The 72,089-nt window shown below is 35.1% G+C and overlaps 4 protein-coding genes, 1 long non-coding RNA gene and 2 other non-coding genes across 11 annotated transcripts in view; 5 read left to right on the plus strand and 2 right to left on the minus strand.

Annotated features, from left to right (window-relative positions):
- Nucleotides 1-1,835, plus strand: part of zgc:91999 (protein kinase C and casein kinase substrate in neurons protein 3) — a 12,714-nt gene extending 10,879 nt beyond the window's left edge. For both annotated transcript variants that reach the window (XM_026200613.1, XM_026200614.1), the window contains exons 9-10: nucleotides 608-687; nucleotides 767-1,835. In XM_026200613.1, coding sequence (XP_026056398.1) covers nucleotides 608-687; nucleotides 767-879 — 193 coding nt within the window. In that variant the 3' untranslated portion in view covers nucleotides 880-1,835. The remainder of the gene's footprint in view (nucleotides 1-607; nucleotides 688-766) is intronic.
- Nucleotides 1,836-7,690: 5,855 nt separating this feature from the next.
- On the plus strand, nucleotides 7,691-21,068 carry lrrc4bb (leucine rich repeat containing 4Bb). 3 transcript variants are annotated; one of them, XM_026200585.1, is made up of 5 exons: nucleotides 7,691-8,113; nucleotides 8,213-8,289; nucleotides 14,109-14,242; nucleotides 14,364-14,634; nucleotides 15,247-21,068. In XM_026200585.1, the coding sequence occupies exons 4-5, from the start codon at nucleotides 14,392-14,394 to the stop codon at nucleotides 17,176-17,178; spliced, it is 2,175 nt and encodes a 724-aa protein (XP_026056370.1). In that variant the 5' UTR covers nucleotides 7,691-8,113; nucleotides 8,213-8,289; nucleotides 14,109-14,242; nucleotides 14,364-14,391; the 3' UTR covers nucleotides 17,179-21,068. The 3 variants fall into 3 exon arrangements, with proteins under 3 accessions (XP_026056370.1, XP_026056369.1, XP_026056368.1); XM_026200584.1 differs by having other exon boundaries at nucleotides 7,692-8,113; nucleotides 14,109-14,258; XM_026200583.1 differs by having other exon boundaries at nucleotides 7,692-8,113; nucleotides 14,109-14,249.
- A 5,166-nt stretch (nucleotides 21,069-26,234) lies between these two features.
- On the minus strand, nucleotides 26,235-52,731 carry mybpc2b (myosin binding protein Cb). 2 transcript variants are annotated; one of them, XM_026200581.1, is made up of 29 exons: nucleotides 52,552-52,731; nucleotides 44,413-44,427; nucleotides 44,282-44,299; nucleotides 43,707-43,766; nucleotides 43,439-43,587; nucleotides 42,063-42,180; nucleotides 41,925-41,973; nucleotides 40,872-40,931; nucleotides 40,619-40,785; nucleotides 40,410-40,542; nucleotides 40,020-40,144; nucleotides 39,636-39,741; nucleotides 38,727-38,896; nucleotides 38,454-38,619; nucleotides 38,271-38,377; nucleotides 38,159-38,188; nucleotides 37,792-37,934; nucleotides 36,650-36,809; nucleotides 36,265-36,369; nucleotides 35,210-35,398; nucleotides 34,996-35,130; nucleotides 33,832-33,999; nucleotides 33,666-33,754; nucleotides 33,390-33,585; nucleotides 32,445-32,584; nucleotides 32,018-32,177; nucleotides 30,322-30,458; nucleotides 29,077-29,263; nucleotides 26,235-26,840 (listed from the first exon to the last, which is right to left on the minus strand). In XM_026200581.1, the coding sequence occupies exons 1-29, from the start codon at nucleotides 52,568-52,570 to the stop codon at nucleotides 26,815-26,817; spliced, it is 3,327 nt and encodes a 1,108-aa protein (XP_026056366.1). In that variant the 5' UTR covers nucleotides 52,571-52,731; the 3' UTR covers nucleotides 26,235-26,814. The 2 variants fall into 2 exon arrangements, with proteins under 2 accessions (XP_026056366.1, XP_026056367.1); XM_026200582.1 differs by lacking the exon at nucleotides 44,282-44,299.
- A 3,490-nt stretch (nucleotides 52,732-56,221) lies between these two features.
- Nucleotides 56,222-56,293, plus strand: trnaw-cca (transfer RNA tryptophan (anticodon CCA)). Its single transcript has one exon. It is a non-coding gene; the product is annotated as a tRNA-Trp (tRNA).
- A 561-nt stretch (nucleotides 56,294-56,854) lies between these two features.
- On the plus strand, nucleotides 56,855-56,926 carry trnaw-cca (transfer RNA tryptophan (anticodon CCA)). Its single transcript has one exon. It is a non-coding gene; the product is annotated as a tRNA-Trp (tRNA).
- A 10,067-nt stretch (nucleotides 56,927-66,993) lies between these two features.
- Nucleotides 66,994-68,610, minus strand: LOC113042056 (uncharacterized). Its single transcript, XR_003275524.1, has 3 exons — nucleotides 68,552-68,610; nucleotides 68,341-68,435; nucleotides 66,994-67,053 (listed from the first exon to the last, which is right to left on the minus strand). It is a non-coding gene; the product is annotated as an uncharacterized LOC113042056 (long non-coding RNA).
- Nucleotides 68,611-70,608: 1,998 nt separating this feature from the next.
- Nucleotides 70,609-72,089, plus strand: part of LOC113042013 (tripartite motif-containing protein 16-like protein) — a 3,393-nt gene continuing 1,912 nt past the window's right edge. Inside the window, exons 1-3 of the mRNA XM_026200619.1 lie at nucleotides 70,609-70,708; nucleotides 71,950-71,982; nucleotides 72,079-72,089. The exon at nucleotides 72,079-72,089 is cut by the window's right edge and continues 52 nt beyond it. Coding sequence (XP_026056404.1) covers nucleotides 70,609-70,708; nucleotides 71,950-71,982; nucleotides 72,079-72,089 — 144 coding nt within the window. The remainder of the gene's footprint in view (nucleotides 70,709-71,949; nucleotides 71,983-72,078) is intronic.

Here is a 72,089-nt window from a genome sequence, read left to right on the forward strand (position 1 = left end):
ATAGTAGGCAATAGTTGGTGCATGTTGGCACAGTATGCAGTCTGTGAACATTGCATTACTTAATTTTAATTTTAATTTATTTTATTTGATATTAAACAAAACACTTTACAATAAGCTCTCATTAGCTCCAGTAATAAAGCTATTATAGTGTTTATTAAGCTTTGTTAACAACTTATATCAATATTTTATTTTATTTTATTTTACATTTTGTGAAGTAATCCACTCTTATTTTTGGACTGACACAAATTCTGAGCACAAATGTAAGATTTGCCCACCCCTAAAAAAAGTAAAAAGTAAAAAAGTAAAAAAAAAAAAAAGGAAAATCAGTATATGTATATGTATATATATATATATATGTATATATATATATATATATATATATATATATATATATATATATATATATATATATATATATATATATATATATATATATATAATAAAATAACCAATACAAATGACAAAAGCACATAATAAAATTATTAAAACAAATAAAGTTATAATAAAGAGCATTCAAAATATTAATAAACACTAATATTATATGTAAATAAGAGTAAAATACAGCCAGTTTTTGGATGCTAGATTTGTCTCTCATGTTCTGGCGCAGGGTCATGATCGGAGGAGTGCGTGTTCGAGCGCTGTACAACTACACCGGAGAGGAGTCTGATGAACTCTCGTTCAAAGCAGGTGATGATGGAGCTTCTGCTGTTAGACTGTCACTCTGAGTGTGGAGCTGTGGAGCTAACAGGTGCGGTCTGTCTCACAGGGGAGGAGTTCCTCAAGGTGGAGGAAGAGGACGACCAGGGCTGGTGCTGGGGCGTGAAGGAGGGCGGAGTCGAGGGGTTTTATCCGGCCAATTATGTGCTGCCTGTCAAATGATGTCACAACGAATGTCTATTCACAGTTATGGAAAACACACAGTGGCCATCAAGAATGAAACAAATGTGAATGTCAATGCATTAGAAATCACTAAGAGCTAACTTTTTCACCTTTCTTTGACTTTTCAACATCTATTGTTTTATCATTTAAAACAAACTTTTTTTTTGCTTTGAAAGTGTTTTCGTGTTTCATTTTCTGTGAGTTTCATTTAAGTGATACATAGTTTGGCATTTTATCTAATGCAATGACATTCAGCTGTTTTAAGTTTCTAAATACTTTCGGTCCACAATATCTTTAGTAAAAACAGCTACAACTAGTGTTTCTACCGACCAAAATGAAAATAAAACATTTAACGCTCTTTCACAAATCAAACCCTTACCTCTTCATTTAATAGAATGGGATTCATTCATTTTAATTAACACCGTTTTTTTTCCTCCTATGCTTTTAGAAACTTCCAAGAAAGCCAATGACGAGCAAATAATTCAAGGAGAGTTAAAAAATGCATTCTGTGTAATTTATATATTGCTTAATGAGAGGTTGTAGGAAAACCAGTAGGAGCTTGTTGGAAAGATTCCGGGGCACTGGAGAAACATCCTCCATTATCATTAGATCCAAATCTATTTCATATTCCACATGGACTCAATGAAACTATAAATGACCTTTCTGTGCACTGACCCCTTGATTGTTTATCAGCTATGTCACACAACCCTGCAACATCCAGGACCGAAGTGACAGGGAGGAATTTGAACAGGTATCCGGATAAACAACAAGGAAGAGATGCATGGCAATAGCCATTAATCCAGGAATGACAGGGACCTCTGGTGGTGGATCCGACATCACATCTCTCAATCTGTTCTCCAGTCAAGAGAGAAGACTCCAGCTTGTCTGTTTTACTGTATGCATGACATATCTTGTGCATTTGAAATATTATAAATGCAGTTACTCTAACATTTAAAGGCTTGGGGGTCAATACATTTTTTTTATTTCTTAAACAGTAATATTCTGAAATATTATTACACTTCAAACTAACTGTTGTATTTATATATATATATATATATTAAAATTCAATTTTATTCCTGGGATGCAAAGCTGAAATTTTATCATCATTTCTCCAGTCTTCAGTGTCACATGATCCTTCAGAAATCATTCCAGGAATCTCAGTGCTTTAAGTGGTCCAAAAGAGGTGTCTGTACTCTATTATAGCTAATATATATATATATATATATATATATATGTTGTTTTTTTTTTTTTTTGATGACTCCTCTCATCCCCTGAGGTAACAACAACTATATTGAAGGGCTTTTATGTACAGCAGTCAACAGGCAACCTTAATAATAAATCATTTTATTAGTTCGTGGATTTGCTTGAGCTAAAAAGAACTACTGAACATAAATAAAATGTGCAAAAGGATTTTGAAAAAATACCCTTAGAAAGAGCTACTGCATTACTGCATTAAAACATCCAAACTGTCTCAAATGATTCGTGAACCCGCTTTGAACTCACGAACTGATTCAAATGATTCGCGAATCCGCTTTGAACTCCCGAACTGATTCAAATGATTCGCGAATCCGCTTTGAACTCCCGAACTGATTCAAATGATTCGCGAATCCGCTTTGAACTCCCGAACTGATTCAAATGATTCGCGAACCCGCTTTGAACTCCCGAACTGACTCAAATGATTCGCGAACCCGTTACGAACTCCCGAACTGATTCAAATGATTCGTGATCACCAAACTGACTCAAATGATTCGCGAACCCGCTTTGAACTCCCGAACTGACTCAAATGATTCGCAAACCCGCTACGAACTCCCGAACTGATTCAAATGATCCGCGAACCCGCTACGAACTCTGGAATTGATTCAAATGATCCGCGAAGCCGCTCCGAACTCCCGAACTGACTCAAATGATTCGCGAACCCGCTTTGAACTCCCGAACTGACTCAAATGATTGGCGATTCCGCTCCGGACTCCTGAACTGATTCAAATGATTTGCCATCCCGATCCGCGAACCCGTTACGAACTCCCGAACTGATTCAAATGATCCGCGAACCCGTTACGAACTCCCGAACTGACTCAAATGATCCGCGAAGCCGCTCCGAACTTCCGAAATGATTCAAATGATTCGTTATCACCAAACTGACTCAAATGATTCGCGAACCCTCCGAACTCTCGAATTCATTCAAATGATTTGCGAACCCGCTCCGAACTCCACGCTCCATACTCCGAACTAGGAAGAATTAGGAAGCGTTCATTGTGAAGGGTGCTCTGAAAAGTGGCATCACAGGCAAAGGATTAAAACCTCTATTAAAACAGATGTCCAAATGAACGTAAAAGCACGTTATGGGCGCATGGAGAAGTAGTGGTATGCTCAAGAGCTATATTTGGAAGTGGTGGTACTGAGTACAGGTGCGTACCGGCCCACTTAAAGCACTGAGGAATCTTCAGAAACATTTTGTCTTTACTCTCACTTTTACTCAATTTACTGCATCCTTGCTAAATAAAAGTATTAATTTCATCCTAAATTATTTAGATTTTTTTTATATTAGCATTTAAAAAATGTTAATTCTTGAAGATGCTAATTTACTAATACGTTTCACTTGTGTATAAATAAAGTGATAAATCAGTAAGCACTAAATAAAAATAAATAAATAAATAAATAAAAAATAAAAAAAATCAATTCTGTAGCATCATTAGTTTACAGACTGCTTTTTAAGTGCAAATGTGTATAGCACACTGAGTTACTAAGGCCTTCCAATAACAAATTTTAAAAACTTTATTTTGTCTGCACTCAAGTACTTGTTTCGGCCTTATATTACAGTGTAAATGTTAATCTGACTGGTTATGTGAAATTTCTAATATTTGAAACTTTAAACATTTTCTAACAATTTAGGATGCATTCTAATCTTGCATTTTGTACATGAAGCGTGAACTCTGGGACGAAAATGAACTATGGTTTTATTAAAGTAAAATGTTTTCACTGCATTGATTACAATTTGTATAACCACGGGTTTACTACAAATACCATGGTTAAACTATGGTTGCTGTAGCAATGGTTAATTTGTGATTGCCATGGTTTAACCATAGTTTGTGGGGTTTATTTATAGTAAAACAATGGCTAATTTAAAGTAGTTTTGTATTCAGTTCTGATATCATTTTTCACAACAATAATTTGTGCTAAAATGGATCGTGCAGAACAAGTTCGTGGTTGGTAATATCAGTGTCAAGCTAAGCTAACATGTCCATATGTAGCAGTCAGTATTAGTAACAGAAGCACATCGCGTTTCGCTGAGCAGATACAGAGAACTCATTCACCACACACAAACACAGTCCTCCACATAGACGCGCACACGTGCATACATGAGAACCCACATCAACAGCCTCAGAGAGAAGAAAACGCACACAATAGGCCTGAAGACATTGACGCACAAATGCATGGAAGTGAGGATCACATCCGCGCGGCCGTGACATTGAAAACAGACAGCCAGCGCACGACAGCGCTTAAGACGTCAACATAACTGATGATACAGCTCGAGTTCGGCCTTAAACGAGAGGGAGTGCTATAGACGGCGCGGAACGGGGGAGTCGTTTATTGTTTGTTTGTTTATATTCGTGTGTGCGCGCGTCTGTGCGCGCTGTACGGAACGAGTGAGGTGAGGGAAGGCAGAACATCCACTGCACCACTGTGTGACTGGATTCTTAATGGGAGGGGGATGGAGAGAGAGAGAGAGGTAGATGGCTTATCATTAAGTCATAATGCATACTGGAGGACACAAGTGTGTGGGACGCAGACAGAGTTCAACACAGAACCAGAGGAGAGATCAAACAGGGCTGATAATATGAACTAACTACCACATGCATGTTCAACATGGAGGCCAAGCACCATTACGACAGCTAGATCTGTTCAAGAAGGCCTGTTTATTAATGTATTCCTATACCGAGAGAGTCAGCATTACTAGCGGTCATCAACCTTTACTAGAGACTGCAAATTACCACCACCACCAGAAAAAAATAAAAAATAATTCTAACTCTTGTGCATTTTTCTAATAAATTGGTGTTAGAAACCATGCTAAGCATCAGCGTAAATTTGTGCATGTTTTTAGGCCTGTCTTTGTGAATTCAGATGATGCATTTTGCAATCCTGGCTAGCATGCACTGAAAAAAACAAGAAGTAGATTTACTTATTTTTTTATTTTGCAAGTTTTTGCACACATACATTTTAAGTAAAATTAAAAGCAAGTAGACAGCTTGTTATCCTTTGAAGATAATATGTCCACTCAATAAAACTTTTAATGAATGAACACAGAGACTTTACTTGGTACACCAAACACAACGACTGTAACAATCAGTGGATAGTGTTTGAGTTTTAATGGGCCATTTTGAGTAGAAAATTAACTCCAGATATCACAAAACAGTAAGTTACTAAACCTAATGACAAAATCAACCATAAAACTGTGTGAATACAACTCGAAAACAGTGAACATTTGAACCTTTTTAATTATTCATGCCCTAGTGCATGATGGGAAAAACAGGATCACAAATTTGATGTTTACTTAAACAATCCTTGTAAACATAACAAACCATTCCAAGTAAAATATGCTTATAATTTGAAACTTAAATCTCTACAATCTTAAATTGATTATTGATATTGATAATTGATTGATGCCTGAACTTAATTATTTAATGTAGAAATTACATTTGTTTTTATGTAGTATTTACTTCACCACAAAACAATTTTTGATCAGTGCCTGGTAATGTTTTAATAATAACTTAAATTCATAATGTGAACAAATATCATGCCCTCGCTCTAAAGATATTGTTCAACCAATAAAAAAAAAATAATAATAATTTGCTGAAAATATACTCACCCTCAGACCATCCAAGATGTAAGTGTGTTTGTTTCTTCATCAGATTTGGAGAAATGTAGCATTCCATCACTTGCTCACCAATGGATGCTCTGCAGTGAATGGCTGCCGTCAGAATGAGAGTCCAAACAGCAGATAAAAACATCACAATAATCCACACCACTCCAGTCCACAGTTAACATCTGGAGAAGACAAAAGCTGCGTGTTTGCAAGAGATAAATCCTGTTATAACTTTAAACCATCTCTTCTGGCTAAAATATGGATCTGTAATCCATAATACAACTTCAACTATTAAATCCACCCTCTGTTGTACTCTCACGTTAAAAAAAAATCCACAATTTTTTTGTTTAGAAATGTTTTGGTTTGTAAACTGTGCTTGATATGTGCAGATTTCTCTCCTGATTCAGATGAGATGCCTATTTTAGCCAGAAGCAATGGTTAAACTGTAAAACTGTAATGATGGGATTGTTTCTTACAAAAAATTGATGGACTGTAGTGCTGTGGATTACTTGTGGGTTATTGTGATGGTTTTATCATCTGTTTGGACTCTGATGATGGACTACCATCATTCTGACGGTACCCATTCACTGCAGAGGATCCACTGGTGAGGAAGTATTGCAATGCATTTCTCCAAATCTGATGAAGAAACAAACTCACCTACATGGTCTGACTAACATGTTTAGAAATATATATATATATATATATATATATATATATATATATATATATATATATATATATATATATATATATATATATATATATATATATATATATATATATATATATATACATGCAGGACCTTCACAGACCACTGATTGAAAACCCTGGAGCTGAACTTTGAACAAACAGCTTAAATGACTTACTCCATCATGCTGTCATCTCTGGCAAACATTTAGTGTGAGTTGTCTATTACAAACACAAAGATATCAACATCTAATGAAAACAACAAAAATAAATGTTGTTTATATGTAGCTCAAGTTACAAAACTAGCAATTTAAACATCGTTTAGATAAGTGCTTTTCAAAGGGTGTCTCATTATGGGGCCTAATTTTGTGGATGAAATGAATTTGTATTTCATGTCAAAATGCTGTTACTTACTTAAGACATTTTGTGAACTAAATATTCATCCCATGAAAGCGATATTTATTTTGCCCTGTCTGAATCACAGAGTGAACTTGGTCCACAAAATTAAAATGGCTGGGTCACACTTGACATGCTATTAATAGTTTGTGCGTCTATTTTATTAAAAACTACAACATGGTGCTAGCAGCATCAAGGCTATGGGTTCGATTCCCAGGGAATGCATGAAAAACAATGTACACCTTGATATGCAAGTCACTTTAGATGGAAGCATCATCCAATTGCATAAAAGTCATGTAAAATATGGATAATAAGGTTGTGGATAGTGATGTAAAAACAATGCTAAATGAATCATAAAATGGTAATATTTAATCGTTTATACATTCAAACACTGTTTTTGGTGCAGATATTAGCTGTTATTATGTAGGACCAATCCAGTTTCACTGGAAAATTAAACTGTTTTTTTTTTGGATATGGCAATTTCATATGAATTTGTACGATTTTTAAGAAAAAAGTCAGCACGAAGGTCCACTCCTAAACATAAACTTTTAAGATTCATGAAATTGTAAGCCAGACTGCATTAAATACAGGTTCACCTGCATAAACAGGTGTCATTTAAATGTTTATTTCTGCTTATGCACTTCAAGATAATACTAATTTTAATGTATGATTATTTACTTAAGATAAGGTAATGATGTAATGTCCAGGGTGAACTCTGAAGCACTGCTTTAGACAAACAGCATTGCCATCTTAAATATATATGTTAAGCTTCAGTTGGGTATAAATGGGATCTCAAATCCATCATAAATGATCTGACAGTCGTCCTGCAGATGAAAGATGCATGGACCACTGGACGGATAGATGTGTAAATGCATGTCTGTATGGAAACAGGCTTCAGCAGGTGTGTTTTGTGCATGTCTCAGTGGTCTGCTCTTCAGCTGGCCGCTGTATTCAGGACCGTCGCTACGGACTTTACGTAAGATGTTGCGCTGGGTGCAGCATCCGTCTCTCTGTACGGCCACGACGCGCACGATCTGCCTGCATACACTTAGAAAAATGCGCCAGTAGGTTTGTACGCTTCTTACCCCGGATAATCAAATTACATTCGATTTTCACACTCTACGGCGAGCGATTGCATCCTATTTATTCCAGCGGTGGTATGATCTGTTAACTATATTCACCGTTATTCACCGTCTCGGCGCGCACTGACGCGCTCCTGATCTGCGAGAGACACCGAATCAACGGGGGGAAAACCATTAGAAGAAGATCCGTCGAGGGATAAAGGAAAAGGTACGACATGCATTCGATCTGATGCAAGAAATCAAATGCTGTGAATTGCATTTGATCATAGTTCATGCTGAATGATTGACGCGCATTGATTTGATTTAGGTTTCCACATGGTTATGATGTGTATGATTCATTAGAAGAGGATCCGGATGATGTGATGGATGCATGAGAGGAGAACGGTAAGAACTGTCATTCAGCGTTCGTTTTATTTCTTTATTTAGCTATGTTTATTTATTTCGATATTTATGTATAGAAATGAATCTGGCCGTTTGGAAACACGGTGATTTGGTGGTATGGGATGTAAATGATGGTTCGGCTTGATTTGCATTTTTCTTTCTCATTATCCGTGAATTACACAGACACCGTGTGCCATTTTGTTGCGCGTCTTCGAGGGAGCGAGCGCGCCTGTGTGTGTGTGTGTGTGTGTGTGTGTGTGTGTCAGGGCCTTACTTGTGTATTTCACACGCGTACGACGGTCTCCGTTAAGACGCCGCAGTCTCTAACGCATTCAGATGCACCGTTTTTCTCTCATAAAAGAGGAACAGACCCAATGCAGACGCGGTCTGTCATGATGGAGATCGCCGTGTATGACGTCCTATGAAGGTTAATTAACAATCAATATAAAGGCTTATGCAATAGATGTTTCATTTGTGCATTCGAACGTTTTTTTGGCCTGTGGCTGGTTTTAACGAAGCCTCAGTGCAAACAGAGCGCCGCCACCCAACCGGATTCCGACACCCAGCATCTGCAAATCAATTTAACGTTGTCATGGTTACAGTGAAGCTGCACCACCGCACCTGTGACACACACACACACAAACACACACACACACACACACACACACACACAAGCGAGTTGCGCCTGCGTGTGATGGACAAAGATGTTAAAGCCATATTATCAGACCACTTTCTTTAGAATTCTGAATGATTTTCATTGTGTTTCTTCAAAAGATATTTTCTACTGATGTAAGACAACGAGCGAGTTTACACGCACAATCCTACTCTGTACTTTTATTACCTAAAGGTCATACACTTGTTTTTTTTTTTTTTTTTCTTTACTCAGTTTTTTTATTCTCATTACCTCGATCTGCATGTAAATACCCTCACCGGTGTTCTTTTCAGCTTTTCAGTCTGCGCATGTGTTCTGCGCATGCCTGAATATGCTTTGATGTCAGAAGTTATATATATATATATATATATATATAAACAAATTACAAATTTGAAATGATCAATGGTTTTATTTTTTTATTTATATATATATATATATATATATATATATATATATATATATATATATATATATATATATATATATATATATATAAAATAAAACCATTGATCATTTCAAATTTGTAATTTTTTTTTTTTTTTTTTTTTTTGCACGATTTTGGTCATATTAGGTGTTTTTTGTTATTTGATCAATGTCAAAAGTATCTGTATACCTACATTTTTGCCTTTTACCCCAATTTTGCATTGCATGTAAAAACCTTTACTTGTGTTCCCAAATGTTTACTCTGTTTGCATTATAACATCAAAGCTGTCAAATTTGTCAAACATCAAATTTGTTGGATGAGTTTTTTTTTTTTTTTGTAATCCATGTTTTGTGGTTGTAAGGGAAACAGGTCAGTTTAGCTCAAAGGGAATCATTTAAGATTTTAAAGGGAATTTGGACAGAATCACTGTTTCACGGCTGATCACTGAGATGGCCAGCGATTCATTGAACGAGCCGTATAACATCAACTCTGCAATGGATATTAATATCCAAAGTATAGTGAAAACACTATAAATTAGCACAGTAACAATATCGACAGTTTAAGACTTTAACTTGTAAGCACAAGACACTTCCCTTTTCAATAAGAATAATGCTTTATTACATAAATCTAAGACATATAAAGTTCACATAAGCACATGCACTCACACATTCACACAAGTTGCAGGAAGAGTGAAAGTTAGGAAAGAATGAGTTTAAGACAGGGACGGACTGGGAGTGAAAAACAGCCCTGGATTTTCTCCCAAATAGGCCCACCACAACTACAAACAGTCACTAATATTTCACAATATTACAGCATTCCTGAAACATTTATGGCAAATAACATCATAAAACCCATGGTGACCCTGCTGACAAAAACAATACAAACCATCACAGAAATTCTAATGATTTCCACTACAAATACCACTACAAACCATCAACCTTTAACCATTACAACCATTAAATAATGGTATCATGTAGTGGGTTTTGGGACATATTCCATTAGATTTAGTGGTTTTAACAAAAGCCACCAACAGAAGGCGACCAATTAACAGTAAAGACCGACAGACACCATTACCATTTCCATTAAAACCAATACAATTTCATTATAACCAGTAAAACCATTTCAAATAATGTGGTTTTCATTTTTTTTTTCAGTAGGTGATTTAAATAAATGCATTATTGTATGAACTAAAATACTTGAAATCTATAGAAAGAGCAGAACGCAAAATGTATAATATGAAAATAATAAGCATAAATCTAGAATCTAGTGTGTGATGTTAATCAGACTTATCACCTTATAGGCGATTTCATTAATTCAACTCAATAGGCCTAGATCTTACAAGTAAACCAAATCGCTGCTGTCTCTTTATGAAAGAATGGAATATTTATGTCAGACAGTGCGGAGTAATAAATAGCAGTGAACGTTTGGACTAGGAGTATTTGGGATTTTAATATAGTACTCATTGGCTACAGGCTCTATAGCAGTGATGGGCAAACTTTGATAGAGACGAGGGCCAGCATTTCTTCTCCTTTATACCAAGATACCAGATTACGAATCCATGTTCAGACACCTTTTACATCTTCTTACTCAATTTCCTTTTTATTGTAGGAAATTAAAGTAGACTATATTTAATAAAATTTGTTTTAAAAGATTGTATTAACTATAAAACGTGTGCAGTTAAGCTAATTGAGAAGGGAAACTTTGTTGTCAGTTGACAGCAATCATCCCAACAAATAAACATCTCAATTGCATTGTCTGTATATTTGCAACAATCAAATGTACAGAGGTCCTATTTTTTATTAGTGGCCTACAAAACATTCTCAAAATAACATAAGAGGACAGTTAAAAAGGGCTCATTAAAAATAAATAGATAAATAGTTATTCCAAATGGTACCATAAAATAACCGGTTAACTGCAGGATTTTTAAAAAATAAAATTTAAGAGCTTTAAAGACCTTTTAAGACCTTTTCAGCCTTTAAACTATTTTTAAGAAAAGGGAAGAGTCAAAGTATAAATTAATATATCCATTTAAACAATTATTATTAAATATTATATTATATTACATCAATATATCTTAATGTCTTAAAGTTTATTCAATGAAATCATAGACTGTTTCTCAATATGCATTACTGTATATAGAGATCTTGGAATAGAGAAACAGCTATAGCCTTTTGAAGTTTAATTTACATACTAATATTGCAATTCTAGTCTTTCTGTCCCCAAATGTAATGCCTCTAATAATTAAGACTTTCTGTATCATTTAAGAGTTTACATGGCTTTTAATTGAAATGATTTAACTTGTGTTTTTAAGATCCCATGGACTCCCTAAGAACATGGTTCAGTGCAAACAGTTCTGTCATGCATTTAGCGAAAAGCTTTTGTTGACTATTGAAATTTGAGGCAAGTGAAACTCTGGCATCCCCATTGTTTGTGTGAAGTGATGTGATGGCTTTTAAATAAAATATTTCCAAACAATCTAAACATAGAAGTATCCCCTTGAACTTGTAGAAACAGATATGTTTACCATCTTGACTGGAAAATGCTGTTTTTGTGGTCAGTTTTTCATTTACGGCCTTTGGACGGCCACTTCTCCGGAATGTCCAGATGGCCTTTCCGCTCCTGGTTTAAGAGAATGAAAATGTGAAATCCCAAGCAATACGTGAAATTGCATAGATATGAAAAACTATCAGTCACTTAATTAACCCTAACATTGAGTTCCTCAATGAAGTTAAAAATATATGAGATACATCAGTGCAGCTCAGAGTCTGGAAGTAAGTTACTTGCATTGCTTGTGTAGAGGGGGTTCCCTTTGTTGTATCGAAAAGGGGGTTTCTTGAGGTTGCTGATTGGCAACAAGTAGTTGTAGTCAGTAGTCGTTGAAGTGACGTCTTGGGAAGTCTGTGGTTGGGAGTTGTCTGGAGATGCAGAATTGTGGGCTGGTTGTAGTTTTAAGCTGCCACTCGTGGTCAGACTCGGAGACACAGCGTTATAAAACTTAACTCAGAACACGAAACTCTCAATGAAAAAGTAAAGTAAAGTTTGACGAGACTAGGTGATTTTTCTTCTCATCATGGCTACGTAGCACCGGGCGTGCAAGCCGAAGCACGCTGGAGTGGCGCTCAAAAGAAAACATAAGTAATGGCAAAAAACATGGCTAAAAGTTATGAATAAAGAGCTAAAAGGCTAAAAGCAGGCATGACTAAAAGCAAAATCTGAAAGCAAACGTTAAAAGCTAAAACTAAAAGCATAAATTTGATGGTGTCCTGAATTTTTAAATTGGCCTTTCGGTCACACCTCAAATGTTGTCTTGACCAATTAGATATTGTCTTTGTTCGGGGTGTTGCAATGTTTGTCCTGCCAATTCATAAATCATATGTTATCTTATCAATCATGTGGTCCGAATTTTCCCGCTCTTACAGGGTATAATGATATTCATTTATAAGTCTTTTCGAGTTCATTTTGGTGCATCTACATCTGTAAAAGACAGTTTCTGTGCCATTCTTTGACATAAGGATGTTCTGTGGAGACCAGAGGTTAAAAGGTCCCCTTAAAGGAATTACAGTCTGGTTCTTATCATGGATTTACATGTAATGTTCATGCTTTGAACATCAATCTTGATTAATTGCCCCAAATTTGAATTAGAATTTATTAAAAAAGTATTGAGCCCCGCACATGACATGAAATAAAAAATAAAGAAATTGTGCGCACGATTTACTAATTCGTTCCCTCACTGTACTAAAACGTGCACACGATTTACTATAGCGTTCCCTTGATTTGCTAAATCGTGCACGCGATTTAGCAATTAGAGGGAACGAATTAATAAATCGTGCACACGATTTAGCAATTAGAGGGAACGAATTAATAAATCGTGCACACGATTTTATATATCGAGTAAGCACAGGATTTAGCCTACAATTTTTTTTCCTGCATGTCATGTATGGGGCTCCGTAAAAAATTTGTAGAATTCAGGAAAAAATATGCATCATTTGTTTAAATATAAGAAGTATTTACTGACATTCTTGCATATTTATCGTCTGTTAGAATATACCAAAACAAAATTCTGCCTAAATGTTTATTTGTAAGGCTGTTTATACAAACAAATTCTGCTGCTATTGCATTACTGTCATCCAGCATTCGTCATGGGTCATTTGATATCAGCATTATTCTGTATTTATTCACAGTAAACATCAGTGTTCAGACATGAGAGTTGTTTTCCCCTTCAGTTCATATGCACAGTGGTTGCATGCACACATTTCTTTGTAATGAATGTCTGTTTACAAGTAACAATATGAATAATGTATTACATTAGCGTTTTTTAAACTAATAATCTGTTTTTATGTTTACAATACCACAAATCTATGCACATTTAATAAAGATAACTTATTTGCAAATATGACAACCTGTAGCCTTCAATCCTGAACCACTAGTTAAATAAACATTAAAACACAAGGCCAGACCAATCCAAATTTGGACGTTTTTTTTGCACGGACGAGAAGAAATGAAAGAGTTTGGTGTTATAATTATGACTACCTATACTATAATAAGCAGTAACAAATAGTGGAAATGAACTGAAATTAAATTCTACTCCGGTTGGGCTAGAGGTCACAACATTTGATTAAACAGGTCAGAGTTTTAATTTGCTAATGTACTGACCCTCACACCCTTAGCTATATATAATATGATAAGATGTACATATATGCAGTTTTTGACCTCTCTTGTCCTCTTTCTCTCTCGTTCCTCCTCCAGTGTTTTTCATTTTAAACAAGCAAGGCCAGTGCTGACTGTGATGATTCTGAGCAGAAGACTCCCGTAGCAGCATCCAGTGCTGTTGAAGACTGTGTGGATTACACTTTGATGCCACAAGATACCTGATTCCACAAGTTAATCGTAAAAAAAGTTAATTCTCTCTCTTGTTTTGTGGATGTCATTATTTAAAATACACTTCCATTTGAGAAGTTCTGAGGGTTTTCGGCACTCACTGTTTGCCTTTTTTTGTTTTAGGAAAGGGGCAGGACATGACTCAGTTGCCATGCAGGCTGCTATTGTAACAGGCATTTTCAGCCCCTCCCCCCTCGTCTGGTTGGTCCAACTCTTGTTGTGGCCACACCTCCTTGGACCTAGATTTGCCGAAACTAGCCCTGCCTGCCCTGCTCCCTGTAGCTGTTCCAATCAAGCCAGTCGAGTGATATGTACCAGAAAAGGCTTAAATGATGTTCCACAGAGTATCTCGTCCAATACTCGATACCTTAACCTCCAGGAGAACTCCATACAGGTAACCTCTCTGTTACTTTCTCCAAGAACTGGACATAAACGCATCCTTCTATCCAAAAACTACAACTGAAACTATAAAGCAACAACCATGCAACCAGCATTTAATTTTTAGAAAAAGGAAACATGGTCAGAGAAAATTGAAAGAGAATCAGTTATGGACCTGTTTACTCCATATGTTTCCCTAAAAAGTTGCTTCAAAAGTTAACAATTGAATTGGTGTGCTGATCCTTAAACGCTAAACTAGACAAGCAAGTACCCAAGATATTCATTGAACTGCCACATTTCTTTTCAAAATGGAACACAGATTTAGCCCTTGTGCTAAAGATACTTGGTCAATGAGCTCTGTTAGTTAGCACTGTAAACCAGTCATCTTCTGTCGAACACAGAGTGACAGATGGTCACGCATACGCATATACTGAAATAGCAAAAAAAAAAACAAAGATGCACCTTTCCTCAGTATGCATGCTACCACAAAGGCATTCAGCGATCTTAATCTTTCATACTGCTGCAGAACAAACAAACCTGTAAGAGTACAGTAGTGATGCAGTAAGCCAGTTTCTTAATGTGTAGGATGTTATAACTTACTATAGTCTCTTCCTTTTTTTTTTTTCAGGTGATCAGGTCAGACACCTTCAAGCACCTAAATCATCTGGAAATCTTACAGTTGTCTAAGAACCAGATTCGTCAGATTGAAGTGGGAGCTTTCAATGGCCTTCCCAATCTTATCACCCTGGAGCTTTTTGACAACAGACTTCCACTCGTACCATCACAGGCATTTGAGTACCTGAGCAAGCTGCGTGAACTCTGGCTAAGGAACAACCCCATAGAGACACTCCCGGCATATGCCTTCCACCGTGTTCCATCCCTGCGACGGTTAGACCTGGGTGAGCTGCGCAAACTCAGTTTCATCTCGGAGGCTGCGTTCGAAGGGCTGCTGAATCTACGTTTCCTGAATCTGGGCATGTGCGGGCTTAAAGATGTACCCAACTTGACGCCTCTCGTGAGGCTAGAGGAACTGGAGCTGTCTGGAAACCAGCTGGGAGTGGTGCGTCCTGGATCTTTCCAAGGCCTAGTGTCTCTACGCAAACTGTGGCTCATGCACTCTCGGATCTCCGTCCTTGAAAGGAATGCCTTTGATGACCTCAAGAACCTGGAGGAGCTCAATCTGTCCCATAACTCTCTGCATTCGCTGCCCCATGATCTATTCACTCCACTGCAGCAGTTAGAGCGTGTCCATCTGAACCACAACCCTTGGGTTTGCAACTGCGATGTTCTGTGGTTGAGCTGGTGGCTTAAAGAAACCGTGCCTGATAACTCCACTTGTTGTGCACGTTGCCATGCCCCACCAGGTACTAAGGGCAGGTACATTGGTGACCTTGACCAGCGAGACTTCACCTGCTATGCACCTGTGATCGTGGAGCCACCCACTGACCTGAACGTAACAGAGGGAATGGCAGCAGAGCTGAAATGCCGCACTGGGACATCCATGACTTCTGTTAACTGGTTGACCCCCAATGGAACCTTGATGACCCATGGGGCGTACAAGGTCCGGATCTCGGTCCTGCATGATGGAACCCTGAATTTCACCAATGTGACCATGCAAGACACTGGACCCTACACCTGTATGGTCACCAACTCTGCTGGCAACACAACAGCAACTGCTGTGTTGAACGTCTCTGCACCTGACCCAGGCAATGACTACAGCTACTTCACAACTGTTACTGTTGAGACTGTAGAGACTGGACAAGATGGCCACGGTTCAGCACGCCAGTTCGTCAACGAGACGTTTATTAGTTTTCCAGGCCCGACAGCTGCATCTGCATCGGCGGGTCCCACTGGCTCAATGCTGTCCTCCTTGTCGCCACGAGCCACACGTGCACCCGATCACCCGTTCACGGTCTCCATCACAGACGTTGCCAACTTGTCGGGTCTTGAGGACGTAATGAAGACGACCAAGATTATCATCGGCTGCTTTGTGGCGATCACCTTTATGGCGGCCGTGATGCTGGTCGTCTTCTACAAGCTTCGCAAGCAGCACCAACTGCACAAACACCACGGCCCGGCTCGTGCCATCGAGATAATCAATGTTGAGGATGAGATCGGATCTGCAGGTGGAACTAGTGGAATCACAGGAGGGAGCACCCTCCAAAAGGGAACAGGATCTGGTGGAGGAAGCGGGCAGAATCCGAGGAATCACGAACCTGAGATCATGACCCTGCCGAGCGTTGGGCAAGCGGATCACCTGAACCACTACTACAAAGCGCACCACTTCAACAACAACGTACTGGGCTTGAACATGGCCTCTGGAATGCTCAACAACAAACCTAACCCTTCCTCCCAAAACAAGGCTTCAACCATGAAAATGGGGACTTCCGGTGATCCCTCCAACCTTGGCTCAACCTCACCTCCCCTGCCAATTCCCATTCCAATGGCGATGACCTTCCATGGAACTCTGAAAGGCCTTAGTCACGTTCCCAACATGCAGACTGAGCCACTGTTGCTATCGAATGGCTCCAAGGAGAGTGTTCAGGAGACCCAGATCTGATTACCCTTGCATACACATGCACACGCAGGAAGGGAAGTAGACTGGTTTATAAGGCAGCATGACTGTCGAGTCTCTGCAGTCTTTGACTTTTGAAACTCTGTCTCTTTCCGACAGATTCTATGGAATATTAATTTTGATAAACAGAGAGACAGGCTTTTACTGATGAAGTGGACAAGGCGCTGTTGAGTACATACGTGCCAAAGCAAGCGTACTTTTGAGTTGTGTCCGCGTATAAAAAAATATAGTCTATATTAAAGTAGTGTAATTACTTAAGTGTTGGTTTGCCACAGTCCAGCGCACAGAGTACACACACAGATGTACAGCAGCTAACAGACCTGTATAAAAGCATACACACATTTACACTTCCCAGAGGTTGACATCATTCTTCATCATACTCACCTCGGTAGGTAGTGTACCTGTGTGTGTGTATGTGAGTGTGTGTGTAAGGGACAGTATTACCTGAGACTAATTCAAAAATAAAGACTTAAACTGCTTTGATCCAGAACACATGCTCATGTTCACTCTGCATCATGATGACATTCTGAATCTAGCACAAGTGAGGATCAGTTCATAAGCTCAGAACTCTAAAGACACCAGTTTCAGGGTGACATACACTTTCATCATACCTAGAGGAGAGGGCAGAGAGAAGAAGGCTTTCCATGTGAACAATAAGAGTACATGACTGCTGTCCTCAGCAAAGGTACCACAGTACCTGCCGCCGTAGTGCAAACTCTTTGTGCATATCTGCGTTCGAAGAGATCTTGAGTGTCATAGTTTGTCTTTTCGCCTGAATTGAAGAGTAACAGGAGTGTGTAAGGGCTATTTCACTGGCATTTGATGTGTGCAGAACGTGTCTTGACTTAAAGTCAACATAAAATGCAACATTTAACTTCTGTAGTATGGAACAGGATATTCAATGGATGCAGGGTGGTGGGACTTGACTCTATTCTTCAGGAATTGATTGGATCATGAAAAGCAGGCGTACCAGAACGGAGTCAAGAGGGATTTGAGACACTAGCCGAACCGGAAAGTCAATTCAGAGGCGGAGCAGGTTACATTTTGATAAAAGATTCCGAAGATATTTTTTTTTTACTTTGCATAACGTGCACAGATGACTGGTGCACAATAAGAAATGAGTGTTAACGGCATCCATTTTGAGTTCATGTTGACTTTAAAATAAGCTGTATTAAAGCTTTGAAATATACTGGGATACGCAGCACAGGGGATTTCGCCAACATGAACAATTTTAGATTTTTAACAGAGAGAGAATGAAAGACATTGTGAAAATGTCCAGATTTTTCTGATGAAAGATTTTGCAATATGACATGTAATCTAATGTAAAAATTTTCAGCTATACTGTTTATAGACCAAATCGCTGGGTTTGGGAATCAGGGTTTAGGGAATGGGATTAATACTGTTCTTGAGCCGCTTCAAATTTAACATTAGTCATCTATTTGGGGGGAAACTTGTATGCCTCACTTTCAGAGAGTATTTTCTTTGAAGAGATTCGCGGATTGATAGGTCCTTCGTGGGAGCCATGCGACAACTGCTGACTACATAAAGCATTCTATTCATCCGTGAATGGCTTTGAAGTTGTATAATAACTATGTGCAATGTGCCATTAATTGGAGTAGAGTACACATGCGTGTATTATTGTAATTGCTGCATTAAACTTTACTCGTTTTTTAATTTACAATTCATCATCTTTTATCAGATTGTTGGTGTTAAAATTGATTCATCCTTTTTCAAATGCTGGGAATTTCTTAAATCAAACTGGGCAATTGTTTTCTGCAATCATTTTACACGTTTGATTAAGGACACAAGTGCTATACATAGTTGTATCCATTATACCCCACCAGTCCTTCAAATGTCTCCCTGCTAGTCTTCATAATGGAATTGTAGGGCGAACTATGTTTTTTTTCTGCTGCTTTCATTGCTTTCCGTATTTCTCCCTACAGTATGAAAGCTGATTGTGTTTGAATATCCAGTGGAGTTGCTTAGCAACAACATCATTGCCAGGAAATGCTCTTAAAAGCTTATTGTAGCACCTGACCCTCATCTGCTGATGCGGAATATAGGTAGATCAGAATTACGTCAGTATCACATAAGTAAAAGGTTAGTTAATGTGAGGAAAGCATCCTACATGCCTCGCTTTGTGTCCTCGACACCAGAGAAGACTGAAACGTGCATATCATTGATCTTGGATCCAATATTTGAACATTTTAGGCTATTAAACGTAAGCAAATTTAATGATTTTGTCAAAACACAACTGTATATTTTTAAATGCAGTGCTAAAGCTTCATGAACAACCGGTTTCTACAAAAAGCCTCGATTTGCTACACGTGTAAGATTCTCATTCTAGAGTATTTTATTGGACATGAAATTGAGTGCATCGGTTAATTTTCCTGAAAGAGAGTGTCTGAAGTTTTTAAATGCATATGTACCTGATCATTTTGGAGATTTTTTTATAAATACACCAGCATATAGCAAACATACATCAACTAAAAGCTACAAATGGGAGTCTTTGTTTGAGCCAGACTTTTGCATTTGAGCCTTTCCATACCTCTTTTTTTTTATTATACAAGCAAACTTGTGAAACGTTAAATGTCCAAATGCTTATCTGCCCAAGATCATGAGGCAGTGTATCAGTACGTCAGCGTTCAGATGTGTGTCATCCCGTAGCAGGTTGTTCTCATCTATGCATCCTCTCTGCGGCCAGCAAAATCACATTACCCTTATGGCTACTGAGAGACAATTCATCTAAACCTTTCCCCGTTTTCGAAAGCTGCTTTAAGCTGATTTCACAGGCTGTGAGATGAAGACACTGGGGCTGAGACCCGTGTTGGAGCTGTTTCTGAATCAGCACAGAAAGATTGTATTATGAGTATTAAATGAAACAGTGCCATCACTGTAGACTCTTAATGTGGTGGCTCTCTCTTTCACCTTCTCACACTGACCATGTGTTCATGTATTGCCATGTATATAATCTAAAGATGTAAATATTCTCTATTTTTTGACTTGCCATTAGCAGAACACGTGTTCTTCAGGATTTAAAACAGAACAAAGCTTTTTGGAAACTGTTTGCATTTCTCTTTCCCTCTATTTATGTGTGAATCTCATGAAAACAGGCCATATTTCACCACAGCATCTAATGAACAGAATTGTATTGTGCATACAGAAAAATAATCTTGGTTTTTGGACCATTAAGGTTTTTTTTTTGGTGACATTTCATTTGATGATAATCAAGCAAATTTTTACCACTAGTGCGGTATGGATATTTTATTTGTGGTTTTGTTTGTAATTTTCAAATTGTATTGTAGATTCTCATTACTGTGCGTAATACAAAAAAGTAAAATCATTTTTAATATATAAATTTGCATAAAACAGTTAGTACATGAGTACATCAAACAGTAACATTATATAAAAAAAAAATTGTGCAATTTTGAGAATGATTTTATTTTGTTGATTTTTTTTCTAATGAAATGTCACATTGCTAAAAAAACGCGCAAAATAGATGAATAATAACATTTTGTGGTGCAGTTTCACCAGTTTTTGGACATTTTTTTTTTTTAGATTCACTCGTATGTTTCTCTGTATCTCTATCTTTAGGACAATACACAAAAAAAAAAAAAAAAAAATCAGTACTGCTGATATCAGCTCTGTTCCATTTAGATCTGTTCTTCATCGGTTTGCCTATTTATTTGTACTGAGTATTTTTAGTTCATTTGCTTTCTTTCCTTTGTTGATGCTGTGTGGTTCGGCTGTGGAGAGCTAGTTGATTGGTCAGCAGTTCCGGGTCAAAGGTTGTGGCAAATGCTTAACTGTGCGTGTGAGCCTCTGCACTATGCTATTCGCTACACAGATGCTCTTTATCAATAAAACATGGACATTTTTGGCTTTAGAACTCTTGACTGTGTGTCTTTATGTTCATCTTTTTAAAAAGGTGTTGTAAATAATATATTTTTTTTAATTGATAAAGGTTCTGTGGCATGTGCATTTTTTCATAGCCAATCAGCAACACTGTCTGCATGCGACATATGTCAGTTGAGGGCGGGGTTTCGGAGAGGGGGTGTGGTCTAGTTTAGCAGCTTCTGGTGGATGTTTGGAAAATGGGAAAATTGCTTACAGCACTGTTGATATTCAATCTATCTTTCTGCAGAATGATTAAATCATTGGTTCTCAAATGTTTTATTTAATTGCCAGATTATATGTTGGACACTGAGCTCAATCATTTATCATACAAGTAAAAATAAGTCCTTTAAAATCAACATAGATTTTTATTTTTTTTCATATAAAAAACCTGGCTGAATAAGAAAATACTTTGCTATCCTAACTGTGCATTAGCTAATGTTCTTGTGACCTTGCATCCCAGCAGTTTGGAACCACATCAAGCTGTTTTGATTTTCAGTCACTAACATAATGCACAGTCAGTCGGTCATTACAGCATAACCCACCTGACAGGTTGATTTGGACTTGTTTGTAATAATGATCCTACTTATTGCATAGTGACTAAAATAAGTAAATAAATGTATATACAAAACCAGAAAACAAGAATGACCTGCAATGTATGGAATATGACAGGTCAAAAGTTTGGAATAGTTACGATTTCTTTAATGTTTCTTCAGGAATCATTTTAATATATTGATTTGCTGCTCAAGAAGAATTTCTGATTATTATAAATATTGAAAAAAGTTTGTGCTGCACAATATTTTATTGTTCCGGTTTATTTGATCAATATAACATTTATTTGAAATGGAATCTTTATTAACATTGTACATTTCATTACTGTCATGTTTGATCAATTTAATGTGTCCTTGTTTACTATTTTATTGTTATTTATTTTATTAAATCTTACCTACCGCACATTTTTAAGTGTTAGATTGTTTCCATAAAAATATTGTGCAGCACCACTGTTTTCAACACTGATAATAATCAGAAATGTTTCTTGAGCAGTAAATCAGTATATTAGAGCGATATCTGAAGATCATGTGACACTGAAGACTGGAGAAATGATGCTGAAAATTCAGCTTTGATCACAGGAAAAAGTTTAACAGATATTCACGTAGAAAATAGTTATTTTAAATTGCAATAATGTTACAGCTTTTACTGTATGTCTAAACAAACAAATGCAGCTGAGGTGAGCAGAAGAGGCTTTTCAGAATCACTAAAAATCAACGTGTAGCCACTGAATATTCCTGAGAACTGAATGTGGGAAGTCTTGGTTTGGTTGTGGCCTCGCCTAAACGCCACACACACTTCCTGCATACACTCCCTGTACTGGTTGCAGCGTTTCCATAGCAACTGTGAAATGTGGGAAACCCTCTGTCCTTCAGAGAGGAGTGAGTGAGGGGGAGCTGCTAATCAAGCGATGGGGCTTCAGCATATAGTGCTTTGGCTCTTGGAAATCATCTGCATTGATGCCACTCGCTGACTGACTGTATGCCTTACTGTATTTTTCCACTGTCTCGTGTCCCACTGACAGACAGACAGACGCAGAGTCTATTTACCATCTGTAGCGACTGCGTAGTGTTTCCAGAGCTCTGAAGGTGCAGGTCACAGGTCTTTATGTTGGCTTGTTATATTTGATAAATATGGGATAGCTATCGGCAGTTGTTGTTAATCAGATTCGAGCATCTGTGAGCATTGAATGTCTGCATCAGTAGTGAGGCCTCTGTTTCCATGACAACCAGGGTCTGAAAATAGCCCTCTCTCTCTCTCTCTCTCTAACATGCATGTATTTATTGTCTCTGAAGACATGCCAGTGTTTTTTCCCCCTCCTTTTCCCTGCTGTCTGACTCTACCCTCCGCTCCCCTCATTTGCGTTACCCTCCCCTATGCTTTCTGCTCCTCTCCTCTCCTCTCCTCTCCTCTCAGCTCTGCTCCTCTCCTCTCCACCTCTTCTCTCCCCTCCTCTCCTCTCCTCTCTTATCCTCTGCTCTCCGCTCCTTTCCTTTCCTCTCCACTCCTCTACTCTCCGCTTTTCACCTATCCACTCCTCTCCGCTTGTCTCCTCTGCTCCTCACCTCTCCTCTCCTCTCCTCTCCTCTCCTCTCCTCTCCTCTCCTCTCCTCTCCTCTCCTCTCCTCTCCTCTCCTCTTCTCTTCTCTCCTCTCCTCTCCTCTCCTCTCCTCACCTCTCCTCTCCACTCCTCTCCTCTCCTCTCCTACTCTCCACTTCTCCTCTTCTCTCCACTCCTCTCCTCCTCACCTCTCCGCTCCTCTCCTCCTCACGTCTCCTCTTTCCGCTCCTTACCTCTCCTCTCTGCTCCTCTCCTCTCCTCCTCTCCTCTCCGCTCCGCTCCTCTGCTCTCTTCTCCTCTCCTCCTCTCCACCTCACCTCTCCTCTCCTCCTCTCTGCTTCTCTCCTCTCCTCTCCTTTCCTCCTCACCTCTCCTCTCCTCTCCCCTCCTCCGCTCCTCACCTCTCCTCTCCTCTCTGCTCCTTTCGTCTTCTCTTCTCTTCTCTTCTCTTCTCTTCTCTTCTCTTCTCTCCACTCCTCTCCTCTCCTCTCCTCTCCTCTCCTCTCCTCTCCTCTCCTCTCCTGTCCTCACCTCTCCTCTCCTCTCCTCTCCACTTCTTACCTTTCCTCTCTGCTCCTTTCCTCCTCTCCTCTATAGTTTTATACTGCAATACATTTTCTTTAAGTGAACTTTACATCGTACTTTAAGTATACTGATATGTCCCTATTTAGGTTTGAATTTGTATATATTTTGTTATATGAATATCTAAACATATCAAAGCAAAACATCCAAAGAAAGAACAGGGTATCTGCTTGTAAACAAACAACAACAAAAAATATTATTCTAGCTTCACTCCACTCCTCTCCTCTCCTCTCCTCTCCTCTCCTCTCCTCTCCTCTCCTCTCCTCTCCTCTCCGCTCCTCTCCTCTCCTCTCCTCCTCACCTCTCCTCTTTCCACTCCTTACCTCTCCTCTCTGCTCCTTTCCTCCTCTCCTCTCCTCTCCTCCTCTCCTCTCTTCTCCTCTCTGCTTCTCTCCTCTCCTTTCCTCCTCACCTCTCCTCTCCTCTCCCCTCCTCTGCTCCTCACCTCTCCTCTCCTCTCTGCTCCTCTCCTCTCCTCCTGTCCTTTCCTCTCCTCTCCTCTCCTCCTCTCCTCTCTTCTCCTCTCTGCTTCTCTCCTCTCCTTTCCTCCTCACCTCTCCTCTCCCCTCCTCCGCTCCTCAACCCCCCCTCTCCTCTCCACTCCTCTTCTCTTCTCTACTCTTCTCTTCTCTTCTCTTCTCTTCTCTTCTCTCATCTCCTCTCTGTTTCGCTCCTCTCCTCTCTGTTTCGCTCCTCTCCTCTCCTCTCCACTCCTCCCCTCCTCACCTCTCCTCTTTCTGCTCCTTACCTCTCCTCTCTGCTTCTCTCCTCCTCTCCACTCCTCTGCTCTCCTCTCCTCCTCTCCACCTCACCTCTCCTCTCTTCTACTCTCCGCTTCCCTCCTCTCCTCTCATTTCCTCCTCACCTCTCCTCTCCTCTCCTCTCCTCTCCTCTCCTCCTCTCCTCTCTTCTCCTCTCTGCTTCTCTCCCCTCCTCCGCACCTCACCTCTCCTCTCCTCTCTGCTCGTCTCCTCTCCTCTCCTCTCCTCTCCTCCTCTCCTCTCTTCTCCTCTCTGCTTCTCTCCTCTCCTCTCCTTTCCTCCTCACCTCTCCCCTCCTCCGCTCCTCAACCCCCCCTCTCCTCTCCTCTCCACTCCACTCCTCTTCTCTTCTCTCCTCTCCACTCCTCTCCTCTTCTCTTCTCTTCTCTTCTCTTCTCTTCTCTTCTCTTCTCTTCTCTTCTCTTCTCTTCTCTTCTCTCCTCTTTGTTTCACTCCTCTCCTTTCCACTCCTCCCCTCCTCACCTCTCCTCTTTCTGCTCCTTACCTCTCCTCTCTGCTCCTCTCCTCCTCTCCACTTCTCTGCTCTCCTCTCCTCCTCTCCACCTCACCTCTCCTCTCTTCTACTCTCCGCTTCCCTCCTCTCCTCTCCTTACCTCCTCACCTCTCCTCTCCTCTCCCCTCCTCCACTCCTCACCTCTCCTCTCCTCTCCTTTCCTCCTCTCCTCTCCTCTCTTCTCTACTCCTCTTCTCCTCACCTCTCCCCTCCTCTCCTCATCTCCTTCCCTCTCCTCTCCTCTCCCCTGCATCTTGGCTGATATATAGTGGCTCAGTTGCCATGGAAACCTACAGAAACTATGGTGATGGTCTTACAGCATTGCCTCAGCAGCACCGAGTGGCTGAGCACAACTGCATGCAATGATTTATGCAAATTAATACAGTAAATCGGCCAAGTCAAACTGAAAGGTTTGTTTTTATTATGATTATTATTTTTACTGTCAATGTTTGGATTTATATTAATATTCTAATTATTTATACCTAGAACTTGGACATTTAAAAACAGTGTACAAAACACATATGTACATATACGTCTAACACATATACTGTACATATACTATCTATCTATCTATGATTTGTATGATAGATAGATAGATAGATAGATAGATAGATAGATAGATAGATAGATAGATAGATAGATAGATAGATAGATAGATAGATGGACAGACAAACAGATAGACAGACAGATAGATAGATAGTATATGTATATGTGTGATGTATAAATACCTTAAAACACACTATTTTTTATTTAATTATTTGTACATTTTTAGGGTTTAAATGTCATTAAATGTCTTGAAAGTAATGTAAAAATGCTCCCAAATAGGCAAAACGTTATAAGCAAAAAAAAAAAAAAAAAAAAATATATATATATATATATATATATATATATAGTTTTTTTTTTTTTTTTTACTTTGAGGAACAAAGCTTGAGAAAAAAGCATTTAAAATTAATGGCCAATTAATATCTTCCAATCAGCATCATTTGGAAAAACTGTTTATATTATAAAACGATAATGCATCTATGATATTGTGGAGAATATGAAGTTAGTGGGCTTTAGACATCGTTTGTGAAGACTAGTGGATCGAGTGAGCAGAAAATGGTGAAATATCCTTTTTATGTGCTTCAGTGTGTGCTTTATCTTCACCTGCAGATGTGTTGTGAAATCAGTGATGGTGCAGTTGTCATAAAAGTAGTTTATTTTCTGCTCCGCAACACAACAAATGGAGATACAAGTTACACATACAATGCAGTTTGGGCTGCAAATATTCGAGCAAAATGAAAGCATTAGGTAATTTGATCATTTCAGACAGCATTAAGCTTTGTAACTAGCTAACCAACCAAGCAAGCTTTGTTAATATTCATTTCAATCACCTGTTTGATCCTTAACTCATTTATGAAGAGGAAATATGTCGACTACATGAAGGGAAGAGTCTGTGTTTTCAGTCCCTACTAAAGCCATTGTTTTTGAACATGCATTATTGTCCATAGCACAACGTCACCGGTTGCTATAGTTTTTATAAAAATACTTCTCACTGGGGCATAATGCAGTCAACTGAGCATTTATTCAAAGCCTTCAAAAGCTACAGTACTAAACCAGAGCGAGAGTTTAAGACCGTGTGAGCCGGCGTCACTTATTTCATTCACACAGAGAGACTGCAAACACAAATGACTTTAAAACAGAAGTTTATGGTGGATCATATTCAGTCGATGTCATTTCTCATCCGTTTCATCTCTGCTGTTAACTCTGCGTCATCTGTTCTACTCCTTCTTCTCTATCGGTGCGGCTGTGTTCAGGAGAGAGAGAATGTGTTTGTGAGAAGAGATGACAGATGATATGCTCTGTATTTGTATTACTCATAAAACAATAATGATATACAGTAATGATATACATCATGGTAGTGTCTGCTGTACTAAATTTATGCTGTTGTTAAGACTATAATAAGAATGGATATTGTATTTTTGCATTACCGTAATGAGCATTTGAGGGATAAATTTGCAAATGCAATGAAAATTATGTAAGAAGTAGGCTAAATATTATACATATTTAAACATTTTAGGGATAAATGTCATGCAAGCAAGATGAAATTTGAATGCATGTTGTCTTGACCATCTAAACCAGTTTAATGTCTTTTATATCATCAAAGCATTTATGGCCTTCTGGGTAAACTACTATTATAAAAAGATTAACTAATCTATAGTGTAGAAAATATGACCAAGTTAGCTGGATTTGGATATCTCACTAAAAAAAGTGAAGATTAGTGGATCGAATGAGTATAAAGTGCACAATATCTACTTGATGTGTTCAAGAATTCAAATGTAGGCTAGCAACATGATAATGTGCTATTCTCCAATGGCATTACTAAAAAGACAAATCCCTTACCAAAAAGGAGTACACTTCAAGTTTATTTTACTAAGTATACTTAAGTAAAGTTCAAGTATATTTTTAAGTATACTTTATTTAGCAAGTATACAAATATCAGTGTTCTAGTAGTATACTTAAGTGTACTGTTTCAATACTCCTTGGGACTACATTGGCCCACTTTCTAGTATATAAAATATACTTTTAAGTACACTTTAAGTATAACAGTTACAAACTTTGAGGACACAACTAGTTTACCTTGATGTTTGTTGTTTGTACTGCAACCATACTAAAAGTTAATTTATATGTATACTGAGAGTTTACTAATTAAATACTTTGTACACTTTGAAGTTTAGTATCAGAACCTACTAGTTTATAGTTTTATACTGCAATACGTTTTCTTTAAGTGAACTTTACATCGTACTTTAAGTATACTAATATGTCCCTATTTAGGTTTGAATATGTATATATTTTGTTATATGAATATCTAAACATATCCAAAACATCCAAAGAAAGAACAGAGTATTTGCTTGTAAACAAACAACAACAACAAAATATATTAATCTAGCTTCATGTATTCTTTTTTTTAACACTTAAATGTGGGTAAGTTTAATAAAACTCACAAAAAGCAGAAAAAAAGACTATGAATTGGATTGAGAATGATAATCTAAATGTAGATGGAGTTGATCAACACTTCAAAGCTTGACTGTAATTATTACCTCTAAATCGGTCATTTTATTCTATAACATTACAGTTTTGATGTTGTTTCATGTCAGATGATCGAGTTACAGTACATGTTTTAGTATCTGTTGTTTCTTTTTTCTTCTTCACTTGTGTTTTTTGGGAAATTCTGTGCAGAAGATGTGTACTAGCGCCCTCTACTGTATAACAATGAAAACACAGATTCTAGGAATAGCTCAAATATATTCAGACTTTTTGTAAGTATAAGTCAAGTACACTTAAATGTCCCTTTAAGTATATTTCTGAGGAGTACATAAACCCCATTTCTGAGAAGTACATAAAAAAATAAACTGAAAGCACACATTCCTATTTTTAGTTTAAAAGTGTACTAATAGCACACTTGAATAAACTTCTTTTTCGTAAGGGAAGTGAAAGTAAGCATGACTTTCCTGCTTTAATTATCTTTTTGTAACATGTTGCACAGTTGGAAACAAGCCATAAAGCATCTGGTTTTTGCCTGTGTGTTGTCAGTATGACACATATCCATTAAATCTCCTTAAATGTATTCATCCTCCTCCGGCGAAGACATGTTCGGTTGCATAACTTTGTTTGTTCACATTCTTTGTATCTTTCCAGCTGGATGTTGTCTGATGGCATATTCTAATGTTATTCAGAGGTTTTCCTGGTAACAGTGTTTAACTGGTGACACAAGCACATGACACAGCAGCAGTTTAATGAAGTACTACATGCGCCCTCTAGTGAACCACTGAAGTACTGCGTTTAAAACAATCAACTCTTGTTCTCACACTGGACTTTTTATTCGAATTATCCAGGTTTTATACTGAGCTAATCATATTTTCTAGCACCTATTATTAAGAATCACTCTTGCCTTATGATGTTCCAAATACAAGGTGAGTAAATGCATTTCTCGTTGAAAATGGTTTCTACATCCGATCCCTTTCAGTGTTCTTGTAAATTACCTCTGATTTCCAATCTGCACTCCACCTCATCTTCTCCGAGCTCATTCACAGCCTTGCAAGTGTACTTCCCGCTGTCGAAGGTGCTGGGTTTGCGGATGTTTAGAGTCAGGACTCCCTGGTTATTCTGCATCAGGAACTTTGGATCGTCACCTATTATCATCTTGTTCTTCATCCAGATGATCTTCGGCTGCACAGAAACACAGAGGTCAAACTGTTCTGCTCAGAAGTACATCTCGTGACATTACAGCATTAAACTGGATGTGACATGATTTTTCCACAGTGGACTGTGAAAGATGTTGGATGATGGGGAGTATATGTGTTCCTGGAGCACAAAGCCAGTCTTAAGTCTCTGGGGTGTATTTGTAGCAATAGGCAAAAATACATTGTATGGGTCAAAATGATCGATTTTTCTTTTCTGGCAAAAATCATTAGGATATGAAGTAAAGATCATGTTCCATGAAGATGCTTTGTAAATCTCCTACCATAAATATATCAAAACTGAATTTTTGTTTAGTAATATGCATTGCTAAGAACTTCATTTGGACAACTTTAAAGGTGATTTTCACAATTTTTATTTATTTTTTATTTTTTTGCACCCTCAAAAAATGTATTGGCTTAAATAAATTTATTGGCAAAAAAAAAAAAAAAAATGACACTTTAGACTGGTTTTGTGACATATGTTAAGGCAAGACATTTCTGGCAAAATATTGATCAGTCACAAGTCATTTTTAAGATTTTAGGGTATAACACACTAAGATTTCAGTTAAAAAAACGTATGTTTTAATATGCTTTTTTCCCCCTCCGTCCACTTCAGTAGCTCTTGCATCTACTTAACTTTTTTATTCCAATCTATATTCTGATGTTTTTACATATTTATACATATATCTGATTTTATATAACATTTTATTCCTGAAAACATAGCGTAAATGTTTGCCGTCTGTTGACAGAATTTTCTGATAATTAAAAAATCCCTTCTTTAAAAACATAACATTTTTGAACCTGGCTTTATGTTCAGATTTACGTTTCCCAGATTAATGCAAATTATTGCATATTTAACTACTGTAGCTAATGCCACATATATCTGTAAATTCTGTACTGCGATTAATAATCTGGGGAAATATGGTGACATATGTTAGGTAAATGTTTTACACTGTTCATCTGTAGTGTTTGGCTTAAAAAGAATAAAAGCGAGTCGTTGTCCTCATGTTCGGTAGAGTATGTTGACAGTGTGATCAGTGTGTGTACCTTTGGCAAGCCTCTGACCGCGCAGCTGATGGCCGTGCTGTAGCCGATGGTCACAGATCGATCCACGAGGGGTGCGGTGAACTTCGGAGCACAGTTCATGTCCTTCTCCTTATAGGAAGCTTGCTTTTGTTCCAAACCTAAGAGTGTGACATTGAGAAACTGACATCAAAATCTGCAAACATCTGTGCTAACATTATATCTAGCAAACATAATCCTGACAGTGTACCATGTTTGTGTGAATATACTACTGTGTTAGCTGCGATTAATGAGATTATTAAATCACAACGGCTGGGATTTGAGTACATAAATACATCTGCTGCATGTTCAGAATGAAGTGTTGGAGTTTGTGCTGCTTATAATGTGCATTTGCGAACACAGTGTGTGAAATGTAAAGCATTTAATGTTTGTACATTAAGAAATTAAGACATTACATGATCCACAAAATCCATAAGAGGTTTATTATAATTTTTTTTAAAAGATGTATACATCACCTGACAACTGAATTAATGATCTATTCATTGATGTGTGGTTTGTTCGGAGGACAATATTTGTCTGAGATACAACTATTAGAAAATCTGGAATCTGAGGGAGCAAAAAATATAAATACTGAGAAAATCATCTTTAAAGTTGTTTGAATGAAGTTCTTAGCAATGCAAATTACTAATCAAAAATTACGTTTTGATATATTTACGGTAGGAGATTTACAAAATATCTTCATGGAACATGATCTTTACTTAATATCCTAATGATTTTTGGCATAAAAAAAAAATCGATCATTTTGACCCAAACAATGTTTTATTTGCTGGTTTTGTGGTTCAGGACCACATTTATGAAATGTAATCATACATATTAATATTGTAATTTTACAGTTGTTATTTAATAACAAATTATTATATATTTTTACTTAAATACTATTTTTTTATTTTACATTTAAATATTGCAAGTAATATTTCTAATTTTAGTTTTTATTTAGCAGTTTTGCTTTGTAATTTTGTGATTTTAGTAATGTTTTTTTTTAGCAATTTATTAGTAATTTATATAGCTCTAGCTATAATTATATTACAGCCATATTCATATATAATCACAAAATTGCAAAGCCATACAAACACAACAATAATAATAACAATAATAACAATAATAATAATAATACATTCTTGATTTGTACTAAATTTTTTGTATTTTACAGTAAAATTATTTTGCGTTTATTTAGACATTTTATATTTTTACTTAGTAATGAAATAATATTTTATATAAAAACTATATATATATATATATATATATATATATATATATATATATATATATATATGAAGAGTTTATTAGCAAAAACAGAAAAATAAATAAATAATATTTTTTTTTTTTTTTTTTTTTATTGTGTTAGTTAGCTGTATTTTTTTACCTAATCACAATAACCCAACTGCAGTTTGATTGAGATTTAATTGGAATGCATAATGAAAAACAAAAAAAGATTTTTTTTTTGAAAAATGTTAAAAGCAGAGTTATCTGTTTTTGCAAATAAACTCCTCATATATTTATATACATTAAAGTTTTATTATGCATTTTTACAAGTTGTCTATTGGACTTTTCCATTGATTCTAAATAGTTAACTTGTCAGCAACAGTAACCACAGTTTATCTGCTCTCAAGCCTTTTTCTTTATGCAGTGCAGTCGAACAGCTAAGTTTGATTTGACTGACCGCTCTTGGCTACGATGGCGGTGTTCTTGCTAATGCAGGGATCTTCACTGAGACCGCAGAGGTTCTCGCTGTAGACGCGGAACATGTACTCGTTTCCGATGACCAGGTCAGAGACGGTGCAGTTAGTGCGGCGATTGTGCTCATACACCGTGAACCACTCCTGTGAGGAAGTGATGGAGAAAGGGAGTCATTCACACAAAAATAAAAGTTCTGTCATCATTTGTTCTCTCTCATGTTGTTTCAAACACCCTACGGTAAACAGATGGATGCTGCTGAGGCCAAAAATGATGATAAATCACCGAAACAGTCAGCTATGTATGACTCTATTACCAGTTTGAAGTCACGCTGAAGTCAGAGAAAGATATGATGGTGAGTAAATGATGACAGACTGATTTCTTGGTGGATAAATGGAGATCAGATCTCTCACCATGGTTTTCTTGTCTGCTTTCTGGATCGTGTAGCCGGTGATCTCACAGTTGCCGTCATCTTTGGGAGGTTTCCACTCCAACGCTGCGTTGAAACCCCAGACGTCAGTCACATGCACTTGAGTCGGAGGGCCAGGTTTATCTGGGAAGAGAGTCAGAAGAACTTGATGAACGTCTCTGGGGTCAATCAGGGGTCAGCATTAGAGCAATAAGACAGAGGGAGATTTCAGGGCTCTCGAAGTTTCCCAAAACTGGGATTCGTGCAGTTTGGGAGGTGATGAAAGCTAATTAGGAATCATGAATAATTTTTAAAATATTTTAAAGATTTAATTAACTCTTAAACATGCTAAATGTTTCTACAAATAAAAAATATAAAGATTTTAAAATTGTAAAAATGTAAAATTTAAATAAATAATTTGACTATTATTTTTATATTTACATAATGAAATAATCTTCATAAATGACTAATAATAAATTCCAAAATGTAACATTTATTTAATTAATTTAATAAAATGATTTATATTTACATAATTAAATAAACCTAATAAATTAATAAAAACTAAAAATGTCAAATAAATAATTAATTTTAAATAATTGTAAAATAATTGTCAAATAAAACCCTTAACATAAAGAAAAAGGTAAAAAATGTAATTTATCTGCATGTCATTTGATCATATCTGACATCAGCCAGCCATAAACTTGCAAATGTGTTATAGAATTATTGAAATTAACTTAAAATTTTGTTGGTTAATGTTATATTTTTACATGAATATAGCATATACATTTTTTACATTATAATTGTTTTTAATTATTTATATATACCAAAATCAGCATCAGCCAATTAAAAATCCGTTTTGGTCGACCACTATTTTTTTATGATATTTATTAATAAAAATGCAAGATGAGTGAAGAAGTATCTACACATCTTCAAAACTATTTTATCTTACCTACAATCCGGATGTCTATGTTAGCTGAGTCCTCCATGTTTTCAATTTTTAAGGAAAGCGTGTATTTTCCAGAGTGCTCTCTCTCAGCAGAACGAATGAAGAGGATGGAGTCGACGTTTGAGTTCCTGACGCCCACTTTCTTTTCATCCACCGGCTGGCCGTCCTTCAGCCATGTGGCAACAGGCCGAGGCTTGCCCTGAATACACACACACACACACACACTTGTTCATTTGTGAAGCGATGGGATTATGATAGATGCATTTAACATGCACACACCTGGAAAGGGATGACGAGGTTGATTTTCTCTCCGACTCTCTTGATGTACTTGGTTCTGAGTTCACGAGGCAGACGGATCTTGGGATGCTCTGAAACGAGAGCAGAACATCACTCTGAAGAAACAGGGTTTATTATTTATCTCTCCTGGATCTGGTTGTCTCCTCACCCATGATCTCTCTGACGGTGACGGCTTGCTCGAGCAGTGCAGGAGGACTGCGGCCCGCTATATTCACCGCAACCACACGGAAATTGATCTTCTCTCCAGTGGGAAGGTTCCTCACTGTGTAACTCTGCCGATCAACCAGATCCGTGTTAGCAGGATGCCACTCCGTTTCTGAAAGATTATTGATAATAATTCAAACATTAAAACATAGATTTATATTGACACATTATAATGAATTATTATATATTTTTTTAATTGCAAAGATTAAATATCTTTTTTTTTCTCCAAATAAATAATTGTAGTATTAATTTATAAAAAAATAAAAATAATGATTTGGGCATGTGATGGAGAGGTATGATTTATTGAATATTCATCATATGTTTGCAATGATTTAGCTTGCAATTTTTCTGAGATTAACTCGAGTGTTAAAGACTTCCATTTGAAATTCAGTGGGAAAAGTTGATACAGTAAGTTGCAATTATTATTATTTTTTATTTAAATGAGCTAATTCAAAAATCAGATTTTAGTGTTTTAGCTGCATGTCTGTTTATATATATGTACACACACACACACACACACACAGAGATATACATAATTATTGTTATTTGTAATTAGATATTGTTGCATATAAATAAAAAATGAAATTATTACTAAATTAAGTGCTAATTTAAATATTTCTTATTATTTTACTAATAGCATTAAACATTTTAGATTTATTTGCAAACAACTTCTAGAAAGTTCAAAGAATTACTCCAATTTAAATCTAAATCATTTTAAATTTAAACCATTTTAGAGCAAAAACATAAATATCAGTATCATGTGATGCATAAGCAGAACAGTTAAATTTTTGTCACTTTTATTATTTTTTTTTTTTTAAATGTCTGTAGTTTTTATAAATTTTTGTTTTAGAATCAATTATTCTAGTTCTTTAAATTAAAAGTGAAAAATGTTGGCTTGGACACTAAATAAAAAAAATAAGTTCTTTTTCTTAAGCTATATCACCCAGCCCTTTTATTTATCTTGCATTATTTATTCACATATACTTTATCCACAATACTCCTGGAGGAACTTTGCCCAAGTGCACACTGCTGAAGTAGCTTTGCATCCGCTGTGCTGTCACTATGTAGTGTTCGGTTTAGGCAAAGATGATTCCAGCAGATGACTCACCTCCTTCCTTGCAGAATTCAATGATGTATCCATCCAGCCCTCCAGCTCCGATCTTCTCCGGAGCCAGCCACTTCAGTGAGCACGTAGTGTCCGTTACATCATCAACGGTCAGCTTTGTGGGCTCGCTGGTGGGAGCTGCGAAAGAGAAAAATCTAAGGAGTTGAAGCGAGAGTCGTCATAAGTTCATAACAAAGCAATAGCACAAGCTTCTCACCGATCGGCATGAATGGTTTGGAGTTGAGACTGGGAGCCGAGATTCCGATTCCATTGACTGCATAAACTCTCATCTCATACAGAATGCCTTCAATCATGCGCTTGGCCTCATATGTTGTGTTCTCATAGACGTCAAAGTTAAGTTTCGTCCATCTAGATGATCCTTTCTTCTTCCTCTCCATCAGATAGCCTTGGAAACAGAAGCAGAACAGATTCCTGTTATGATGCAGCGACTTCTTCTAATTGTGTCAAATACTGTGATTGTCATTTTTTTGCTAATACGAATGCTGATTATTCAGAATGATACAGTATCTGCTGATGCCGATAGTTTGTTTTTCTTAAGAAAAAAAAATTCTTCAAACTAATGCTGCAAACTATACAGGGAACCTTCTCTTTTGGTACATAAGAGGTTAAAATGAACTAAACGCTATTATATTCAGTGATATTTATTATAGATATAAAATTCACACTCAATAATGTTTGTATACTACTCAATTGCACATAATGTAGTTTTCATAAAAAAATTTGTATTAAAGTGGAAGAGACTCGTGCTCTGCGTTCTCGCTTGAGCTGAAGCGCTACAGCGATCTAAGAGCGTCACATTAAGTGCATCAAAATTGCATTTATTTCTTATTTGTAGAAACAAAGCTCTTTGTGATTATTGGATTGGAGGCACATTACAAATAATATTCTATGAAGGGAAAACTGTGGACCTGGCAACCCTGGTTTGAACGACGCGTGCTTTAAAGGGTTTAACAGAACCTGTGTTAATGTGCTATTATTCATTTAAATTAGACAGCCCTAAATTCAACACACACACACACACACACACTAAAACATTCTTCATGCAAGTTTCATTTGATTGACAGGAGATAATTAGCCCGTGATTATCCACCGTTTTTAAAAATCTGTCGATAATCTGCCAATATTATCTGCCGATAATGAATGCAGATAATAGCTTTTATCGGCCGATACCGATTATCGGAAGATATATCGGTGCATCCCTAGTATTTACAGCTGTGTGTGTGTGTTATACCTCTAACAAGTGTGTGTTACCTTTTAAAGGTGCTCCTCCGTCAAACTTCGGAGGCTCCCAGATAATAGTGGCACAGTCTTCTCCTACTCCGGTACACTTCACATTCTCGGGAGGATCAGGAACATCTGCAACGACATGGGTTCGATTCCAGGGATTGCATGAGTGGATAAGATCTTTGCCATGAATGCATTTGGCCAATGCATAAATGTAAATCTAAATGTGCATTTAGACCCTAAAGGTGCATTCAAACTCCAACAATGATTCAATCATTAGAGATCACTGTAGTGTTTGTAATTAGCATAATTACTTTTGTCCACATTCCTTTAGAAATTGAACTTTGGATCAGTTTCTGGTCAGAATCACAGTGCCATCTGCAGGAATAAAGAGGCAGTGCTGGAAACACACCTACGATTTTGATGAATAGGTGGGCTTTGTCTTCTCCTGCGGGGTTGGTGACAGTGATGGTGTAGTTGCCCTCATCTTCTCGCTCTGCTCCTTCAATGACGAAACAGCTGAGGTCTTTCCTGTTTTCCACACGCACTCGTCCCTCTGCGTCTGTCACTTGCTGTGACACACAGGTACAGCCGCTTTATTTATTCCTTTAGCAAACACTAACAACTCGTTTTTTTTTAGATTTTTTAAAATACAAGCAAATGATATTTAACACATACTGCAAAATTTTGTTAGATGGTTTTCAGCCAATACAATACGTCAGACCAATACCAATAACATAAAAAAGTCAAAGTAAAATGTATTTATAAATTTCACAAAAATACACCACAAATACACATGAATACCATTCGTAAGCTAGTGATTATAAGTCTCTTCTGCTCACAAAATGGCATTTATTTAAACAAAAATACACAAAATATTGCAAAAAAAAATAAACACAAGTCAGCCAGTCATTTCTTTATCAATGGCATGCATGCATTATGTTTCTTTATTTGTGTATATTACAGTTTCTATTAAAATCACAGTTAATAAGCATGTATTTAATTTTTAACTTCAGTAGGACTTCTGTAAAAATATATAAAAATAAATAAATTAAAGTTTTACACTCTATATTAATGTCATTTCAAGCATGTAGAGAGGAGTGTTATTTTAATACTTATATACTATTGCAGTTTTATTCATATTTAGAATGACTAGTTATATGATTTTATTTTTTATACTTTTTTATTTTTATTTTGCTGTTTGGTTTTGTCCTTTCTATTAGGTTTTTCTTGTTTGTTTATTTGTTTTTGTTATTTGTCTGTTTTTTATGTCAGTGTTAGTTTAAATTTAGTTCCGTTTTAGTTTTTATTTATAATATTTTTAGTGCTTAAATATACACTTAAGTTAGTTGCCAAGGCAATATTTTTTCCAGTCATATTTCTTATTAATTTTAATTTTGTAATGAAAAAAAAAAGTTTTAGTAAACTGGTGGAGATTCTATATTAGTGCATCCCAATTTGAAGCATGTGTATAACCCACTATACCAAATATGTCAAATTAAATGTCAAAATTATAATCACTACTGATTAATAGTCTTTATTTTGTATGTGTACCTTGTCTCCCTTCATCCAGCAGACGGTGGGAGCAGGTTCTCCTGTGATCTCCACATCCAGACGCAGCTTGTTACCAGCAACAACAATGATGGTGTTCTGAGAAACCATGTTACCGGCCACATCCAGATGGATTTTAGGAGGATCTTAAAGGAGCAAGACAAAGTAAGTGGATACAAGCAAGTGTGGTTAGAGAGAGCATATGTTACAACTATGTCTTCACAACCAGTCTGGGCCGATGTACTTTAGCTTACAATGCTTTTGGGAAACGCAACCCAGAGCAATTAGCAGTTAACCAAAGGCTAAGCTTTCATATTTTTAAATTAGCATGTCTGAATAAGAAATTAAAACGTCTTGGTTTTTGTCCTACCTTGTCTGGGAACATAGTCGATCTTGATTTCTGAAAGAAAAAAGACCATCTGTTTATGCACAGTCATAACAAATCTGAGATAGTTTTGTTGACTATAGAGTTTCCTTCTCACCCAGGAAGTTGAGTTTAGCAGACAGTGAGAGCGCATAACCGTCTGGGACAAACGTGTAATCTCCAGCATCCCCTGGCTTGACGTTATCGATGGTTAAACGATGAATCCTGGAGTCACACGCACACATGTTTCAAACCTGCACAAATACATCTCATCAAAGTCAACACGTGTCTGAATGCTGACCTGCCGATATGGGAAATCTTGATACGGTCGCTGGCTTGGACTTCCACGCCATCCTTAAACCATTTCCCTGTGACTTTCTCGTCAGACACCTCACACTTGAACATAGCCTGCTCTGCAGATTTGACCGTGAGATCTGCGATGCTCTGCAGCACCTCCAGTTCCTTCTCTGGGGTGGAGTTTGACAAAGAGAAGAAAAAACGATTGAAGAGTTTCAACTTTAGTCTTCACAACCAACCCCACTGGTGAGGGCTGTAAGTAGAGATCAGATGTTACCTTCAACGATGAGCTCTCCCTTCGACTGGCCTCCGTTGGTGTAAACGAAGTACATCCCACTGTCCTCTACGGTCGCCTCTTGAATAATAAGACAGTGGCGTTTCCCGTCCTTTTTGAAACGATACTTTGAATTTTTGTCATCTCGAGACAACTCCTGATCCTCGAACATCCTGCAGTTACACATACAGTCATGGCCGGTCAAAAATCTGGGATAAATATAAATTCATTTTTTTATTTTTTTGAAAGAATCTCATATGCTCACCAATGCTCCATTTATTTAATCAAAAAAAAAAAAAATCTTACCATTTATAATAACTCTTTACCATGTGAATATTTTCAGCACCATTACTCCAGTCCAGTAAGAAACATTTCTGATTATTACCAACTTTGTAAACAATTGTGCAGATTACTATATTATGTTCATATATTACATATGTGTTCCTGGAGCACAACACCAGTCTTAAGTCTCTGGGGTATATTTGTAGCAATAGCCAAAAATACATTGTATGGGTCAAAATTATAAATTTTTATTTTATGCCAAAAATCATTAGAACATTAAGTAAAGATATTTAGAAACATTTCCTACCATAAATATATCAAACTTAATTTTTGATCAGTAATATGCATTGCTAAGAACTTCATTTGGACAACTTTAAAGATGATTTTCTCAATATTTAGAATTTTGTTTAAACCCTCAGATTCCAGATTTTCAAATAGTTGTATCTCGGGCAAATATTGTCTGATCCTAATAAACCATACATCAATGGAAAGCTTTTTTATTCAGCTTTCAGGTTTATAAATCTCTCTCTCTCTCTCTCTCTCTCTCTCTCTCTCTTTCTCTCTCTATATAGCAAAAGCATTTTCAGTTCCTTCATGATGTAAATTATTGCCTGTTTGTAGTTTGTTTACCAAATGACGTGTGCTCCCTCCTCCGACACTTCGATCTCAAACTCCACTCTTTCTCCCACCACGACCTGGTAATCATCCAGCAGTTTAGTGATGGTGACCGGAGGTTCTGTAATGCAATTTGATAAGGTGACTTCTAACACCATTGTAGTCCTGTGTATACAATGCAGCAATATCTAGTACAGTGTCTTCAGAATGCTAAAGGAGCTTACTGTTTGACACTTTACTTTGACATTAGCTTGCAAAGCGATTCTTGGAGAACAAATGTAATGCTAGTTAACATATCTTGGGTTTTTGTTGATGATTTTGCAGATATTTACTGTATGTTAAGAAATGAAATGCGAGCACTGCAGCTCTCCAGATGAATTTGATTAAAAAAACACACACCTTTGACAAAGACTTCCGTGAAGCATTTATCAGTCCCGACCACACACTCATACGCAGCATCGTCTGCCAGACTGCATTTGTTAATCGTGAGGGTTCGAATGTTTCCATTAGACTCCATGATGTATCTGCCATACAAAGAGACGGATATATATGTGATGCTTGCTTACAATATTAAACCTAAAATAAGTGTGGATGTCCAGGCTTCCTTGCTTTTTGTATAAATGTTGTTGCTATTGCCATTTTGAGACAATTTTAACACATAAAAGGTTTAAAACACAAAAAAATGGATCATCTTAGTAATGCTTTCTCCACATGATCAAGTGAAAGTGCTTTTCTCAGAAATGTGTCTTTGAAATGCAATGCATCTGTGTGTGTTTTCTAGATTCTCACTTGGCCGAGGGTTTGATCTCTTGGCCGTTCTTCAGCCATTTGACCTCAGCGTTAGGGTCAGCCACCTCCACAGACAGGACGATCTTCTTTCCCTTGTTAACGGAGTACGCTGACTCCAGTCGTCTCAGGAACGCTGTAGAAACATCCCACACACAGTCTCAAACAGAAGATCACAGACTTGAGTTCTGACTGATCTCTCGTTCTCGTACCCTCGCTGACTTTGGGCTCCACGACCTTCATCTTCTTGAGTCGTTTCAGCATGCCACGCAGGTCAGTGATGCCGTACTGGAAGGCGATCTTCTCGTACTCGCTGGGATGAGCGCTCTTCAGAAGCTCCCAGACGTCGATGTCCAGCTCAGGCTCTGGCTTCTTTTTCCTGTGAAAGTGAGTGATGTTATAAACAAGAGTGAGCGGTTTTAGGAGACGGAGTGTGGTTTTAATGGAAAGAGAGAGAACACTTACTTTTTAGCGGCTTTGAGAAGACCACTGAAGTCCAGTTCACCCTCGTCCTCCCCAGCACCACTGTACAAGAGCACATGTTGAATTCACAAAACACAATGTGTGTGTGTGTGTGTGTGTGTGTGTGTGTATATATATATATTCACTTAACTCAAAAAAGTATATATTTTTTCAATTAATTTACACGTCACATCATAACATTAATACATATAAAAAAACATCTATATGTAATACATATGTGTGTATGAAATGTTTTTGCAAGTCAAATTAAGTTAAAATAATTGTTTTTAGTTTTTTTTTTTTGATTTTTGTTTTGTATATCATTTTTTAATCACAAATGTGCATTCATTTGTGCACCCATTTTTCAGAAGTCATCATGACTAAATTTATTTTTTATTTTTTACTTATTTACTTAATTCCAGAACACAAAAAAAACACCCCAATATAGGGATGCACGATTGGATTTTTGCCGATATCTGATATGCTGATCAATTTTAACTCATTTTGGCTGACAGCCGATGCCGATATATAATTATTTTATTATTTAGGTTAGTTTTTAATAAGAACTCATTCGTTAGGATGAAATATAAAATAACAAATTTATTATATAATGACAGTAAATGTAAGATTTTAAAATAACGAAAAAAAATAAACTATATATTAATCACTTCATTTTTTTCAGAAAGATGCAGTGATAACCTTATTTTATTTTGTGATTTAGCATTTGTAAATTGTCTAAAGCAAAAATGTTGAAAAAATTCTGAAAATGTATTAGAGCTTATAATTTGATGCAGTTTTTTGTTGTTGTTGTTGTTGATGTAAGCTATAGCTTTTGACCTTTAAATCAAAACATACTCATGGTTTTATGGCCTCAATTACACAGTCTAAATATTGCTTTCATTTCCGGTATTCATATTAACAGACAGTTAACCAAAGTGTTTTTTGATGGTTGGTTCACTTGCTCAATTATTGTACTTAGTTCTGTTAAATCCTAAACATCTGGCTGCATACTTGTGAGAAAAGTCTATTCGCTCACGTCTGTCTACTCAGACTCACGCTCTTTTGAAGGCAGACAAAATATCTGCTTGCTCCTCTTGTTCAGCAGCTACAGAAAAGGAAGAAAGATAAATATAGAGCAGTCATTCTTCTAAGATGGTGCTTTAGTGTTATTTTGGTTGTGAAAGACACACTAACCCTCCACAGTGATCTCAAAGGTGCAGCTGTCACACTTGTCTTTAGCAGACACTTCACACCTGTATCCACCTGCGTCTCCGGGGACCACCTTGACGATCTTCATCTCGTACGTGTAGATCTGAGAGAGAACGAGCCAAAGACATGTGATGTGTAAGGATGATGTGTAATAAAACATGCCACAAATTAATTTAAATTGATCAACTTAAAGCTGCAGTAGGTAACTTTTGTAAAAATGTATTTTTTACATATTTGTGAAACCTGTCATTATGTCCTAACAGTAGAATATGAGACAGATAATCTGTGAATAAATCAAGCTCCTCTGGCTCCTCCCAGTGGTCTTATTGCCATTTGCAGAAACTCCATCACTCCGGTAAAAAATAATCAATCAGAGCTGCGGTCCGTAACTTTGTTTGTGTTCAAAATGCAGAAAAATTTATATAATAAGCGAGTACACCATGAATCCATTTTCCAAACTGTGTTTTTAGCTTGTCCTGAATCACTAGGGTGCACCTATAATAAGTGTTTATATTCGGACTATTTTAGATTGCTTCGGGGGTACCGCGGCGGAGTAACCCAGTACCTTTGTGATTCTTCATAGACATAAACAGAGAGAAGTAGATCCGGCTACGATGTTCTTCTGCAAGACGCAAGCAGTTCTGTTTATTAACCGCTAGAGCGTCAAAAGTTCCCTACCGCAGCTTTAACAGTGTAAAGAAAATCGATATTATATATTGTAGAAAAAAAGTCAGATCAATATAGTACTTAAATAAAATAATTTAAAATAATTTTGTTGATATAATGAATTCCATTAACATTTCAGTTTTGAATTATACAAATGCTCTCCCAAGAACCATTTTAAGGAAACCTGTTTCAACCACAAAAATTAAAAATAAAGGTTTATAACTCGCAATTTTATTTTCTTACAATTCTGAGGGAGAAAGTCAGAAACTAGGAGTTCTGACCTTTTCCTTATCTTACATTATCTTTCCCGGGATGTAAACTTACAATTCAGTATTTTTCTTTCCACCACAGAATAATATATATATATTTTTTTTACTGTGACTTTCATCTAACAATTCTGATTTATTCTTGTAATTGCAAGTTTATATCTCACAGATCTGACTCTTATTCTCAGAACTGTGTTAATGTATTGCACTTCTGAATGTAGGCTATATCTCAAGATTCAGTTTTAAAAGCAATTCTGAGAAAAAAGTCTGAATTGTGACATAAGTCAGTTACGTTTATTTAATTCTTTCGTTACATGATGGAACCAAGCTTTCATTCAGTACACCACACTTTGAACAGTTCATAAATCCTGTTATAATGAATATTATTTGCATTAAATTGAGTCTCAATGCAACACAGTGCCCTCTAACCTTCGTGTTCCTGTCATAGGACTCTTTTAACTGGATGTGTTTTCCCGCTTTGCTCCCGAGGTCCATCCACTTCCCCTTTAACCACTTCATGGTGGGTTTGCGTGTGAGGTTGGTGGAGTCCACCTTAACCACAAATGTTACATCTTTACCTGTGTCAAAAAACAAAACGAAAAGATCAATCATAATAATGCAGCATTCATCTTTTAATATGGGTAGTTTTATGATGGCAACTATTTGAAGCTTTAATGATGCATTTGAGTTTTAATACCTGTGATGGCTACCACACTTTCTGGCTTCTGCACAAAAAGTCCTGTCAGCTCGGTTCGTCCTGCAAGCATGTGACAGGTTTGTTATATAAATACAAAAATACACGCGCACATATATTCACAGTCAGGGATCCTGTAAATAACATTTCATGGTGTCAACAAGAAGCACGCTCCGTTTCCATTTTAAATATTCCTTGCAAATATTTAAAACTTATTAAGTCAAGCATTAAACAATAATACGTATTTTGAAGGACATTAATTATAGGATCTCTGAAATAACTGATGTGAGCTCCATGCACAAGGAAAGAGACAACCATTCTTTCCTCTTCTCACTTTTTGCAGTCATTCATTTTAATATTACATTCATTTTCATAATAGGGCAGGGCAACTGTATTAGCCTACACACACCTCACTGTAAATATAATAGGTATTATTCCACATTATATCATACAGTCCTTTTCATACACACCGACTTAGAACTCTTAAAGAAATTCTAAGTGATTTATATAGTTAGTATGTGGTTTAAATAATGCAAGGAAGTTGCTAAAGGAGTTTCATAACCATTCAGATTAATTACCATCCTCTTCTGGAGCTTCTGCAGATGAAAGAACAACGTTAAACTAAAGAAATCTTCTGTGCTTTTTGCTTTTTATATTTAAAGGTCTTCTGATTTGGAAACAGTCAGTGCACATTAATGGTGTCACTTACCCTCTGGCTTCACCTCTGTGGGAAGAAAAGAGACAAAAAAGTGGCATTAGACAACAGATTAAGTAAGCATATAATTAATGCATAATATAGTGCATATATTTAACTTGTAAAATGTACATGTTATACATATTTCAATCAATGATCCAGTGAGCTGTCAGAAGGCATTTTTATCATAAAAAGTATTTTAAATAAAATATGTACAGTACAGACCAAAAGTTTGGAAACATTACTATTTTTAATGTTTTTGAAAGAAGTTTCTTCTGCTCATCAAGCCTGCATTTATTTGATAAAAAATACAGAAAAAACTGTAATATTGTGATATATTATTACAATTTAAAATAATTGTTTCTAAATGTATTATACTTTAAATTATAATTTATTTCTGTGATGCAAAGCTGAATTTTTAGGATCATTATCACATGATCCTTTAGAAATCATTCTAATATGATGATTCATTATCAAAGTTGGAAACTGTTCTGCTGCTTAATATTTTTTCAGAACATCTGATACTTTTTTAGGATACTTTGATGAATAACATTTTTTATTTTATTTATTTTTAAAATAAATATACTTTGTAATAATAATATACACTACTGGTCAGTAATTTGGGGTCAGTAATTTTTTTTTTTATTATTTTTTTAAATAAAATCAATACTTTTATTCAGCAAGGATGTGTTAAATTGATAAAAAGTGATAGTAAATTTTAAATATTATAGTAAATATTATTAGAATATATATTATTAGAATTATTATTTTTATTTGGAATAAATGCAGATCTTTTTAACCCTTTATTGATCAAATATATTAGACAGCAGAACTGTTTCCAACACTCATAATAAATCAGAATATTAGAATGATTTCTAAATGATCATGTGATCGACTGATGTTACATGTGACACTGAAGCCTGGAGTAATGATGCTGAAAATTCAGCTTTGCATCACAGGAATAAATTATTTTTTTAAAGTATATTCAAATAGAAAACTATTATTTTAAATTATAATAATATTTCACAATATTACAGTTTTTTCTGTATTTTTGATCAAATAAATGCAGGCTTGATGAGCAGTAGAAACTTCCTTCAAAAACATTAAAAATAGTAATGTTTCTAAACTTTTGGTCTGTACTGTATATTTCTACAATACATTAATTTAATAATGTTGAAACCGCGGCACTGACTGACCATAAATGTTTCTGTGAATCCTGATTGATGACCATCGGCTAAGTTACTATGTAACCACTCTGACATCATCTGTCCTGATGATAAATATACTCCAGAGCTCTGTGTAAACTGATACAGACTCTCAGCCACACAGATGCTCTACAGCCCTATAAATATGATACCAGAAAAATGTAGGTGGCATAACCTCACAGTTTTAGACTTTCTTCTGTATATTTATAATCGCACATACCGTGTGCACATATGACCTTTGACTGAGTTGTCTTTTTCAGAATTGGAAAATACAGCTGTAAATTTGATTAAATGTGATGCCATAGTTTGCTATATAAACGTGGGTAAGAGTTAAGGGCAGTTTTAATGCACAAGGAGTGAATTTTCAAATAAAACTAGAGTAACATATGTTTAATTTCACTGTTTACATCTCGTTTGGTATTAAACTGAATAACTCTCTCTCTCTCTATACGGTATGTATGTCTCTCTCTCTCTCTCTCTCTCTCTGTGTGTGTGTGTGTGTGTGTGGGCATGTTTTTGTGACATATCAGGACACAACTCTGTATAATGACATGGGTATGACACAGGTATTAGACAGAGAGGGTGACTTATGAGGACATAACCCATGTCCCCATTTTTCAAAACACTCATAATTCATACAGAATGAGTTTTTTTGAGAAAGTAAAAATGCACAAAGTTTCCTGTGAGGGTTAGGGTTAGGGTTGGTGTAGGGAGATATAATATACAGTTTTTACAGTATAAAAACCATTACACCTATGGGATGAACACACTTTACACAAAAACAAATGTGTGTGTGTGTGTGTCTGTAAAGTCGTTGCATTAAATGTTGCATGCAACACAAAAAAAAAACAACAACAAAAAAAAACTTCTGTAATCAAATATCTAAACATCCTTAAATCAAGATACATTTGCTTGAGATGCTAAATGAAGATAAAAAGTTATTTTTGTATTTATTTTGAGAAACTTAACTAAATTCAGTAAGCTTGTGTTTTAAACAAGAACAGATATCTCTCAGAAACCCACTGGCAGATTTGGTTTTCTTTCTTGTTTTAATCAGAAACTCACTTCACTTTAATACATTTCTCTGAAAACAAGACTATTTATGTCATGTTGCGTCTCAGGTAAATATATCTTGATTTAAGAATCTTTCACTGGAAAACAAGACATTTACTGAGGGAGATTTACGATTGCTTTACTTGGTCTTAACCTGCAGATACTCTGATATATATATGAGCTAATTTCAGCATCTGCAGTTGAAAAACATCACCAGCTGAGCACTAATTTCTTGCTTTGGAGTCGGAGGTGTCAATGCAACTTCATCAAGATGTTTCCACTCTGGTGATGAGAAACTCTCTCTGATCGTGTGCTCTGAAATAGCAGCATGCCTAACATCCGCCTCGTTCTCAGGAGGGCACTTTGTTGCCATGGCGCTTGTTAAAAGGCAACGGTAACATCGTAACCTCTCTGATGTCAGGCCAGGAATCTACCCTTCCACCACACCGGTATCAGATAGCAAGCATCTCACAGTCAGGCTCTTATGGTCGGGCAAATAACTGTCTAAAATGACTGAGCTTAAAGAATATTGAGCCATAACCACAGATATGCTGCGATTTGTTTTTAGGTTAACTGAGAAGATGTGCCACATGGAAGGTTATTGTGTTTGCACTTCAGATTGATTTTAGGTAAAGTAGACGACTCATTCCTGTTTAATTGTGTTTTTCAGTGGACACAATCTTTTAAACAGTAAGTAGGATGGATCAGGATTTTTTTAGGTTTGTATAAAATATGATCTGTCTACCCATGATGTTATTTGTCTGTCTTCACTGGACTTTTTTTTTTTTTTTTTAAGCACTGTATCAGATTTCAAGACACACATAGAAATTAACTTTGTGTCTAAAAATGGCTTGAATATTTCAACCCTTAAAGCAACTGAAAGAAAGACTGCCTTAAAACTCTTTAAATTACTTGCAATTTAAGTATTAATTAACCTCTTTAAATTTGTTATATTTGCTGTTTAAAGTGATTATTTTATTTTATTAATTAATAAATAAGTTGATCAATGTTTTGTTGCATAAAAAAATAGTAGAACATTTTTATTAAAATCCGTATTTATTTATGCTTTTATTTTTGCATTTATTTTTTATCTTTCATTGAATGCTGCTTGGAATTATTGTGTTTGCAATTCATTCATTCAGGAATCTGGAATTAGGAATTTGATCACTTATTATAAAATAGATAATTTTTATAATCCAGAATATGATCCGAGATCACATGTGGACTTGTTCAGGAAATCTGGCTATTGAAAATTTAATGAACTGACTTTGATGAGTTGATTTTGAACAGGATTCAGTAAAATGATCCTATCTTCTGATCCGGCTCCAAATGTTATTAATGTATGTGTCAGTTTATACCTCATAAATGTCACACTTCACCTACAATAAATTGTAATATTATAAAATCAGTTTGTCATAAGTAAATGTAATTGTAGGTAAGTAACTCCTGGCTAACAGCAGTAACACAGAAATGCTTTAGTGTTTATGGTTTATATTTGGTGAATAAACACCTCAAACTTTGTCTTCATGATTCACTTTAGGTGTGTGTGTGTGTGTGTGTTCCTTGTATTTATCATGCTATGGGGCCAAATGTCCCCACAAGGTAGTAATATCACTAAATCTTGACCTTGTGGGGACATTTTTGAGGTCCCCATGAGTGAACAAGCTTATGAATCATACAGAATTAAAAACATTTTTAAATTTAAAATTGCACAAAGTTTCCTGTGAGAGATAAGTTTAGGAGTAAGTTTGTTGTAGGGCGATGGAAAATACAGTGTACAGTATAAAAACCATTACACCTATGGAGAGTCCCAATAAAACATGGAAACACAATGTGTGTGTGTGTGTGTGTGTGTGTGTGTGTGTGTGTGTGTGTGTGTGTGTGTGTGTGTGTGTTTGTGTGTTTGTGTGTGTGTGTGTGTTTCAGAGGGATTGAGGCAATACTTAACACAGTGTACTCCATTCTGGATTTAGCACATTAGGTAGGTAAGCTCCCAGTCTTAGCACAATTCCACACACACACACACACACACACACACACACCTGGTGTCTCCCGACAGAGCTGCTGAACCTCCATCTATCACTCAGATATAATGCAGATTGTTATAAAAGCACTCATTTAAACTTTACCGAATCAGTGAATCTGGGTGGCCGATAATGCAGCACGTAATGAGACCCGTGCCGAGGCGACTGTCTAAATCTGTTCATGTAAATGACTGAGTAGTGACTAAAGGTCTGAGACCCAGTCTGTCAGCATTGTGACCCTGAGCTAAGCACTTGATCCCGGGTCACTCCAATTGAAATACTCATTTAATTTATTTATATTGAGACTAGCTTCTAACTAACCAATTTATGGCAAAATTATAGACATGCTCCGTCCTTTTAAAAGTTTGTAATCCTATTGATTTTGCTATCATAGCAATCATTTTATTACACTATATGTTGCATTGTTTTATTTGCCCTCATTCAGTGCTGTTTGATAAACTGATCATGTCAACATGATTATAAAACAAATGCTGTTCTTCAGAACTTTCTATTCATCAAATAATTCTGAAAAATAAAATGTATCACTGTTTCCACAAAAATATTGTGCAGCACCACTGTTTTCAACATTGATAATAATCAGAGATGTTTCTTGAGCATGAAATCAGTATATTTTCGTGATTTCTGAAGATCATGTGACACTGAAGACTGGAGGAATGATGCTGAAAATACAGCGCTGCATCACAGGAATAAATTACAATTTAAAATATATTCACATATAAAACAGATTTTTGAAATTATAATAATATTTCACAATATTACTGTGTTAAATGTATCTTTTATCAAAATAAATGCAGCCTTGGTGAGCAGAAGAGACTTTTTTTTTTTTTTTTTTTTTGGAAAAAAAATCTTTCTTACACCAGATTTGGTTGTGTAAAATATAAATGTTGAAATATTACCATTTATTTCATGAACAAAAGTGTCCAATAACAGGAAATAGGATCTCAATATGTTTGGTCCATTTCAAATAAATTAGCTTTAAATAAGACCTCATGTGAAAAACATTTTAAAAACGTTATTCATTATGTGCACAGCTTTATTTAATTAGAAAACCATAAGTGCAGCTTTAAATAGAAGCTTGAGTTTCTGCTAACTTTGCATTTGGATGGTGACAAACACAGTTAAATCAGCTGTCCAGAGTGTTCTTCTTCACTAGTAAAGTCTGTGAAGCTGAAGTGGTGATTATCAGCGTATGAAGGTATTTTTAGAGCTCGTCTCTCCCCTGGGCTTCTGTGGCATTACCATATCGGACAACAGCATCTGGAAGAACCCTTCTAAGAGCGACAGCGTGTAAATCAACGCTGCTGACAGGCTGCTGATCGGATTTACTGCCGTTCATTCAAAAGGTTGGGTGAAGTAGCAAAGGTTAAACAGAGAAAGGAATCGGTCTAAGAGATTGATTTGCCACAGGAAAACATGACGTGATTTTCCATTGCTATTTTTCCTGCAGCGCAGTAATATCTCTCCGAACAGCTGACTTTTTTGTTTTGTTTTTGCCTTGCTTTTTACTCAATCCATGATGAATAAAGTTGTCTAATAAACTGTGATTTACAGACCGAGCTGAAAATAGAAATGGCAAAGGTCATCAGGAAATATTTATATCTTACTGTGGAGTGTGAAAGGGACGAAGAGGTCAACGATCCTAGATCTTCTTAAAAATGTGTTTAGGTTTTGTGGCATATGATATACAGTCTAGTCATGTGGCCCTAGGTATGGATTCAGTGAAGGTCTCGAGGGTCACGCTTTTATTAGCATCTGAACCCTTAATTGGATCCTAGAAGGGAGTTACACACTCGCTCTGAATGAAAGAGCACAGATAAAATGTGTCTCCACCAAACTGGCTCCAGGTTTCAGATTCTGCTCGGCTTAAATTAGGCTTTGTGTTTTCCAGTATCTTAAAATCATTTGACTAATGTGTAGGGTTTATCATCAATGATTTCTTTATATATCGCAATTCTGAGTTAGTATCTCAAAATTCTGAATTTATATCTTGCAATTCTGATTTGATATCATAACATTTTAAGTTTATACCCCACAATTCTTAATTTGTATCTTGCATTTCTGACATACTGCAATTCTGAGATAACATATTAAAATGCTTAGTTTATACCTTGCATTTCTGACTTAATGTCTTGCTATTCTGAATTTATATCTAGCAATTCTAAGTTTATATCTTGCAATTATGAATTTAATTCTTGCAATTATGAATTTATATCTCACAATTCTGACTAATATCGCAATTCTGAGTTAATATCTCAGTTAATATCTTGCAATTCTAAATTTATCTCTTGCAATTCTGAATTGTTTCTCACAATTCTTAATTCATACCTTAAAATTCCGAGTTTATATGTCACAGTTTTGACTTTCTCACAATTCTGAATATATCTCGCAATTCTGACTTTATGACATGACTTCATATCTTGCAATTCGGAATTTTCTTACATTTCTGAGAATATCTTGCAATTCTGGGTTTATCTCTCGCAAATCTGACTTTACATCTCACAGTTTACAGAACTGTGAGAAAACTAAAAATGAATTATGAGATTTTTCATCCCTTGACGGAATAAACTTCCCTAAAATATCACTTGTTCCACATTTGAACCATATTCATACTGGATAAAGTATATTAGCTTTACAATGAACTGAATCTAAACATGCATTTTGATTGTTTCAATCAAATCAAATATCATTAGTTATGTCAAAACTGTGCAATCCAAATAGATGGAAATTGTATATGCAATTCAAACACATTTTCAATTGAAGCCGAACTGTTTTATTGAGTGCACATAAAGCTTTTAAAGTTTCATGACACACACTTCATGAAGGTGTTTTCAGGTTGTGGTGTGAATGATCTGTAAGCCGGTGGTCAGAGAGGAACTGTGCTAAGACTAATAGATGTGCACCCTGTGTGCTTCATCTCGTCCCGTTCTCACACTGTCACACAGTTTCTCGTCTTACACACTCACTAGAACGGGATGGATAAAAAAGATCAACTGCTATGACAGGAGGAAGAAATATATTTCATGACCGTATACCGTATATCTGTCTGACAGAGCATAAGGTTTTATGAGCACCAGTTTAGCTTTCAAGTAAACTGTTAATGAATAGTTCAGATCGCAGACAGACTAGACTAGATTATCTATCTGTCCCATGCAGATGAGAGTAATGCTGTGCATACTAATAAAACATGTCAGATCATTCATATAGTGCTATAGTGGTGAGAAACAGCACAGCTTTAGTCTCAAACAGAGCATGGTGTGTGATACTGTTTCAGCTTTGCTCGGGAAGCTTTTCATTTGGCCATCTGTGCGACTTTATCTTTCTGCCTTGACACATCTGCTCCGCTCTTTCTCTTCACACTGACCCTTCCTCATTCATGACACCTCTCCTCCTCCTCAGCTTACACCCTTCTATTCATTCTAATGTTATTTTGAGATGTTTGGGGAGTTTGCACGTGTTTAGAGACTAAAGAAAGTTTGCAAATTAAAGAAAGCGCATGAAAATACTGTAAAACATCATCTTAGTAGCAATGACAATGACAAATTGCAATATATCTGTTATATATCAAATCAAAAAGTCACAGTTACGAATCGAGGAATCTTAGTACAATTCACTTATCAGTGATTCTGACGATGCAATTAAACAATAATAGCTGATAAATAAACAAAAGCTCAATATTCAGATCTAATAACACTTAACAATCTAACTTTTAGATTCAGTTCTAATCTTGTCATGCTTTGTAGACTTTCTGTTACTGTCACTAACAATGCTGGCACTATTAAACATACTAGTTACTACTACTGCTAGTAAATAAATAGTAGAAGTAGCATAAAGTCAAAAACGGAGAGATGTACCTTCTGTGGGCTCAGGCATAGCTGTAACTGCGTCTTGCTCGTCTTCCTTCGACTGACAGCTTGTGTCACTTTTTTTGCTTTTTATTTCACAGTCCCTCAGTTATTCAAAGCGTTCAGGGAACTCAAATTACCCACCAAGCAAGGAGAGAGCTGGAAGGAGGGAGACAAACCAGGGGAAGAGAAGAGAGAAGCAATGACATTTGAAACCCTCCTGGATCCTCCGAGTCCGAGAAGAAAGTTTGGAGAGATGGGAGAGTGTTTGCTGACAGACGTGTTAAAGTGTTGTTATTTTACAGGGAGTTTTACACCAGCTAAACAGAATGCAGCTCTTTCAGCACCCTTTCTTACGAGCGCATCACAATGTGTCTTTATTTGTGTCCATGTCTTTAACACAGTATGCTGAGTTTGTGTTATTTTTGTGCATTCATGCGCTGATTTTGTGGAGGTTGCTCATTCATTGGTACACAATTGTACACACACACAAAACCATTCATATTTTAATATTTACAAAACAATAGTAACATAATATACTGCATAGTATATAACACTATATATAGTGTTTGCACAACAATTTTTTATTTAAGTTTTTTTAAATGTATTCTTTATTTATTGAACTGTTTAGATTTTTCACTATTTACTACAGAGCTCAATATCTGCCTATATACATAAAATACAAAAAAGTAAACATAAATAAATAAATAAAATAAAAATACAAATGATAATAATAGACTTAATAACAAAAAAGTTTGTATGCCAGAAAATTTTACATACAGTATATATTTTGAAAATTGTTATACGTTTATACTTTTATATCTTCATATTATTATTTCCTATATTATATACAGTATAAATATATTTAATATGTAAACATATAATCTTTCTTAACTTAAATATATTCATGCATGGGTTTGTAATTATATACACATAATAAATATACACAGTACAAACTCATAACACACAGAAATATATATATATATATATATATATATATATATATATATATATATATATATATATATATATATATATATATATATATATATATATATAATTTTTTTTTTTTTTTTTTTCAAACGATAGATTGTATAGAACATATATATTTATATATAAACACTGTTTATTTAAAATAATGTTTTAAATAAAAAAGAAATACATGTTAAAATATCTTATTTTTTATTTATTTTAAATATATACATATAAATACTGTGTATGATAATATTTGCGTGTATTTTTAAATATTTACGTTTATATATAAACATATCCTCCTGAGACCCAGCTATGGTGTTTTTGTCTCTGTAGTGGACATTACACTTTAGATCTCACATGTCACAGTTTTAAGTCTGGATGTCCTGTAAAGAGTCAAGAGTCTTGACATTGGCTGACATTAATTTAATATGATAATAAAATATGATAATAAAATGTGGAAATATAATTTCTAATTATCATTTAAATATGATTAGTTTTGTAATTGTTTGTCATAATTCATCATCTCAGAAAAATGTTATGGGGTTTCAAATTAAAATATGACTTCCTGTTATGAAACATCATTTCATACATGTCCACTGTAGATACACCACTAAAAGCATGTTTATTACGCATTTCGACAGACAAAACGATTAAGTGAAGAGATATACAGCCAAGTATGGTGACCCATACTCAGAATTCGTGCTCTGCATTAAACCCATCCATTGTGCAGACACACACACACACACACAGACACACACACACACACACACACACACACAGACACACACACACTGTGAGGAGCAGTTGTGGGTTCAGTGCTTTGCTCAAAGGCACCTCAGTCATGGTATTGCTGGTCTGAGACTCAAACCCACAACCCTAAGGTTAGGTGTCAAACTCTCAAACCACTAGCCCACAAAGAAAGAAAAAATAAATAAATAAATTTAAAAAAAAATATATATATATATGTATATATATATATATATATATATATATATATATATATATATATATATATATATATATATATATATATATATATATATATATATATATATACACAAATGCAGTCCCCACTACAATAACTTAACCATTAAGTCATCAGCATGTCCGGAGTGCAATGGACAAGCCTAAATTTCTAAATGAATAAAGCAAAATGGTATATGAAATTTTTTTGTTAGATTTTTTATAACATAGTTGAGAATCATCTTTAAACAAAGTTTGGTGTAAGAATTTTTTTTCCAGAAATCTAAAAATTGATAGGTGATTTAAAGCAAGCAAACAAACAACAACAACATAAAATTTGAATAAAATAGAATTTTCCAAAAATGTTATGTATCCATTTTTTTTCTCTAAACAATGTAATCACATGAAAAAAAAGCATGTATATATTATTTAGAAATATTAACATAATATACTGTATAATGTATAGACACACTGTGTATTTAAAATATAATAAAAAATGTTTGCCAAACATTATTTTTTAAACATGTTAAATAATTTCAATATTTATTTAAAATATATAATTGTAAATATATTAAATCTAAGAAAATATAATATTAGTATTTATTAATATTTGTGTATTTTTATAAATGTTTAAATATTTATATTAAAAATGTTAATTATTTATCAAAATATATATATTTTTTACATATATTTTAAATAGACAATATATAGATATTTAGCATAATTTATAATATTCATATTTAATCATCATTTATTTATAATTGCTTCCCTTCATATATTAAATATGTTTTGTATAATATTTATCACTATACTGTATATTTAAAAAAAAAAATTAAACATTGTTTTAATTTAACATATTATAATTATTAATTAAAAATATATTATATTAAATGAAAGTTGAAAGTTATATAATAAATTATTATTAAATTATATAAAATGTATAACGTTTTTTAAACATTCCTCCGTCAGTTCACACCAAACTCACTCCAGAATGCTTACTGGACTCAGATACTCAGTTTAGATCTTAATGAACTGATCTTTAATTACTATTTTGTTTTTCGCGTCTTCATTCCTGTATAATCCCATGGGAGTTTGATACTCTCATATTGCCAGGCTCGCGCTGGCTTTATTAATAGAGTCTCATCCCATATGTGGCGCGCGCATCGGGGATCGCTGCAGGAGTGAAGAGACACAATCTGAAGAATCTGTCTAATGACATCACTGTCGTTCAGCTGGCTTGTACACACCACGCGCATCTGAATGACAATCATATCGAGCTGCAACATGTGACCTGTGCTTATTTCTATTTATTTCATTTGCATTACATAAACATGCATCTCTCGGATAAGGATGAAACATATGTACAAAAATATATATATTATTATTATTATTATTATTATTATTATTATTATTATTATTATTATTATTATTATTATTATTATTTTTTTAATGGGAAATATTAAATTATTATTATTATTATTATTATATTTGTATTAATTATTACTACTACTAAATTAAAATATACAATAATAACAATATTATGTAACATATTGTTACACAATAAACATTTGCAGCCCTTCAGTCCAGACAAGCACTTCGAAACTCGTTTAGCGCATTTGAAATCTCTATCGCAATTCTCATCATTTGTCTCTTCCACTGAAAGTCATAAAGCAGCAGTCTGGGTTAATCCTGATCACTAACTACTTCCTGAACCCACATTCCATTCACACAGAATTTTCAGGACCTCGTGGCGCAACGGTAGCGCGTCTGACTCCAGATCAGAAGGTTGCGTGTTCAAATCACGTCGGGGTCAAATCTTTCATCTTTACTCTAAAAGCTCATTAAATTCTACAATTAATAGTACATGTTTATGTTCCGAGTTTGATTATGAAATTCATCTGTCACATGTTGCCAGTAGGCCTAGGTAATCATAACAACAATAATTACACTATTCTATAAAAAATTCAAATATTTAAATAAACTATTAAACAAATGTTTTACAATGACAAAATGACGTAGAATGTACAACATTACTATAAAATGTACAATGTTTCACCATAAATTGAGAAATATTTTTAATTAGTTAAAATTAGGCCTATGTTAATTTTATTTATTAAATATTATAATAATTATTTATTAAATAGTTTAAATGTTTGGTTCTTTTGTTTTGCTTTCTAACATGAACAGCACTTTACAATAGTATGTTCATTAATGCAATCATTATTTCATCACTAGATGGTGCTGCAGCTGAATAAATGCACCAGCTTGAGCCCTGAAATACATAATCAGTGGTTTGAACCTGACACGAAGTGATATTAACAGACAGGACCAGCAGAATAAAATCCTATGGGATCATTCCTGAGAGTTCAGCACAGACCTCGTGGCGCAACGGTAGCGCGTCTGACTCCAGATCAGAAGGTTGCGTGTTCAAATCACGTCGGGGTCAAAATGTTTGTTCTTGGCATTTAAATCCACAGACATATATTTATAAAACAGTGAGTGCAGAGAGTGTATCTTGTAGATCTTAAACTGAAGTTGAGAGGAACAAATCCTTCATACAAATGTGGGGCAGTTTATGTGAATATTAAATATTCAATAATTAATTTCGGTACTGAAGAGCTCTTTTAGAGAACAAACATCAGCGGTTTGGGTCTAGGTGTTTTTTTCTTTCTCATCTATTTGATTTTAAAATATTTGCTGTTGTTGTTTTCCTCATTGCACTTCTACTCTTGCAACTATATGCATCTTACACTAGGGGTCAGTGTGTATTAGGCTTTTTTTTTTTTTTTGCACAGGACGAATAGAAACTGCAGCACAAGCCTGTGTCATCTTTTTCAAAGCAGTGTTATTTAAAACAGATTTAACAAGAAGAGGATCGAAGATATGTGAACAAACAGCAAGCTGGTCCATGCACATCATCACTAAACAAAGCTCAGATTCACACCTGAATGTTGATGTATACTATACAAGGCAATCAGATACTCACAGAATGGATGCACCTAGAACTGGACATTTGTTGTCTGAATAAAAGAAAGTTAATAAGAGAAAGTACATAAATAATAAATAAAAGTAAAGAATAAGTTAAAAAAAAAAATAAAAATAAATAAAAGAAAGACTAAACAAGTACGAAAAAAACATGATCACTTACATCACAGCCTCAGATGACCATTAGTTATTTTTTTTTTACAAATTTTTTTAATTTAATTATTATTTTTTTAATTGCTTACATTTTCAAAACTTTGCCTCTTTTTATTTTAACTTTACAAACTTTTTTCAAAACTTTACTTTCATATTTTAAGAATTGCACACACAATGCAAAATGACTCAAAACATCACAAACAAATCTCAAAAGCAAACATTTGCCAACACCTTTGCCATAATATTAATTCCTTATAGATTATTGTGTGTTCCATTGAGAATTGTGTATTGTTCTTTGCAAAAAGTGTTTTATGAAATTGAAAACTTGTGCTTCTGCTAATTGAGCGTCATCTTTTAGAAATTTTGTGAAAAGTAAAGATTTTGTGTGTAAAAGAACTGTAATTTGAATTTATTCTGACATCGATTCTGACTGATTTGGTTTTTAAAAAAGGCAAATGTGAAATTAGCCTATATAGACATATAAGGTACTTTAAATCTTTATAAATGTAGCATATAGAGATCAAAACTAGATTTATAATATTTTCATATAAAATGCATATTTAAATGTGTTATGTGCATGTTTTATTTAATTTAAATAAAAATGTAGGGGGCAAAATATATTTTTAAATGCTTTAAAAACATATTTGTATTTTTTAAAATATGATTTTAAATTATAATCTTTATTTATTTATTTTTTTATAGCAAATGACCTTTAATGGCATTTTTATTTAACATTTTTAAAACCTCAGATGGGACAACAACTGTTTTTAATTTAAAGTGTTCATGCTGCCTTAATGTTTTAGGTTTAGTGAGGCTTAAGTGTAAGTTGTGTTTGTGTCTGACTCTATTACTGACGTGTGAGGCTGTGGAGCAGGTGATGCTCGTGTCCTGATTTCAAAGGCAGGTGTCACTACATTACACACCGAACACAAGCATGCTAGCCATGTGCTAGAGATTGACCTCATTCAGACTGGCACAGCTATGCACTGGTGAGGGCAGGCTCTATAGCATCGCATCCACACTGCATGGCATGCATAGCACTGTCAATGAGTCTAATGATTATATTAATGCATTGTCTTGTATATTAAGTGCTTGCATTAGGTAATGCCACAACATCTGAATTCAACTCAGAAATTACTTGTTTGATAGTCGGAAAACTTATTGTAAATTTAATGTACCCCAAACATCTGAGAGGAGGGTTTCTGCTAGGTGGGAATGATTCGGGGTAAAATTATTGTAATTTTTCTGAGAGGAAAAAGAAGCGAAAGCAATAAAATTATTATATATCAATATGGTTATAAAATAAAATAATAATAAATTATTGTGATAATTATTGAGTGATTTGTATATTTTTTAATAATAATAATAATAAAGAATGAATAATAATGACATATTCTTACTATTAAATAAATATATAAAAATGACTAAATCCAAACAAAATAAGAAATATTACTATTGTAATATTTCACTGAAAAATAATCTTTTTTTAATATAATAATAATGATGATGATTATGTTTGTTATTAATATTAAATAGTAGTATTATTAAATACATTTATCAATTAGAATAATATTATAAAATGCACAATAACAACATTATTATTGTAAATTATTATTAAATAAAAATATAAAATAATAATAATAATAATAATAATAATAATTTTACATAATTAAAAAAAAAAAAAATGTTACAAATACAGTGCTGATATCCAGTATGGTCTTATTTAGCAGATAATGTAATGTGTCTAAAAGAAGACTCAGTGCCACGCTGAAACATGTAGTGCATTTACTTTTTTAATTAAATTGCAGGCTTTGCTATTTTTATCTTTAAACGTTAACCATGCAGCCATAATGCTAGGTCTTTTTTTTTTTTTTTTTTTGGTCAGATATGTTCAGAATAGCATGCTACCATTTACTACTATTATTCTTCCAGTATACAGAACATAATATAAATAGCATGTGAATGCCTGCATGCATAAGATACCTAGCTAGTACTCACTCCGCACATTTTTCATGGGATAATGTTTGTGGTTGCACGTACTATTTTTAAACCATAGGAGGCAGTGCGGAGTACAGTATTCAGCCAGTGTTTCATTCTGAACATAGTGACCTTGTTTTTGATTTTCTCTTGGCACATGCATTTAATGCCATGATTCATACTTTGACTGTCCCAGCTTCTAGGAAGGCCCAGTATTTCACAGTTAATCCTATACATTCTCATCTTCAAATCAACTGATATAACTATCTTGAGCCCACACTTTATCCAGTAAAAAAAAAAAAAAAAAAAAAAAAAAAAAAAACAATCAATATAATATATTAAAAGCAATTAACATCATCTAATACTATAAAATAGGAAGTGTCTACATAATATATCTTCTTTTATTTCTGTAATTTGCAGTGTTTTTTTGTTTAATTAAAGGATAGCTTGTCTAAACAGACCATTAATAGATTATTACCCACTACTCTTCCTTTTAATTACACAAATCCATTAAAAATATTTACAAATTTACTAAACTGATCTGAGATCAGGAAGTAACTTATAGACACGGGTTCAATGGTTCACCGCGGAATAATGGCGAACTGCAGAGATTTTGAAACATTTATGACGTAACAAAGCTTTGTGTAATCACGTGACTTTGACAGTTTGATACGAGCTACAAACAAAATGATTCCCAAAACTTCACAAATAACTGCTTCGATTCAGTCCTGAGTATGTGTATTTGGCGCCACCTATAATTGCAGGTGTTTAATTGACATTTAAAAGTATAGACCCTGAATATAAGATGAACATAATTTTTTTAATGCATTTCAAGGAAAAAAAAAAGTATTTTATTTGGAGCAATACAGTATTTGTGAGTTGGTAAGTCTTACATGAAAATCAGCGTTTTGGGTCAAATTAATGCAGGTATAAAAAGGTAATTCTGTCATTACTGCACACACACACACACACACACACACACACACACACACACACACACATTGAGTAGGTTAGAGAAGGTCATATTAGCTTTGAGACATTGTATCACACTGGCTTTTCAACACATTTACACACACACACACAGACACACACACACACACACACACACACACACACACACACACTGAGAGAAACTCACACTAGACACATGCATGAAGGATTTATGTGCTGTCAGATGGCTGTTCTGTTTCAGGAACAACAGCTCCATGACAGCCACACACACACACACACACACACACACACACACACACACATTGAGTAGGTTAGAGAAGGTCATATTAGCTTTGAGACATTGTATCACACTGGCTTTTCAACACATTTACACACACACACACAGACACACACACACACACACACACACACACACTGAGAGAAACTCACACTAGACACATGCATGAAGGATTTATGTGCTGTCAGATGGCTGTTCTGTTTCAGGAACAACAGCTCCATGACAGCCACACACACACACACACACACACACACACACACACACACACACATACACACACACACACACACACACACACACACACTGCACTGCATCTCACTTCTGTCTACTTGTGAAGTTCTGGGTATTTGTATTTTTAGAAAACACTGGCAGTCTGGCACAATCATGAAATCTCAACCCCCAGCCATCCCTGCAAGATAAAAAAGGAAATAATTTTATATCTATCCCGAATCATTTTTTTATTTTTTTATTAGAAAGATGGAATTGGATCATCGAAGGTCAGCAGCAAAGACACTGGTTAATAATCTAGGCTTGATTACATAAAGAATATCTGTGTAATTTTATTATGAGTGAACTATGAAACATAAAGATATTGATAAAAAAAAAAAAAAACCTGAGCTGACAATTAAATAAGGAAAATAAGGAAAATAAGGTAATCTGGAAAGATGGAAATGCACATTTAGAGAATTCAGTAGAAATGGTGAAATGCTCATTGTCCAGTTTATCTGTAACACACTAAAAACAGAAGTAGAGCAGCTCGGTTTGATGATCCCGACTGTCATAAACATCATAAACATGTTTCCCTGCTGTCTTCTGATTGAGAGAGGAAAACCCTGGCGTCTCGTCAGCAGGAGCATCACGATCATGTCAGTAGATCAAAGGTGAACACACTGCAAAGTGACCAGAAATAATGCTGTTATACATGGAATACACACTCTATTAGTTATAATACAGAACTGTTGACTGGCTGCAGTTAAGTGTTGGGAAGGTTGTTTTAAAAAAGACTGCCAAGTTACAAGTTACTCATCATTTAAAAGACATAACAGTCAAACTAGCTTTTGGAAAAAGTAGTTACGGTAACTGCACTAGTTACCAAAAAAAGAAAAAAGAAATAAAAAGAGTAGCATGTATTTTAAAATGTAAATATTTGTATGGGGTAGTTAAACTGTGCTTGTGTATAAATAAATAATCAAAAATGTTAAATACAAATGTACAATTTATAAATATTTGCCATTTATAAATAATTTAGAAAATAATTATTAATAATAATTGTGTGTGTGTGCATGTGTGTGTGCATGTGTTTGTGTGTGTATATCACATAAATATAGAATAATTTAATTTTGCATATATACATAATGTAATCTTGATTATTAGATTCAAAAGTAGATTGATACTTTTTTATTTTATATATAAAAGACAGCACTATCATTCCATAATTATAGTAAACTTATAATAACGACACAAATAAAAAATATAAAGAAAGAAAAATAGAAAAGAAATGTATAGTTCCAGTGTTTTCCATATTTTGATTATTGGCTGGGTTTATTTATGTTAGGTTGACTAAATTTGACTCTGCAGCACAAAAGCAGTTTTAAGTCTCTGGGGTATATTTGTAGCAATAGCCAAAAATACATTGTATGGGTCAAAATTATCGATTTTTCTTTTATGCCAAAAATCATTAGGATATTAAGTAAAGATCATGTTACATGAACATATTTTGTACATTTCCTTCCTGAAATATATTACAATTAAATTTTAGATACTTCATTTGTCAACTTTAAAGGAGATTTTCTCAATATTTAGATTTTTTTGCTCCCTCAGAGTCCAGATGTTCAAATAGTTGTATCTCAGACAAATGTTGTCCTCCTAACAAACAATATATCAATGTAAAGCTTATTTATTCAGCTTTCAGATGATGTATAAGTCTCAGTTTCGAAAAACTGACCCTTGTGACTGGTTTTGTGGTCCAGGGTCACAAACTCACACTTTACATTAGGACGCTGTGTGAAGGATAAGTGCTCTGCGGGCGGTTAAGGTTTCAGAGGAGACATCACTTGCATTCTGTGCCGTGCATGAATTTATTTTAGACCTGCTAATCTCTGGATCATATATCTTATAAAAGAGTTAGACTGGAATTTAATCTGTCAATTCTAAAATGTAACACACATTTGTGCCAGCTGCATCACACACACACACACACACACACACACACACACAGCTCGAGTGATTTGTTTCCTCAGGTGGGCAACAATCCACACGATGACAATAGACTAATAACATCTTATGGAAAATACATAAAGGATTCTGTGAAGGTTAGGTTTAGAGCTTAGTACAAAACATGAATGGACAGTCCTCATCATGATAAAAACAACCACATCTGTGTGTCTAACCGAGCAAGCAATAAATACACAAAATATATAGACAGATAAATATTTTAGAATTAAATTAAATTATTATATCATTTATTATACATTTCACATGCTATTCTAGATTTGATTACTATTTTGATATTATTATTTTTTATATTTTTATAGTATTTTTTTTTTCAGTTAGTTTTAGTATTTTATGTGGCTCATAAGTTTTATTTTTCTGTATGCAAAACAAAATGATTTTAGGGTTAGGTAGGTTTGAGAATCTTTACTAATTAACATATTGATAATCATTCATGTTATTTATATTATTACATTAGTTTATATAGATTTTGTGGCAAACAGTGTTATTTAGTATCATTTAGATATTATTTTTGTATTAATTTTGATGTAATTAAATGTTTTGCATTTCATTTGAAAGTTTCAATAATTTTCTTGTATGCTTAATATATGTATTTTCAAATGCATGTATATAGTTTTCATTTTATTTCTGTCATTTTAGTAATTTTAGTGCATTAAATGTTCACCAAAAAATGAAAAGTAGGTGTTTATCTGCTCACCCCCAGGCATCCAAGATGTAAGTGACTTTGTTTCTTCAGTAGAACACAAATAGAGATTTTTAAATGAAACCGTTGCAGTCTGTCAATCTTATAATGGAAGTGGATGGGAATCACGGCTAAATCATACAATAAAACAAACATAAAAAAATTCATAAAACCAAATGAAACCCTGCAGCTCGTGATGATACATTGATGTGTACAGACACAAAACATTCAGTCTGTGCATGAAACAGTATTTAACAGTATTTATATATTTTTTTAACCTCTGATTCACGCAATTTGCTAACTGTTCTACTACACTGTAAAAAGTTTAACTATTATTTACTCAATTTTTTTGGTGAAACATTTTTACACTCAAAAAAATTGAGTAAATTTTAAAGCTGTGAAATCAATGAAATATACTGTTTAAATTGAGTAATTGTCAGTAAAAAAATTAAGTAAATCTGAATAACTGAATTACTTTATATGAGAAATAAAATTAATTAGATATAATCAAAATTATAAATCACCACAACTGTAATTCTATGTAAAATAAACAAAAAATATTGAGTAGATATAATTGAAATATTGGATGAAATTTAACCAAAAAAATGTGCTACGTTTACTACATGTAAAAGTGAATTTAACTTAATATTGGACTATAAATTATCAAAATGTTGCATTCACTTTTTTTTTTTTACACCATTTACCCTTTATAATTAATATAATAAAACCAAATAAAGAAAGAAACACATTTTTTTATTGAAAATTTATTTGTCAATTAAACATAAGACAAAGTCTAAAATCAACCTTTGAAACATCTTATCCATTTTAATATTCCAGTAAATTGCAAAAATTAAAACTGTAAAGTAGCCATAAGGGAAATGATTAAACCTTATGAAACATTTCATCCATCTTAGTATTCAAGTAGATTACATGTAAAATACGATAAGACATACATAAGAGAAATGACATCTTACTTTGTTCCTGGTGCATACCAGCCATTTGCAGTCACACTCAACATTAAACCATAAAAAAATAAAAGCAACACTTACATCAATATTAAAGGGATAGTTCACCCAAAAAGATGATGTTGTCATAATGTACTCGCCCCCCCATCCCCGCCCCCCCCCCCCCCCCCCGGGTTGTCCCAAATCTGTACGAATTTCTTTCTTGTGAATATGATTTAATGAATGTTGGTTAACAGATAGTTGAAAGTTGCCATTGACTTCCATGGTAGGAAAAAAAAAAGTATACTATGCAAAGTCAATGGCAACCTTTAACTGCGTTAACCAACACTCTTTAATACTTTGCTGAATGTCACGTCACTTCACTTAAAATATCTTTTGTGTTCAACAGAAGAAAGAAACTCGTACAGGTTTGGGACAAATTGAGGGAGAGTAAATTATGACAAAATCATCTTTTTGGGTGAACTATCCCTTCAACAGAATTAATCCGATAACAGAAACACTTCCATCAGGAATACCCATTCTGTGGGATGATCATGAACCACTACTATGCAAGAAGATAATTTTTTAACCTCTGAACATTAACAGAGTTTTGGAGGATCCAGCTCAAGAAACAGTTTTTGGAACAACTTAAGTGAGTACAGGTCCTTCTCAAAAAATTAGCATATTGTGATGAAGTTCATTATTTTCCGTAATGTAATGATAAAAATTTAACTTTCATATATTCTAGATTCATTGCACACCAACTGAAATATTTCAGGTCTTTTATTGTTTTAATACTGATGATTTTGGCATACAGCTCATGAAAACCCAAAATTCCTATCTCAAAAAATTAGCATATCATGAAAAGGTTCTCTAAACGAGCTATTAACCTAATCATCTGAATCAGCTAATTAACTCTAAACACTTGCAAAAGATTCCTGAGGCTTTTAAAAACTCCCAGCCTGGTTCATTACTCAAAACGGCAATCATGGGTAAGACTGCCGACCTGACTGCAGTCCAGAAGGCCATCATTGACACCCTCAAGCGAGAGGGTAAGACACAGAAATAAATTTCTGAACGAATAGGCTGTTCCCAGAGTGCTGTATCAAGGCACCTCAGTGGGAAGTCTGTAGGAAGGAAAAAGTGTGGCAAAAAACGCTGCACAACAAGAAGAGGTGACCGGACCCTGAGGAAGATTGTGGAGAAGGACCGATTCCAGACCTTGTGGGACCTGCGGAAGCAGCGGACTGAGTCTGGAGTAGAAACATCCAGAGCCACCGTGCACAGGCGTGTGCAGGAAATGGGCTACAGAGAAGCAGCACTGGACTGTTGCTCAGTGGTCCTAAGTACTTTTTTTGGATGAAAGCCAATTTTGCATGTCATTCGGAAATCAAGGTGCCAGAGTCTGGAGGAAGACTGGGGAGAAGGAAATTCCAAAATGCCTGAAATCCAGTGTCAAGTACCCACAGTCAGTGATGGTCTGGGGTGCCATGTCAGCTGCTGGTGTTGGTCCACTGTGTTTTATCAAGGGCAGGGTCAATGCAGCTAGTTATCAGTAGATTTTGGAGCACTTCATGCTTCCATCTGCTAAAAAGCTTTATGGAGATGATTTCGTTTTTTAGCATGACCTGGCACCTGCTCACAGTGCCAAAACCACTGGTAAATGGTTTACGGACCATGGTATTACTGTGCTCAATTGGCCTGCCAACTCTCCTGACCTGAACCCCATAGAGAATCTGTGGGATATTGTGAAGAGATAGTTGAGAGACGCATGATCCAACACTCTGGATGAGCTTAAGGCCGCTATCAAGGCATCCTGGGCCTCCATAACACCTCAGCAGTGCCACAGGCTGATTGCCTCCATGCCACGCCACACTGAAGCAGTCATTTCTGCAGGATTCCCCACCAAGTATTGAGTGCATAACTGAACATAATTATTTGAAGGTTGACTTTTTTTTGTATTAAAAACACTTTTCTTTTATTGGTCAGATGAAATAAGCTAATTTTTTGAGATAGGAGCTTGGGGTTTTCATGAGCTGTATGCCAAAAGCATCAGTATTTAAACAATAAAAGACCTGAAATATTTCAGTTGGTGTGCAATGAATCTAAAATATATGAAAGTTTAATTTTTATCATTACATTAAGGAAAATAATGAACTTTATCACAATATGCTAATTTTTGGAGAAGGACCTGTATTTGTGGGTCTTGGGATATCTCAAATCCAATGTGACTCCCAAAAGATGGCAGCAGGCTCTGCTGAGATTCCCAAGATTACATCGCTGACTGCCCCATCATTGTCCCGAAGGATGTAGATTTTTATGACCTCCTCTGCCAACTCTGCTTGTACGAAGATGGGTAGATCAGCTGAACCCTACAGGCAAATTTTAAAGATAACTGGTTAGAGCTAACATTCAAACCTGAATGTTACAAGAAAGTGACAAATACACAAAACAAATAGCACCTGAAGAAGCAAAAATTCTGTTGGACCATATGATAGGTAAAATCTCAAACAAAGTTTACTAGGGGGAGGAGTTGCAAAAATTAACAGCATTCTTCTTAACAACAAGACAGGTTAATTTTCTACATAGGGACATTTATTTTTAACAATAACCCTAAAAGAAAAATGAAAAGAGACCAACTGCGAGCTTCTATGCTGTAAATCAATGCTATAGGCTTTTATTGAGGAAATAATGTAAGTTGCTTTGGAAAAAAGCGTCTGCCAAATGCATAAATGTAAACATATTAACTGACTAAAAATACAACAGTTTATTTTATCTAAAATGTACAGTTATATTTTATTTTTTCCACTAAAACAATTTAGTATTTGACTAACAAATTGTTCATTTATAATACACATAATATATTTGTGAAATTTCTATCAAACTATTTAAGGATGGGAAATTAAACTGATCTGTTTCAGGGAACAAAAATATTACTTAATTCAAATCAAAATGAATATATTTAAACACACTCTTAAGAAATTTAGTAAGTTCACTCAATTAAAACAACATACCCCTCACCAAGCCTCGGCTGTCCTTCAATACCCACTAGGTCTGGATTTGTTACATTAAAAAGCTTAATGTTTTCAAAGTTTTGACCGATATTGTATGTCATAAGTTTCAGTGTACTAGAATGATTTTACAACGGAGCATATAGTGGGAGCTGATTAAAACGCACCAGTCTATGTTATGTCCACGCCATTTTAAATACTTTTGCATGGAGTATTTGTAGTGGTGATTTAAGATCTCATACCTGAGTTCATGTATTAATTATGATGTTTTACAAAAACGTGACAGCTTTTTACAAGACAGAATGTTGTCATTTGAAAGTTCATAAATGATGTGTTCCCTTTTGACAAGCCACTGACCCCAAAGGGGAACCTGTACAAAATCGTTTTCCATTGGGCATGTATAGTTGCTGGACCACGGTTACACTTATCGTTAGACTTTCAAATGGCGGTTGAAATAAACGGTGATCCAAATAGTACGAACGTTAACCCACTCCAAAAAAAAAAAAAAAAAAAACTAACATACATATGGCTGCCCCACTAACTAACTTAGAAAACTACACTGTTATGTACACGTACACACGGTCAATGTTTAATCAACTTTTGAATACATTATTGCAAATATACATAGTTATAAAATGACTACGTTACAGGAAATTCGAGTGATGCTGTTCACGTCGTAGCTGAGAAAAGCAGTCCTTCAGTGACAGGTGCCTCTTGTTTGAGCCGCGAAACTTGTTAAACTTCTTAAGATGACGCAAAATACAAACACAATTGTTAGGAAATCCTTAATAATTAACTTCTGAATTAAACATTACAAACATAATTAGTATTAACTAGCTGGATAAATTACATAACGTACCACAATATGAGAGGAGTGCGGGCCTTGCCGTTGCTGAGGAAAGCCGTCCTTCAGGTGACTTCGATTAAGCTACGAAACTTGTTGAATATGACGTAAAATACAAAGACAATTGTTAGGAAATGCTTAATAATTATTAACTTTTTAATAAAGTGTTACAAACGTAAGTAGGATTAGCTGACTAACGTTACTTACCAGGAGTTGTGAGGTGTATGGCTAGTCGATAGAGTTGTGACGTTCGCGAACGAACCGATTCTTTTGAACGGCTCATAAACATGAACGATGGGAGCCGAGTCGCGACTGGAGAGGAGCCGTTCTTTCTATCGTTCTTTTTTCCTATACGTGTTTCACACAGATTCATACAAATGAGCTCCTCCAGGAGACAGAACAGTTATAGGGGGTGGGGCGCACCCAGCGCAGGCCAACCCTTTATAGCGTGATGATATTAGTTATTAGTTGTGCATGCATTTACATTGCATTTTGTGTTCATTTAAAACTTATTTTAAAATCATTAAAAATGTTCTTTTGTGATACTCTACTTGTATAGAAATTTTTCACTAAAAGCTGTTTTCCACAGACATTCATTGCAGCCCACTTTGTTATTGTTCATTGACTTGAAGGGGCTGATGTCCTATTTGCAAAGTTTACAGTAGTAATAGTATGTAGTATGTAGACATTTCCATTTTATTTATTCTAATTTTATCTACTTTAAAAAAAAATAGTTTTCTATCAAAATGTTATTGTGTGATAACAATGTTCTTGTGTGGAAGTGTTTGTAGTAAAAGCTGTTTTGCACAGAAATTCATTGCAGCCGGCTTTGTTTTTTATGTTTATTTGTGAGTAGGTATTGTATGAATAACATAAGTCAACGTTGTTTTACACACACACACACACACACACACACTTTGTACTAAAGGTAAATCTAAATAATGATGTCACTGTCTAAGCAGAGGGATTTGTGCAACCCTATGGAATATAGTCCACACATGAGAAATGAGGTAATAATCAATATTTCAGAATAATTCAAACTCAGATATTGGTGTGTGATATCTGAGCTTTAATTATTTGACTACAAATCTCACCTCATAATACCTCCCAGTGATTATTTCCAGGATAAACTGAGATGCTCCCAAGCTGGCTTCTTAAAACTGACTAAATATTTAAAAAGAGCCAAAAGAGCCATTCTTTTGAACGGCTCTTTGAAAGGAACGGATCGCGAAGATCCGGATCCCCTCAAAGAGCCATAAATCCCATCACTACTAGTCGACGTCGCTGCTGAGGAAAGCAGATTTTTTTTTTTTTTCTGCGGAGCTGCACACGTGATCACTTTAGCCGCGAAATTTACTCAATTTATTTAAACTTTCATTTATTAAGCTGGAACTTTATTTAGGAAAATTGGTAGGAAATACTTAATAATTTTAGTTTCTAAAACAGATCAGTACAAGTAAATAATTATCAAATATTTCTATTAGAATTCACCAGAAATATTGAAGGTATATTAAAAATATAATTAGTTAGTTAAATACTTATTTATTTTCATTACATAAACTTAAATAATATATGTAAATTTTAGAGAAATTATTTGTTGGATTTTTAATTATTATTTTTAATCTGACCCACTCAAAATATCACTTAAATGATTTCAAAAGATTTTATTAAGTTAATATAGCTCTTTATTTTTGTGAAATTTACTAAGCCACTGAATTATTTTTTACAGTGTATTCAAACTAGTTGTTTTTATGGTTTTGTTTAACTGTAATAACCCTGTTGACAGTCTGTGTGTGTGTGTGTGTGTGTGTGTGTGTGTGTGTGTGTGCGTGTGTGTGTGTGCGTGTGTGTGTGTGTGTGTGTGTGTGTGTGTGTGTGATTTGACCCAGTTTGTGGTCCGTTACATCGCCTCAGTGATGTGTCTGTCTGTGCATCTGTGTTTCTGATGTGCTGCCTTTATTTGGCCAAACCATGACATTGGAAACGCCCTCCTTACGGTTTCTAGTGGCCATGTGCCCATCTCTCTGCACTATATGCCGGCTATAAAAGAGCCGCTTCACCTTACACACGACATGGTCCATATCCAGACACATTATATACAGACAAACTCAAGCTCAATCATCAAAATGCCTTCAAGCACAAGAATTATGGCACCTCAGATCAAGAAGACAGGTAAAGCATTGCTATCTTCATTAAGAACTAACCCAGAAATACATCTCAGAAAGTTTCTTCTGTAGTCAAATGTGTTTGTAATGTACAGGATCTATTTTATACAATCATTCAAAATGTGTGTGTGTGTGTGTGTGTGTGCTATTGTTACATTATTTAGCTGTAAAATTATAAAAGAAAAAACAAATGAAGCCTACTAAAAAACTAAGCCCAGTACAGTAAAACTAACTGTATTAGTGCTGATAGTAAATAATTAATATTTATTAAATATACATAAAATATTACAAAGCAACTCAATTCATTCTGAAACCGGGGATATTATAATTCACTAAAACTAAAACCATCAAAAATACTTGAAATAAATGTAAACATTTTATTCCAGTTAGTTTGTTTGATTTGAAGTACTACAACAACTGTAAATTAACTAACACTAAAAACTAAAACTTAATTAAATGAATGAAAATAGAAAATAGGAAAGTAAAATCTTACAGAAAATACTAAAAACTACAAAGCTGTAAATAAAACAAAGATTATTGCAGTGTTGTACGTTTTTATGAGAAAATACTACTTCAGTATTTCTAGTTTCACACTTCAAAATATTTATCATATTTAATTAAATGCTGTTATATCACGTTTAATTTCTTTGTCATTATTTGTGAAATGTATTAGTAATTTCTACAAAATATAAAATATTGTAATAGTATATGCAAACAATGTATAATAGTATATCAGTGACGCAATAAATGGTTCTCACTTAATCTAAGTAACAAGCAACAATTTCAAAGGTGTGCATGAGGCAATTATGTCAAGCTTATTCATTATCAAATTAATGCATACCATTTAATTATAGCAAATGTGTCAAGAATGTCAATGCAACAGGGAGTACAATAACATGCTGGATCATTAAACTGAAGCATGATGTCATTGATCTAAATGCATGCATCTGTTTTGGGCTCGGGTGTATCATTCGACTGTACTGTAGGTATCAGGTCACATCATCAGAAGTCTGTACAAGTGTTATAAATCATTTCAAACTGATATTAGGTCAGTGGGTTACTTTCACACACACACACACACACACTCATGCCATTAGACTGAACTGTTGCCAAAGGTCATGTGTCTACAATGGCTTTACTATAGACTAACATCAGAGAGACACTGTGAAGCTGAACTTGACAAGAAGACATTAAACGTTACCCATTTATAAAGTTATTAAACTACTGATTTTTTTCTGTTTCTTTCAGGAAGGAAAATCAAAGCCGGAAATACTCCTGCTGGTATGATGAACTAAACCCCTGTCTGCATGATCATGATAAGTATTATTAGCTTTATACCGAAATCGAAATCTAAACTCATATTTCTCATATCTTCAGAAAAACTTCCA

Source organism: Carassius auratus, chromosome 24, assembly GCF_003368295.1.
Source record: "Carassius auratus strain Wakin chromosome 24, ASM336829v1, whole genome shotgun sequence".
NCBI classification, from domain to species: domain Eukaryota; kingdom Metazoa; phylum Chordata; class Actinopteri; order Cypriniformes; family Cyprinidae; genus Carassius; species Carassius auratus.

What these genes read in the sequence shown, in the direction of transcription:
- lrrc4bb (XM_026200585.1), top strand. Translation starts at nt 14,392, where the DNA reads ATGCAGGCTGCTATTGTAACAGGCATTTTCAGCCCCTCCCCCCTCGTC. An exon ending in TCCAGGAGAACTCCATACAG is followed by an intron (nt 14,635 to 15,246) that starts GTAACCTCTCTG and finishes TTTTTTTTTCAG; the next exon opens with GTGATCAGGTCAGACACCTT.
- mybpc2b (XM_026200581.1), bottom strand. An exon ending in CGACTATGTTCCCAGACAAG is followed by an intron (nt 37,935 to 38,158) that starts GTAGGACAAAAA and finishes TGCTCCTTTAAG; the next exon opens with ATCCTCCTAAAATCCATCTG. An exon ending in GCTGGATGAAGGGAGACAAG is followed by an intron (nt 36,810 to 37,791) that starts GTACACATACAA and finishes TGTGTGTCACAG; the next exon opens with CAAGTGACAGACGCAGAGGG.